This window comes from Aulonocara sp. 'chitande type north' Nkhata Bay, linkage group LG14 (genome assembly GCF_057382095.1).
Source record: "Aulonocara sp. 'chitande type north' Nkhata Bay isolate Kocher_YH1m ecotype deep benthic linkage group LG14, A_spYH_male_GT1.1, whole genome shotgun sequence".
NCBI lineage: Eukaryota > Metazoa > Chordata > Actinopteri > Cichliformes > Cichlidae > Aulonocara > Aulonocara sp. 'chitande type north' Nkhata Bay.
In genome coordinates, this window is record NC_141357.1 from 40573921 (window position 1) to 40639404 (window position 65484).

Genomic DNA, 65484 nt, shown 5'->3' on the forward strand with positions numbered 1-65484 from the left:
AAGACCCGAGCATTATGGCTGTTTTTAGTGATGATGTCAGAGAAGTAGGACCTCCTTGCATTCCTCAGTTGTAAATTATAATTGTGAAGTTTCTCTTTATAAATGTCATAATGAACCTGGAGGTTTGTTTTTCTCCATCTGCGCTCAGCTTTCCTACACTCTCTTTTTTCATTTTTCACCAGTGTGGAGTTTCTCCATGGAGACTTTTTCCTTCCAGAGATAACCTTCACCTTAATGGGAGCAATAGTGTCCATTACATTTAACATGTTAGCATTGAAGCTATTGACGAGCTCATTGACTGAACCTCTGGGCAGGTCAGGTGTTAATGGGAAGACCTGGTTAAAAATTGCACTACTGTGTTCAGTTATACACCGTTTTGTGATCACTGTTGTTGATATATTTGTGTGGGCTGAGATTTTACTTTCAAAGAAAACACAGTAATGATCAGACAGGCCCACATCAGACACAGTAACCTTTGAAATGCTCAGGCCTTTGGAGATCAGTAGGTCAAGAGTGTGTCCTCTATTATGTGTGGCCTCTGTTACATGCTGAGTCAGCCCAAAGTTGCCCAGAGTGTTACTCAGGTCTTTAGTCCCTTTGTCCTGAGGGTTGTCCACATGAATGTTAAAATCCCCAACAATAATTACACAGTCGAAATCAACACAGATCACAGACAGCAGTTCACTGAGGTCATTAAAAAAGTCTGTGCAGTATTTGGGAGGCCTGTAAACATTAAGAAACACAACTTTGGATGGGGCCTTCAGCTGTAAAGCCACATATTCAAAAGACTGAAAACTTCCAGGAGATAGCTGCTTACATTGAAATGATTCATTAAATAAGACAGCAACCCCTCCTCCTCTCCTGCTCACCCTGGCCTCACTGATAAAACTGTAGTTAGGAGGGGTCGTCTCGATGAGAACAGCTCCACTGTTACTTTGGTCCAACCAAGTTTCAGTTAAAAACATAAAATCAAGGCTGTGCTCAGTGATTAAATCATTAATTAAAAATGTTTTCCCAGCTAAAGATCTAACGTTTAATAAAGCCAACTTAAGTGTTTTAGAGGTATTACTTGTCCCCTCGTGTTTGGGAGCAGTCTGTGGCACACAAGGTATGTTTACTATGTTTAAAGATCTTTTAGAGTGCAGCTCTCTGTGTTTTGACCAGGCCACATGTCTCCTGTCACCTAAAAGTACAGAAATTTTAAAACCTTCTAGTAAACAGGGTCCCAGCTTCTCCTGGGAAAAGTCATCACTGCCATAATCCTCGCAGCCCGGACCCTCCACACATCACACATCAGACTGCGGAGACAGGGCATGAAGAGGAACTAAGGGGGGCGAGGCTGGGCAATGTGACTTCGATTGCTCTGTTGAGGGTGGGGCTCGATGGCGAACCTTTGGCCGTTCTGGTGGGGGGTTTATGGGGGACAAAGAGGGATTGGGACGGGGGGTAGATCTGAGCCCAGCATTGACCCGCTCCATCATCTCCTCAGTGAATTTCAGGTGTGGGGAGGAGGGAGAAAGGGAGGGGGAGGAGGGTGATGGCCTGTCAGGGGTTTGGGGGACTGGGGAAGGTCGTGGTCCCTGGTCCTGGTCGTTGGTGTTGTTGAGAGAGTTGGAGGCAAATAGGGACCCCTCTTCTTGCCTTAGATGTCTCTCCTTTCTGAGGCTCTTCCTCAGATGCCATGGATGTCTCTCCTTTCTGAGGCTCTTCCCGGGTGGGGGCAGATGGAGCTCCTCCTCAAGGTTTCTGCTGGGCTTTGTCTGTTCTTGGAGTACTGTTTGTTCCTCTTTATGAGATAACTCCTCGTTTATCTCAGCCTTGGCACCAAGCACGGATGGATGACGTATGGAATAAAACAAGTTGGAGGTGAACAGTTTCACCCCTGACTTGTTAAAATTAAATCCATTTGCTTTGAACAGATGCCTGCGTTCCCAAAAAATATTAAAGTTGTTGATAAAATGCACTGAGTGGTCAGCACATGCTGATATAAGCCATTTATTCAGTGTAAACAACCTGCTGAATCTCTCGTCTCCTCCTCTGACCGGCGGTACAGGTCCACTGATGAATACAGCTGCATTCAGAGAGTTTACAGTATTTAGTAATCCAGTAAAGTCCCGTTTCAGAACCTCCGACTGTTGTTTGGACACATCGTTTGACCCTGTATGCAGAACAATGTTTGTCACAGTTGGATATTCATCTGCAATTTGAAGAATTCTCTCCTTCAGGTTGTTGACCATATCGTTAGGAAAGCAGAGGACTTTAGTGTTCTTACCGCACATCCTTTGTACATCCTTTACGGCAGAGTCACCCACAATCAGAGTTTCAGGCCTAGCCTTTAGCTTTCCCTGTGGCCTTTCACTTTTCAACAGATTTTCAGACCTTATTTCGCTGCTTTTAGATGGATGGTTGTCCGATATAGATCCAGGGTCCTTTGATAGTGGAGCAAATCTGTTCTGCAGTTTCACATTCAGTTGTTTTGGAGGTTTGTTGTTAACCTTCCTATTCACGGTTGTCCAGTCCTGTTTCCTCTCGTATACAGGGGTAGAAGAGCTTCTCTGTCTCGTAGGAAGTGAAGGCCAGTCGGTTTCAGAGATTTCAGCTCGCTGTGCCCTGCCTGTGATACGTCCTCCCCCTTCCTGGAGACATGATTTATGTCTTGGTTTTGCACCAAGACAGTCTAAGGGGGGATTATCACTTGAGGATTTATAATAATGCACAGAGTCTACTTTCTTGGTCATGTTATCTGTGCTCCTTAGCTGTGTGCTAGCTTGCTCATCGCCATTGTTTTGAATCAAAGGCAAGGTTGTTTCATTTCCACACAGTCCATTTACCTCCACGTTTACTTCTAAGTATCTGTACTGCAGTACAGATACTGCAGTACCGCGTGTACTCTGTTCAGCAGGCCCTGCACGTGTCGCTGTCGGTGCTCTGAAGGTTATTCCAGAGTTGGCTCCGTTCCTCTTAAGCCTTTGGAATATTTTCATGAACAGCTGCTTCCTACAGGATCATCAAAAGGTGCTGTGACCTTTGACCTTTTCACCTTTACAGGTCAGCAATGAAAATACTCCAGCAGAACAGAGTTCAGACGTGTTGTCGTCTCTGCGGCTGATGTGACATCTGCGTGTCAATATTTGAGCTGTGGTTAACCATCAATCCGTCAGCTGCTCCTCCATCCTCCATTTTGCCCGCAGCCGTCGGACAGACATGCTGCCGTCCACAGCCGTGACTCTGAGCGTTGGCGCTCTGCTCGTCTGCTCTGCGCTCATCCAGTGTTCAGGTGAGACACACCCACGCTCGTGTTTTCCGCCTCTGCGGCACAGTCTGAGTGTTTCCGTTTTTCTGTCCACCCCTCAGTGTTCTTGGATCGGTCGGCGGCCGGCCAGATCCTGCGCTCCTCCTCCAGGAGGCGACGAGCCAACTCGCATTTCCTGGAGGAGATGCTGCCCGGGAACCTGGAGCGGGAGTGTTACGAGGAGCGCTGCTCACTGGAGGAGGCCACAGAGATCTTCCAGACCCAGGAGAAGACGGTACGAAGCCCACCGCCGCCCACGCAGCAGGAGATTACCACCGTGTTACTTTATTTAAACATATATTAAAGCAAAGTCAGCACCACAGACCCGTGCTAACCCAGAGAGGACCGCTTCGTCCTGATTGATGATGCTGGGCCCAAAACCTGACCCTCAGCGGGTGGAGCTAAATGCTTAAATAAGGATTTCGACGTAGTTCTAGTCAAGGGTGTGTAGCTAGCAGAGTGTGTGTAGAGGAAGCAGCTGAAATGATGGAAGTCATCAGAAAACATCACCCTCATTCATCCCGGACACAAATCAGGACGATTACAGAGCAGGAGATCAGCTTAGCTGCGCACACACAGGATGCAGAGCGTTGTCGTGTCTGCAGACTCTTACACAGTCGTTCAACATAACCACAGCTGCAGTCACTAACTCTGAGTCCTTGTCCCACAGATGGAGTTTTGGTACAGATACACAAGTGAGTACGAACAACCCAGTCACTCAGTTTGTGGCAGCTCAGCTGGATGTGCTTTAGTCTGACTACAGTCTGAAATCTTATCAGGTGTCTTCTACCAATGACTCAGCTGAGTTCCTCACCTGTGTGTCTTAGATCTGAACCCCTGTGGGACCAACCCCTGTCTGAACGGAGGCATGTGCACCCTGGACCGAGGAGACTTCACGTGTCTTTGTCCTCCCCAGTATCAGGGCAAGATCTGCAACACAGGTAACAAACACCTGAAACTCAGGTACACCACCTTTAAATCGAGCAAATGACACCTGACAAATGAAATATTTATGAAAATTGCCTTGGGTAGTGGTGTTGGAGTGCCACTATAGAAATGGTGGCTGTATGCAGTACTGCAGAGACCTGGCAGGTGGCGCTGGAGTTCAGTGTGGCTGTGCTGACGGATACTTCCTAGAGAGTGACAGACAGAGCTGCTCCAAGACCGGTAACACTCCCAGGACCCACATTGTATTAGTATTACTGCACATAATACTACAGTAAGTGCAGACGGGATTTATTACTTCCAGGCTGGACGACTGTAATTCATTATTATCAGGAAGTCCTAAAAACTCCCTGAAAAGCCTTCAGCTAATCCAAAATGCTGCAGCAAGAGTCCTGACAGGGACTAGAAAGAGAGCATATTTCTCCTGTTTTGGCTTCCTGTTAAATCCAGGATTCAAAATCCTGCTCCTCACATACAAGGTCTTAAATAATCAGGCCCCATCTTATCTTAATGACCTTGTAGTACCATATCACCCTATTAGAGCACTTCGCTCTCGCTCTGCAGGCCTACTTGTTGTTCCTAGAGTATTTAAAAGTAGAATGGGAGGCAGAGCCTTCAGTTTTCAGGCCCCTCTTCTGTGGAACCAGCTTCCAGTTTGGATTCAGGAGACAGACACTATCTCTACTTTCAAGATTAGGCTTCAAACTTTCCTTTTTGCTAAAGCATATAGTTAGGGCTGGACCAGGTGACCCTGAATCCTCCCTTAGTTATGCTGGGGAATTCCCATGATGCACTGGTGTTAATCATTATTCATATATTCATGTCTGTGTCTTTGTTGGTCTCACGGCTAATCTGAGCTGATTTCGTGATCTTTCTTTCCCGTTCCTGCTCAGTGGCGTTCCCCTGCGGCCGTCAGCAGATGGAGGCTTTGGATCGAGGTCGCTCTCTGCTGAGTTCCTTGGAGACAGACGATGCCACGTGGGATTACAATGCAACAGACAGCTGGCTACCTGAACTTAATTCAACAGAGGTGTGGACAGCGAACGCAACAGGGAGAGGAGGGAACCTGACGGACAGTGGAGGGGCAGGAGGTAGCGAGATGCAGCCTCGTGTTGTGGGTGGATCCCTGGAGAGGAGAGGAGGGAGCCCCTGGCAGGTTTGGAGGGATCAGTGGAATAACGAAGCAGAACCTTGTTCTGAGCTGTGTGAACGTGCTGACTCTGAGCGTTTCTGTTCAGGTTCTGATCCACAGGTCTGACGGCTTCGGTTTCTGCGGAGGGACTCTGGTATCTGACCGATGGGTCGTTTCTGCCGCTCACTGCTTTGAAGAGTCTGCAGACCACATTACGATAGGTGAGGCCGGTGGTTTACAGTGGACCTCACCCACTGTGAGCGGCAGAGCAGCAGGGGTGCTCATGTAAACACGCATACTTTGAATGCTAATCAGACACTGTTCACACATCTGTGTAGGCTTCTGCACGTCTGTAAAACCACTACACTCAGGTATGTGCCCTCTGCTGGCTGCAGCAGCGATTGCGGCATCTCGGTTCATCGATGCTGTCCCTTCAGTCTGAGCGCAGGAATGTGTGTGTGAGCTGGGTTTTCTGAGTGTGTGTGTGTCTGCAGGTGACTACGACAAGCAGCGTCCCGATCCAGGCGAGCAGCAGATCAAGATCCAGAAGGTCATCATTCATCCTCACTTCCACGCCTTCACCTTCGACAGCGACCTCGCTCTGCTCTATCTCGCCCGGCCTGTTCAGAAGGGCCCCACCGCAGTCCCCGCCTGCCTCCCCGACACCCACCTCTCCAAATACCTGCTGAAGGTAATTTCATCGGAAATGATGAGTGCTGCAGCTGACTTGGCCCATCTGTCTGATGCCGACTGTGTCCGTGTGCCCAGGAGGACAACCACGGCGTGGTGACGGGCTGGGGGGCCACCGAGTACCTGGGCCGCTCCTCGAGGTTCCTGAGGAAGGTGACACTCCCAGTGGTCGGCTACAAAGACTGCATCAGCACCACCGAGCAGGTGATCAGCTGAGCGTCTGAGCCCAACCCCGCAGCAACTGCTGATCTATACTTAGTGTTTGAGAAAGAGCAGCAACACAGCAACAGGTGACGTAAACGTTAGAAAAGCTGCTGCATCCTCTGATAAACTAGACTGTTTATCAGAGGATCCGGGGGGGCTACTTAGAGGGTTACCTGGTACGCCCGCTGTCGATAGACCGCCACGTTCGTGGTGAACACCGACGGGCTGGACAGTTTTTGGATGGAGGTCCACAGGTTAGCATGTTAGCAGGGGACTGCTGCACATTCGTCATACTTAATACAAGTAATGACCTTTTCTAAAAGTAACTGTAATCTGATTACTGAGTGTAGTAGTGTCATCTCTACAAAATGAAACGAGGGTGGAAACTGCTTCGGCGAGCAGCACTGCTGAACGACAGTTGGGGTCGTAGAGGACGATAAAGAGCACACCTGTTCATGTGTCCTTACAGGAAGAACTGTTGGATGAACAGGTGTGCTCTCTGTAACGTGTTTGAATCCTGCACTAAGCAGACTGTGGACACCTGAACATGATGCACAGCATCTGCTGTCAGCATTGTTTGTGTACAGGTGTACATGTAAATCTGCCCCGTCTCAGGTGTGCTGTTCACTCGAGCGATACCGTCTATGACCAAATCAAACCAGACCAGGGTCAGCGATAGAGACGCAGCCGTTCCCACGTTGCCCTGATGCCCGGCCCCTCCTGTGTTTCCTGCAGGTGATCACAGACAACATGTACTGCGCAGGTTACCTGGAGGCCAGTAAGGACGCCTGCAGCGGGGACAGCGGAGGGCCGTTTGTGGTGAACTACAGGGGGACCTGGTTCCTGACCGGGGTCGTCAGCTGGGGGGAGAAATGTGCCGCCCGTGGCAAGTACGGTGTCTACACCCGACTGGGCAACTTCCTCAACTGGATCCGAGACACAATGGAGAGACGGGACGTGAACGGCACTGGGAGCCCGTGAAGCCCCGAGAGCCAAGCGTGCCCGGTTTCATGTGAGGGGATTATGGGATACCGAGTGAGCTGCAACCACCTTCAAACCGACTCTGAACACTGCTGCCACACTGACGCTATAAAGGGATCTGCTGCAGTAATAGTACAGCGAGTATGCATAGTGAGTACTTTAATACCACAGAGGAAGCATCACCCTGAGATTTAAAGCAATGCTGTGAAGGAGCATGCAGTAAATCTGTTGCTGTGTTTGTCTATGAATAAATGTCAAGGAGCAAAATTCACCAAATAAACAACGTGTGTAAGCTTCTCTTCATGTTCCTGGATGATGTTTGATTCACACACCTGTGGGTACATACATGCACAGACTATACATATGAGATGGTCACTGTGATGTCACATATTGGTCTTTGAGGTTGTTTTTCAGGTTTCAAACATTTTTGAGACCTGGCAGGAAGAGTGAAGGGGCCGAGCTGACCAGGCGACGCTGCACGCTCGGTAAAAATAGGCTTTTATCGTCCTGGATGATCATTTTCACTGTTATTGGATAAGCTGTGAACCCAGCAGCTGAGACCACAAACCCTTCAGATCATTTCATTTCCTACAGACTTCAGACAATCAGACCAGAGCAGTCGCCCCCTGCTGGACATTAGATTGAATGCAGGTCTAAGCAGTAATATCTGAATGTTGCTGTTACAGTAAACAGATCATGTCATCATTGTTGTGCAAACATGTTGATTTTGGTTCTTTAATAAGAGCTTTTGCGTGCCTCCCACATAAACACAGCAATGAAACAAAACAATGTTGCATCATAAAGCATCGTGCCATAACATGAGCAGCGCGTTACATAATGGGCCTGGCAGTCATTCACAGGTGTGAAGTAGTCAGACTCGAACGTCAAGGAAGGTGGTAGGGAAGCAGACTATGCAGACATTTAGGTTTCCAAGGTGAGCAATTCAATAGTGATGGGACGTTCTGTATCGAGGCTTCGGAGCGTGTGTCCAGTAATGGAGGGGGCGTTTCCGCGAAGCGCGTATCGAGGCTTGCTTCATTTATGGGAGGAGCTGAAAATGATGACGTCCGAAGCCTCGCTGCCCGGCTGTACCACGTGACTGGTTCATGAAGTGGTTCGAACTTTGCCGCGAGCTATGACAGCGATATAAACCCCTCAGACTTCATTCAAAATGTGGGTGTTTGATGGAGAGTTGCGGTTAGTGAGAGTTTGGAGACAGTTTGGAGGTTTATGAGAGTGAGGAGAGAAAGTCAGGAGAGAATGGAGCCAGCTAAGAAGAGGAGGATGTCCTCCCCTGTGTGGGAACATTTTGATCTTATTCCTCCCAACAAAGTATGTAAATTTCTACAGAAGATGTATTTTCATGATACTGATGGTGCAATACAATTTATGTTGAGCTGTCTTGACTTTTGTACAAGGTGAAGTGTTTGCTATGTGCCAGGGAGCTGGGATATAACAACAACACCTCATCCATGCTTAGGCACTACAGAGCTTTGCATGAGAATAAGGGGAACACCGATTGTGGAGCAAGGCCAGGGCCCTATTTCAGGAAGCCGGTTTAGTGCAAACTCTGAGTAAGTATACCCTGAGTTAACGGAAACTCTGGGTTTCCGGTTTCACAAAGCGAGTTTAGATTGATCCTCAGTGAGTCACTATGACGACACACTCCGTGAAGCTAACCTGCCCCCTAGCAGGTTTACTTCAACTAACCCTGACGTTCTCCGCCTCTTTGTCAGAAACCTGACTGTAGGAAGTGTCAGACATGGCGTGCTCCTTCCTTGAAGAGCCAGTAGATGTTGAAGCCCAAATTCTCCGCAGAGCTCTCCGCCGGGAGAGAGTGATTAGAGCGCGTTTGGACATTTTATCATTTCCTGATGATTTCCTGTGTGAACGTTACCGTTTCTCAGCACAATCTATAATTCATTTGAATAACATCCTCAGGCCTAATATTGCTCATGTGACACATCGCGGACATCCTCTCAGTTCTGTACATATTATTTGTATTGCACTTCGGTTTTTTGCAAACGGGAGCTTTCTGTATAATATTGGTGACGCTGAGCACGTTTCCAAGGCTACCGTCTGTCGGGCAGTCAGGAATGTTACAGTTGCACTGAAACGTCTCCTGTACTGGTTTGTGGTGTTCCCCGGTCATAGACCCACAAGATTTATCAAAGAGGGATGCCACAAAATTGCAGGTATCAGGATGAACAAAACTTAATTCATGATGTGGTGATACTTGGACTACTACTTAAATTTTACATTTATTCTCACGGTTCCCAGGCGTGATTGGCTGTATAGATGGCACTCACATTCCAATCATTGCTCCTTCAGTAAATGAAGGAGACTATGTGAACAGGAAGTCTTTCCACAGCATTAATGTACAGGTACATAGTTCCCTGTAGCATGTCAAACTAACAAATTATTTCATTATAGTAATGGATGCTAATTTGTGTTCTCTGCACTGTGAAGATCATATGTGATGCTGCCAACATTATCACAAATGTGGAAGCCAACTGCTCAGCCTCTGTGAGTGGTGGTGGTGGAGGACCCCCACCTGTTTTTCGGGCCTCCGCTTTTTTTCTGTTGGCTATAACGGGTCACATTTGAGCATACAGAGTAAGCAAATATGTACTTGTAATGTGCTCAGATAATTTCAATAAGTGCTTACAGAGGGGAAATTAATGTAGCCTCTAACTGCAATTGATTTACATGGGACAAACAGACCAAGCACTATGGCTCATAATACAATTACACCTTACCTGTTTGGACTATATTTTTATATTTCATTTTTACTTGCTGCCAGGAACGTTTGGGGCCTGTTGGGTTGCACCTGCGCTCACATCACATCACAAAATAAAATGTATGAAATAAAAAATAAAATAAAATAAAATAACGTGTTAAATGGGTGGAAATCCCTCGATCAATGTTTAAATTAACACTCACGCATTGACTCTGTCGGCTATGTTTTGCCATGCATGCTCCCTTTCTTTTGCAGCTGAGGCTGTGTTACTTTTTTCCCGCAAAATTTGCATGTTATCGGCATATGCTGCCATCAGAATTTCGGCCTCAAGCGCTGTAAGATACATTGACCGCGCCTTCTTTCCCTCCGTCTCCATGGTGACTCACTTAATCTGTGCTCCACTAATCAGGGCTTTATGTATCCTCGTGCGCGCGCTTAACTTGGGGTTAAAGCAACTCCGCGTTGACTGAACTAATTGTTATCAGCCTTTCTGAAACCGAATATTACGAGTTGGACAGTTCGGGGTTACTCAACCCTGAGTATCGTTTTTCACTCTGAGTTTTCTAAACCGGCTTCCTGAAACAGGGCCCTGGTGAGCCATCAAATGCAATGATAATATAGCATGCAGTAATGTTACTAAATGATATAACAATATTATACAACTGTTATAAGTTACGTGTGTGATATTTATATTTGTGCTTTGTCTTTATTGTCTTTCCTCAGGAGAACAATCTCCAATAGATGAAGACCTGGTTACCATGGTGATTGAGGACTCCCAGCCATTTAGCATTGTGGAGGACAAAGGATTCAAAAGATTTGTTAAATCATTAAATCCTAGCTATGTTCTCCCCACTAAAAGGTCATAAAAGCAGTGAAAATGTAGTTTTTACAGAATAAAATGTGAACAGGCAGGACTGAGGCTCAAAGCCTCAGTGTGTAGCTGTCCATACCTCAACGTTACAAAAGCACAACTACTGTCCACACCCCAACCACACCTCACCTCACAGTAAATGATCGTTTTCATTTCAAGCATTTCCAAATAATCATTTCCCATACTGCCACTATAAATATACACAGTATACTGCCATCACTACAATATACATGTTTTACACACTCCTTTTGTTGTTGACATTTACAGGCTGTGTGCAAAATGCCACACACTTCAAATTCATGCCAGCTATTATTTTTACGTCCAGTAGGTGTCCTGCTAGAGCAAATGAAGCGTCGCGTTGGGGTGAACCAATTGGATGAAAAGATGGCATGGCATGGCATGGCATGGCATGGCATGGCATGGCATGGCATGGCATGGCATGGCATGGCATGGCATGGCATGGCTCTGGTGACACCGCTCACCTCTCCTCCCTCCTGCGTCTGGTAGAGACTGGCTTTAAATAGGGCCATCAATTTCCCTCCAATTGCCCAGCCAGTACCACTCACTCAACTGAGGGATCTAAAGCTCTACACAGATTATCTAAAAACACAAAACCTCTACACACTTCTAACATGCACATTTACACAACTAAATGGCAGTATTAACAAAAGGAAAAACATTCAACAAATCCCTTTAAACATTAACACAGACAAAAGGAAACCCCTCCACTTGGTTTTTCCTGATGATGTCATGTGTGACATGATCAGGACTTTAAAATGAGGAAATGCCAGGCGGGCGTTTCCCCACACCTGACACTCATGATGACTGAAAAGACAAACAGAGTAAGTATGAACAAATGACTTAATCTGTAACATAATAAAGTATAACGAAACATAACTTAGTATTTGTCTTAATTTGCAGAATGTTTGATTTGCCGGCAACAAAACGCTTACACAAACAAACCCGGATAGTGAGTGAAGCAATGTTACTTGACAAATAGCAAACCATAGCAAATACATAGAAACAGAATGTGTACAATGTGCAAAAACAAGGTAAACACATGTGGGACAAATGGAGAGAATTGCAACTGCTTCTCCACTTTGTCACAACAGGTTTATGTTCAAACTGAGGCCAGACGTGAACAACAGAACAGACAAAGGTTTCCACTGATGTCTGATCCAACAGCTGCTGGTTCACTCAGTCAGTCCAACTGGTTCCCAACAAGTCTGTCCCACTGTGTGAAAAATCTTACGGGCTTTACAGAGTTCTCAAACCACTTGGACAAAAAATACTTTGTGGTGGAGGCAGGCTGAAGCACCTGTGCTTCAGCCAGTTTTCTAAACCGGCTTCCAGGGCCCTATTTCAGGAAGCCGGTTTAGAAAACTCAGAGTGAAAAATGATACTCAGGGTTGAGTAACCCCGAACTGTCCAACTCGGAATATTCGGTTTCAGAAAGGCTGATAACAATTAGTTCAGTCAACGCGGAGTTGCTTTAACCCCAAGTTAAGCGCGCGCACGAGGATACATAAAGCCCTGATTAGTAGAGAATGTCCGCGATGTGTCACATGAGTAGTATTAGGCCTGAGGATGTTATTCAAATAAATTATAGATTGTGCTGAAAAACGGTAACGTTCGCACAGGAAATCATCAGGAAATGATAAAATGTCCGAACGCGCTCTAATCACTCTCTCCCGGCGGAGAGCTCTGCGGAGAATTTGGGCTTCAACATCTACTGGCTCTTCAAGGAAGGAGCACGCCATGTCTGACACTTCCTACAGTCAGGTTTCTGACAAAGAGGCGGAGAACGTCAGGGTTAGTTGAAGTAAACCTGCTAGGGGGCAGGTTAGCTTCACGGAGTGTGTCGTCATAGTAACTCACTCAGGATCAATCTAAACTCGCTTTGTGAAACCGGAAACCCAGAGTTTCCGTTAACTCAGGGTATACTTACTCAGAGTTTGCACTAAACCGGCTTTCTGAAACAGGGCCCTGGGGCCCGTTCTTCGTACGTCGCTTACTACATCCAAGATCAAATGACACATCCAAGACCAAACCATCGCGCTAACCGTGAGCTCGCTAATCCGGTTCCCCGAACACACCTGCTGTTGACGATTAGTACAGCTGGACGCAGTAATGTGAGATCACTGGGTGTCGTAAAAGGGGCTACGCATCGATAGTAGAAACATTGATCGGCAACCCGCTGATTGGTCGGCGAAAATGTCGAAGGAGAGCGCTCGGCTCGGTATTTTTCGGCAGCAGAGCAAGAACTCTTGAGTGAGGGATTTCAGGAGTTTCAGAGTTTAATTAAAACGCAAGGGAACACTGCAAAGGCTGCAAAAGCAAGGAGAGAGGGCTGGCAGAAAGTTGCTGACAAATCAAACTCGTAAGTAATTTAATAATAACAATAATAATGGAGTGGATTGATATAGCGCTTTTCAAGGCACCCAAAGCGCTTTACAATGGCACTATTCAGTCACTCTCACATTCACACACTGGTGGAGGCAGCTACGGTTGTAGCCACAGCTGCCCTGGGGCAGACTGACAGAAGCCATCGGCCCCTCTGGCCAACACCAGTAGGCGGTAGGGTAGATTTATTATATTACACTATATTATCCAATATTATATTACATTATATTATAATATGTTATATTATATCCCCTTTCACATTAGAGCCACAACAGGACCCACTAGAACATGGGAACAAGTAAAAGTGAAATATAAGAATATTCTACAGAATGGTAATATTTATCACTTATATTGCTTTGAGTCTCTTGGAAAGAGACCCTGGAATACTCTGTTTGTTTGTTCATAACAGCAACCAAGAAAAGGGCAGAGCAAACAAAGACAGGTGGTGGTCCTGCACCCCCTCGTCAACAAGTTGGTTACGTAAATAATATCCTCACGGGAAAATCGATATCTCTCTATGAGCACACTGTCGCGCTGAGCTAAAGGATCCTGTCTGTCCCGCAATATACGCTGAATTCTGAGGACTCTCCTTATCAATCTTGCACCTTCCGCAATGGGTTGGTCGCGTATACGGACAGGACATGGCTGCGACAGGCTTCCCAAATCCACCTTCGCTTTTATAGCCGTGGTCTCTCATCTTGATTACATGAAGTAATTTACTATTACTACTCTGAAATATGAATTACATCTGTAATAATCACATACATGTAATAGAATGTTAATAGTACATTTCCCTTTTTTAGGAAATGACCTGTATGTATCTGTGTGACATCAATAAAAGGATCAAGTGCTGCATTATCTTTAGTTACATTGATGTTATTTATTTATGGTGAAACAGTGGTAAAATATCGCTGTTGCTTTCGTATGAATGAAGCGGACATACCTGCGTGGCCGCGATCTAATCTTGTTTACATAAAGTAAGCCTGCTCCCGAGCAGGTTTACGCTTACGGCTCTGTTGCTATGACAGCAAGTCCCGGATGAGCTTCGGGGAACCGAACGATCCAGGATCACGCGAAATCGTCAACAATCTAATCCAGCTAACTTACTTAGCGAGGTACGAAGTGGCAGCCGCGCCACTGTCCCAGACTGCGTGTGTTTTATGAAAACGGGCTCGTGATTTACGACGCATCCGAAGACCTGGAGAAGAGGAAGTTGATGGAAAAGGGAGCAGACGACCCAATACCACGCATCCCCGTACCCAAGCAGCGGACGCCATTCTGGGAAAGAGCGAGCGGGGCGCCGCGGCAGACCCGGATGAAATACATCCAGGAAAAGCTCCAGATTCAAGCGTATGGATAGTAACACCTAATTTTTTCCCCGCACCTAAGACTGCAGTTCTCCTCTGTAAAATAAGAGTAACAGGTTTGACCGCAGTTATGGGATGTTACTGGCTTTCTCCAAGAGCGCTGCTATGATGAGCCGAGATTACCAAGCAGCACTACGAGGGGCTCTCTGGGACTCTTTTTTTTGGGGGGGGGGGCGACCGTGGCTCAAGAGTTGGCAGTTCATCTTGTAATCAGAAGGTTGCCGGTTCAAGCCCGGCTCCGCCAGTCTCGATCGTTGTGTCCTTGGGCGAGACACTTCACCCGTTGCCTACTGGTGGTGGTCAGAGGGCCCGGTGGCGCCATGTCCGCAGCCTCGCCTCTGTCAGTGCGCCCCAGGGTGGCTGTGGCTGCAATGTAGCTGCCATCACCAGTGTGTGAATGTGTGGATGAATGTGCGTGTGAATGGATGTGTAAAGCGCTATATAAATACAGACCATTTACCATTTTCTGGCAGGAAACATCTTTCTGCCACCGAGCACAAAAAATTGTGTAAAATGGGGTTTAAAATCTGTATTATTCCTCACATATAAAAAAAAAAAACATTCTAGAGGAGTGGCCTTATTGTCAAAGTACATTTCCAGCTTTCCTCACAAATCAGAGATGAGGAGGGGCGTTATATGCTGGCTAAAGGGTACACAGATCACAAGGAAGTTACATGTTTAATGTGTACAGACGGCCAGGGACTGATAAAGATCTGATCAGGACCCTTTTTGAATTAATTGCAACAGAAACATCAGGCGTATTAATATGTGGTGAGATTGGAATATTCACTTGAATCCATTTCTGGACACGTCCAGTAAAACTAAAGTGTCACAATCAGAAGCTCTATATGTTAAAAGGATGCTTAAGAAGAAGGGTTGGTTTTCACATTCCCACCATATGTATTCAAGACTGGACTATTTTTTATGTCACACTTTGATAAGCACAGGATTGTAAATTGTGATATAGGGCTGAGAGATATTTCGGACCATGCAGGCGTGTACCTGACACTCCATCTGCACTCATGGACGCTTCATATTGGTCTACTAAAGGATGTAAAATTCAAAAGGTTTGTAAAAGAAGAATTTAAGGAATACATGGACTATAATAACAATGGTGATGTTTCTCCTCAGTATTTTATGGGATGCAGCGAAGGCAGTTCTTAGAGGGAATCTAGTTTTGTGGTCCTCATATAAAAAAAGGAAACAGAGAAACATCTAAAAGACCTCATTGAAAAGTAACAATGATGACACCTTATCACAAATGAAAGAAGCACAACAGATATTAAACAGGTTATATGATGACCAAATAGAGAAAAGGGCTAAATTCATGCAGAATTATTATGAAAATGGTCCCAAATCCAAGAAGCCAAGAGGAAACAGCAGGCTGACAGATTTATTCAGAGAATTAAAAACCCAGCAAATGATAAGATATGACATGAAAAGCATAAAGAATCTTTTGTGACCTATTATACCCGACTGTACGCAGAACCCACCACGACAGATGTGCCCTCTGTTAATGCATTTCTTTCCTTGATTTACCATCGATAGGAACAAAATAAAAGATTAACACCAACAGTAACTGCGGAGGAGATTAACCAGGCCGTTTCAAATAAGATGGCCGGTGAGGACGGCTACCTGGCAGAGTGGTACAAGCAGAGATCTCGTAGCCCCTCTGCTGAGGGTTTGCTTTAACCATGTGCTTACAGGGGGAGATACCCCCATCCTGGAAACGAGCAGGTATTTCAGTAATTCCCAAACCGGGTAAGAACAAAACAGAACGTGGTTCCTACAGACCCATATCAGTCGTGAATATTGACTACAGGATATTTGCAACACTATTAGCTAAACAGTTGGAATTTATAACTTCAGAACTAGCAGATACAGATCAAACAGGCTTTGTTCGAAACGGACAAACTCACGATGATGTGAGGCGGGCTCTCGTTCTAGTAAACAAAATAAAAAATATCAAATCAGTAGCTGTCTGACTGTCTGACTGCTGGAATGATCTTCAATCAAAGCTTTATTCGTCACATGCAGGTTGCCCTGCAGTGAAATGGGACCCCCCCCCCCCGACCTTACACATATAGCACAAACATTACATGGGGATACAGGTCGGAGATTGGTAGAATCAGAGAAAAAACATTGAAATGTACACTACAGTGGGGAAAGTACAAGAGGAAAAAAGAGACCCCTACTCATGCTGTGCTTCCATGGTAGGACAGCATGAGAACAGGAAACAAAAAACTCCTTTGCACAAAAAAGCACATAAATGTCCATAGCACAACATTGTGAAGACATGACAAGCCACAGGGGTGGGTGGGGGGTGAGGAGTAATCCGAAGAAACACAGCAGCCACCCTGCACAGCGCTACCATTCCAGCGCGGCACACAGACCCGCCGTGTTCCCTCGCCAGAAACAAGCATCGAAGGCGTTGGAAAGGGAGGGGGGATGAGTGAGTGCCTATCAGTGTAAGTGTATGTGTGTGCGTGTCCATAGTTCAGCGGAGACAGTGTCCTTCGCTCTATCAGGCTAAGTAAACAGTCTGCCAGCCAACCCAGGTGGCCTTCATGGGACGGGAAGAATAGTCATCACACAGTCGTTATCAGGGAGTTGTTTTGGTGGGCTCCAGCCTTGGGCCTAGCAGCTGGCGCCGTGGTGTCCAAATGTTGAATATTGTTGATTTCTCCTTTGTGAGCAGCTCAAATTTAGCCCTCTGACACTGGTCCCTCGATCTCCCGTTGGAGAGCCGCGAGCCTCCCCATGATGGTATCAAACTTCTGTTCCATGGTGTTGTCGTTCTTTTGATTCTGAGACCTCACAACTGCAGTGATCCGTTCCGCGATGTTTTCCAACTGTCGCTCAAGGGTGTCATTTTGAGCAGGCCTTTCGCTGATGTTTCCCCTCATACCAAGGACTGAGGAAATCGGACAAATACCTTTTATTAAAACTACTGGCTGGTGCAAAGAAAGCCATAACTCGCAAATGGCTAAACGTGGCTCCACCGTCATTTTTGGACTGGATAGGCATTACCAAGGAAATTTACACAATGGAGAGACTTTTTCATTAAGACTTGCTGCTGATAAATTTGAGAAGTAATGGAAAAAATGGGACCTTTACTTGAATGGAAAAATATTATAAATTCTGGTACCAAAAGTATCATCGCTGTAATTCACCTGTTTGATTTGATTGTACCATAAATGGATACCTTTTTTTTTAATGCATCTTTGCAAGCCTAGTGCTCTGTACTTGTTAATGTCTGAATGTTTTGTAAAAAATATACAAAACTACCAATAAAAACAAAGTGTTAAAAAACCCAGCATCACCACCAGGGGGCAGCGTGAAGGTGGCTCTGTATCCACTCCACGTATTTGGCCACTCGGGTATAGACTCCATACACTCTCAGACTCCCGCACTCCTCTGGTCCACCCCAGGACACCAACCCAAACACCGCCCACCTCCGGCTGACCTCGTCCTCCATTACAAATGCACCCCCGCTGTCCCCTAGGCAGGTGTCCCGCCCCCCCTCGAAGAAGCCGGCACAGAACATGTTGTCAGTGATGTTGTAGCTGACGGAGCGCGAGGCGTAGCTCGCCTCACACTCGGCCTGGGAGACCACAGGCAGCTTTACATACTGCAGGAGGTCAGAGGTCATCTCGAGGTCGGTGTCCAACACAGGGTCAAAGGTCAGAGTGGATGAGGGGGAGGAAGAAGCAGAGGCATTGGGGTTGGAGATTCCCCAACCAGCAACCACACCCAGAGAGTTGGGGGGAGGTGCCAGGGGGTCATCCTGGGGTAAAGACAGAGGTCAGAGGTCAAGCAGCAGACAGATCAGTAAAATATTTACATCCTTAGTCGATCTGATCTCACTGCCTCAAACAGGCGATGACATCACCAGTAAAAATAAAGAAACATGTGATTCAAAAATACTGGAAATAAAGCAAACGTGTCCACATCGAGCCCAAAGCAGACGTGTCTGAGACGTCATTGCTGAACAGTCATTTAAGATTAGTTAGTAAATAACAATTAGCTAATGTTGTTCATGAGACTAAAATCATCTCACTGTGTTAATGTAAATATAATATGGCCAATGTTATAGTATTGTCAGATTATTATGATATATATATATATATATATATCGTAGTGGTTAGACTACACGCCTTTGGAACCCAGGATCGCAAGTTCGATTCCTGCCTTGGGTGTCTGTATCCAGTAAGGGTCCTAAGGCTAGACCCCCTATGCTAAGCAAGCCTACCGCAGACATGAGCGAGACAGATAAATATGAAGGCGTCGCCCGGATCAACAAGGTCCGCGTCAGGTGTTGAGGAACCAGGGCACCCTGACGAAAAGTGGGCTACTGGAACAAGAAGGCATCGGTGGGCAAGAGACGAAAACAGGGCGTTGTTGGAATGCTACTACACAAGTAACCCCGGCGGCAGGGGCTACATGAATAGGATGACGGACCTATGGATTCTTCGATACCCAACATCCACAATGACGGCGAAACAACTAGTAGCTCAGTGTTCCAACATTCGAAAGAAGGGACTGCTCTCACAGCTAGAGATTGACGAGGTACAACACAAATGCTACGGCAAGGAGGAGTCAGGACGCCAGGTCAGGGGGGAGATATCATCACCCCCACCCGAGATTGGGTACATAGCCCCAAGTGCGATAGGAGAAGGATCGTTGAGTGCGAGAGGAACTGACCTGAAAAATAGGATCATGGCCAAGCTTGAAACCTGGATCCCCCGTAGCCGGTTACCAAGATTACGTAAAGTACCCTCAGAAGGTCTGCTAGATGATGTTAATGCAGCACTACGGACAATACCTACAACCACGATTACTGACACTAACAAGCTGATCTACAATACGGCAGCAGTGATCAGTGAGATGCTTGGCTACAAGTTGAACAGCCACAAGGGGCAGTACCCTCCATGGAGAAGGAGGCTAGAGGGCAAGATCAAAGTAGCACGGAGGGAGGTTAGCCAACTAACGGAGTTGCAGAAAGGTGCGACAAAGAAGGTGCATAAGAAATACAGCAAGCTGTCCATACCTGAGGCCTTGGAAACTGCCAAGCAAAGACTCACAGCCTTGGCCAGCCGCTTGAGGAGGTACACCAGAGAGATAGAAGGCAGGAGAATAAACCAGCTGTTCTCCACAGAACCAGCAAAGGTGTACTCTCAGTGGCAAGGGAACAATAATAAGAGAACAGCACCACCAAGGCTGGAGACGGAGCAATACTGGAAGAGCATATGGGAGAAGGACGCAACCCATAACGGCAATGCTCAGTGGCTAGTGGATCTGAGGGCAGACCACAGCGACCTCCCTGAACAGGGTCCAGTAACCATCACAGTGGCAGATATCCAAGAAAGGGTCTCCAGTATGAAGAGTTGGACAGCACCAGGGCCCGACATGGTTCACACCTACTGGCTGAAGAAGCTGACTGCACTCCACGAGCGTCTGGCAGCACAAATGAACCAGCTGCTAGTTAACGAGAGACACCCGGAATGGCTAACCGAAGGCCGGACGGTCCTGATCCCCAAGGACCCCAAGAAGGGACCGGTCCCCTCCAACTACCGACCAATAACCTGCCTCAGTACTACATGGAAGCTCCTGTCAGGCATCATATCGGCTAAGATGAACAGGCACATGGGTCAATACATGAGTGGGACACAGAAAGGAATTGGCAAGAATACCAGAGGCGCAAAACACCAGCTACTGGTAGACAGAACAATCAGCCGAGACTGCAAGACCAGACTGACCAACCTGTGCACTGCCTGGATTGATTACAAGAAGGCCTATGACTCAATGCCCCACAGCTGGATACTGGAATGCCTAGAATTGTACAAGATCAATGGGACCCTAAGAGCCTTCATCAGGAACTCAATGGGGATGTGGCGTACAACACTAGAGGCCAACTCCAAGCCCATAGCACAAGTCACCATCAAGTGCGGGATCTACCAAGGAGATGCTCTGTCCCCACTGCTGTTCTGCATAGGCCTGAACCCCCTCAGTGAGATCATTAAAAAGACTGGCTACGGATACCGACTACGGAACGGAGCAGTTGTCAGCCACCTCCTGTACATGGATGACATCAAGCTGTATGCCAAGAGTGAACGAGACATCGATTCACTGATCCACACTACCAGGCTATACAGCAATGACATTGGAATGTCGTTCGGACTGGAGAAGTGTAGTCGGATGGTATCAAAGAGAGGGAAGGTAGTCAGAACTGAGGGGATTGAACTACCAGAAGGCAACATTGCAGACATAGAGGACAGTTACAAGTACCTGGGGATCCCGCAGGCGAATGGGAACCATGAAGAGGCCGCTAGAAAGGCTGCAACCACCAAGTACCTGCAGAGGGTCAGGCAAGTCCTGAGGAGTCAGCTGAATGGTAAGAACAAGATCCGGGCCATCAACACGTACGCCCTGCCCGTGATCAGGTACCCTGCTGGGGCAATAGGCTGGCCAAAGGAGGAGATAGAAGCCACTGACATAAAGACAAGAAAGCTCCTTACCATGCATGGAGAGTTTCACCCCAAGTCCAGCACCCTGAGGCTGTACGCTAAGCGGAAGGAAGGGGGCCGGGGACTGGTGAGTGTCAGCACCACAGTCCAGGATGAGACAACGAACATCCAAGAATACATTGGGAAGATGGCCCCAACTGACCGAGTGCTCAGTGAATACCTCAGGCAGCAAAAACCCAAGAAAGAGGAGGGAGACGAGGAACCATCATGGAAGGACAGGCCCCTGCACGGTATGTACCACCGGCAGATAGAGGAGGTGGCTGATATCCAGAAATCCTACCAGTGGCTGGACAAAGCTGGACTGAAAGACAGCACAGAGGCACTAATCATGGCAGCACAAGAACAAGCTCTGAGTACAAGATCCATAGAGGCTGGGGTCTATCACACCAGGCAAGACCCCAGGTGCAGGCTGTGTAAAGATGCCCCAGAGACAATCCAGCACATAACAGCAGGGTGCAAGATGCTAGCAGGCAAGGCATACATGGAACGCCATAACCAAGTGGCCGGCATAGTGTACAGGAACATCTGTGCCGAGTATAACCTGGAAGTCCTGAGGTCAAAATGGGAGATGCCCCCAAGGGTGGTGGAGAATGACCGAGCTAAGATCCTGTGGGACTTCCAGATACAGACGGACAAAATGGTGGTGGCTAACCAACCGGACATAGTGGTGGTAGACAAACAGAAGAAGACGGCCGTAGTGATCGATGTAGCGGTTCCGAATGACAGCAATATCAGGAAGAAGGAACACGAGAAGCTGGAGAAATACCAAGGGCTCAGAGAAGAGCTTGAGAGGATGTGGAGGGTGAAGGTAACGGTGGTCCCCGTGGTAATCGGAGCACTAGGTGCGGTGACTCCCAAGCTAGGCGAGTGGCTCCAGCAGATCCCGGGAATAACATCGGAGATCTCTGTCCAGAAGAGCGCAGTCCTGGGAACAGCTAAGATACTGCGCAGGACCCTCAAGCTCCCAGGCCTCTGGTAGAGGACCCGAGCTTGAAGGATAAACCGCCCGCAGGGGTGTGCTGGGTGTGTGTGTGTGTGTGTGTGTGTATATATATATATCACTGACTTTCAGCTTGTTGTGTTTGTGGATATATGACTGACTTTAATTATTACACATTGGCACATAAATGAGCGGAAGCGAATGGATGGATGGATGGCACATAAATGAGTGACGTCATATTCAGTACTTTTGACAGTTCACTCTTCGGCCGCTCCATCTTATTAGGGAAATTCCACATACATAAATGTAAATTTCAAAACTCAACCCCATCATTTAATTTGTTTTTGATTGAAATTGAATATTACTTAAACTCTCTTAAATTAACTTCCAATATAAAAGGTTTATCATTGATTGAAATTCATTCAGAAATGTTCAACGAATGAGCTGTCACAACTTTCAAGTACAAAGTTGTTATGAAGTCTGTCACATTCCCCCCTTTTTTTTTCTTTTTTATCCTTTATTTATTTCATTGTACTGTATATTGTTACTCTTATTTGCCTTGTATGTCTACTGTACAAACTGAACTGGAATGACTGACTGTTCGCTTTATAATTTCAATAAAGTTTGGGAAAAAAACAAAAAAAAAACCTCTTTGGCCGCTCCCGTCTGCCGTATTTTGCGGCAAAATAATCCACACCCACCGCCGCGCTCTGAATTGTGGGATATATGGGACCACAAAGCGTGCACCGGACCACGCTTGATATTTGGGGAAATCGACGGCGGATTTGGAGTATGCATTTCATTTCAATTCAATTCAATTTTATTTATATAGCGCCAAATCACAACATAAGTCGCCTCAAGGCGCTTCATAGATACAGAGAAAAACCCAACAATCATATGACCCCCTATGAGCAAGCACTTTGGCAACAGTGGGAAGGAAAAACTCCCTTTTAACAGGAAGAAACCTCCGGCAGAACCAGGCTCAGGGAGGGGCGGGGCCATCTGCTGCGACCGGTTGGGGGGGGGGGGGGGGGGGGGGGCATTTGAAGCACACTTCGAATTGGGACAGCCGTCGTCGTGTGGCGGTGACGTAACCGCACTTGAAATGCGTACTTCAAGCGTGCAGACCCTGAAATGGGACACAGCCTCAGTGTCGAGGAGTAGCTCCTCCCCCCGTCTTTAATGAGGGGACCAGCTGACCTTTGGAGCAAGCTCAGCATAGGTGAGGTTCGGCTTCACGTTCATGCACTGCTGCTGAGCACCATGCTTTGTTTTTACCCCGACTTTGCCAAGCACACTCTGGCAGACTCACGGACACCTGTACAGGTAAGGAGGCCTTAACCGGGTCTTCCTGCCTGAAGAGCTCAGGAAAGCTAACTCCACCTAATCACTGAGATCCTTTTAAAGTCATTCTAGTTTTTTATAAAGCAGACTTTTATTATTAGTTTTACATTTTCAGTCTCTTACAAGGATTTTAATTCTGTCTGTTAACATGTCTGTCTGATAACCTTTGTGTCTGTCAGCTCAGAGGTCCTCTCCCTGTGACCTCTGACCTTTGTGTTGGGAGATCACACCTAAGTGAACACGGCTTTGTGCAGACTCAGCTGGAGCTGTGACCCACCTGTGTGTGAGGCAGTGGGAGACAGACTGGACGGATGAGTTGGTTAAACTCCACCCGCTCACTCAGCCTCAGCAGGGCGATGTCGTTGTTGTAGTTGTTGGGTTGGAAGTCCGGGTGGAGGAAGATCCGGTCTACGGAGAGGTTGGTGGCCCGACGTTTGTCTCTGGCATCATGGAGACCAAGGAAGACCTGAAGGACAGAACAAGCAGGTCACTTACAGCCGATAAGCATCCGTCCCACGGTTTGGCAGAGACACAAAGCTGATCACAGATATAGGAGAGAATTTCAGAAACCTTGACGTGGTCAGCGGCCACGGGAACGACACTGGTGTCCCTCCTCAGGGACCGCAGGATGTGGGCAGCTGTGAGGACCCAGGACTCCGACAGCAGGGCCCCAGAGCCGAACCAGCGATCCTCTGGGACCCTGGACAGGTCCTCCACACTGAGCAGGACCTGCCAGGGGAAGAAGCCAGGCTCAGCGCTACGACCGCCCACAATCCGCTTCACCTGAGGGGGGAGAGGGCGGGATGGCTGGCCGCAGGCTGGACACGCAGAGACATCAGGCAGACAGGTTATCAGACAGACAGATGAACAGGCAGACAGGTTAACAGGCAGACAGGTGAACAGGCAGACAGGTGAACAGGCAGACAGGTTAACAGGCAGACAGGTTAACAGGCAGACAGGTGAACAGGCAGACAGGTGAACAGGCAGACAGGTTATCAGACAGACAGGTGAACAGGCAGACAGGTGAACAGGCAGACAGGTTATCAGACAGACAGGTTAACAGGCAGACAGGTGAACAGGCAGACAGGTTATCAGACAGACAGGTTATCAGACAGACAGGTGAACAGGCAGACAGGTGAACAGGCAGACAGGTGAACAGACAGACAGGTGAACAGGCAGACAGGTGAACAGACAGACAGGTGAACAGAAAGACAGGATAACAGACAGACAGGTGAACAGGTAGACAGGTGAAAAGAAAGACAGGTTATCAGACAGACAGGTTATCAGACAGACAGGTGAACAGGCAGACAGGTGAACAGGCAGACAGGTGAACAGACAGACAGGTTATCAGGCAGACAGGTGAACAGGCAGACAGGTTATCAGACAGACAGGTGAACAGGCAGACAGGTGAACAGACAGACAGGTGAAAAGAAAGACAGGTTATCAGACAGACAGGTGAACAGGCAGACAGGTGAACAGACAGACAGGTGAACAGAAAGACAGGATAACAGACAGACAGGTGAACAGGTAGACAGGTGAAAAGAAAGACAGGTTATCAGACAGACAGGTTATCAGACAGACAGGTGAACAGGCAGACAGGTGAACAGACAGACAGGTGAACAGACAGACAGGTTATCAGGCAGACAGGTGAACAGGCAGACAGGTTATCAGACAGACAGGTGAACAGGCAGACAGGTGAACAGACAGACAGGTGAAAAGAAAGACAGGTTATCAGACAGACAGGTGAACAGGCAGACAGGTGAAAAGAAAGACAGGTGAACAGACAGACAGGTTATCAGACAGACAGGTTAACAGACAGACAGGTGAACAGGCAGACAGGTGAACAGACAGACAGGTGAAAAGAAAGACAGGTTATCAGACAGACAGGTGAACAGACAGACAGGTGAACAGGCAGACAGGTGAACAGACAGACAGGTTATCAGGCAGACAGGTGAACAGACAGACAGGTGAACAGGCAGACAGGTGATCAGACAGGTGAACAGGCAGACAGGTGAACAGGCAGACAGGTTATCAGACAGACAGGTTAACAGGCAGACAGGTGAACAGGCAGACAGGTGAACAGGCAGACAGGTGAACAGGCAGACAGGTTATCAGACAGACAGGTGAACAGGCAGACAGGTGAACAGGCAGACAGGTGAACAGGCAGACAGGTTATCAGACAGACAGGTTAACAGGCAGACAGGTGAACAGGCAGACAGGTTATCAGACAGACAGGTTATCAGACAGACAGGTGAACAGGCAGACAGGTGAACAGACAGACAGGTTATCAGACAGACAGGTGAACAGGCAGACAGGTGAACAGACAGACAGGTGAACAGGCAGACAGGTGAACAGACAGACAGGTGAACAGAAAGACAGGATAACAGACAGACAGGTGAACAGGTAGACAGGTGAAAAGAAAGACAGGTTATCAGACAGACAGGTTATCAGACAGACAGGTGAACAGGCAGACAGGTGAACAGACAGACAGGTGAACAGACAGACAGGTTATCAGGCAGACAGGTGAACAGGCAGACAGGTTATCAGACAGACAGGTGAACAGGCAGACAGGTGAACAGACAGACAGGTGAAAAGAAAGACAGGTTATCAGACAGACAGGTGAACAGGCAGACAGGTGAACAGGCAGACAGGTGAACAGGCAGACAGGTGAAAAGAAAGACAGGTGAACAGACAGACAGGTTATCAGACAGACAGGTTAACAGACAGACAGGTGAACAGGCAGACAGGTGAACAGACAGACAGGTGAAAAGAAAGACAGGTTATCAGACAGACAAGTGAACAGGCAGACAGGTGAACAGACAGACAGGTGAACAGGCAGACAGGTGAAAAGAAAGGTGAACAGACAGACAGGTTATCAGACAGACAGGTTATCAGACAGACAGGTGAACAGGCAGACAGGTGAACAGGCAGACGGGTTAACAGACAGACGGGTTATCAGAAAGACAGGTGAACAGGCAGACAGGTGAATAGACAGACGGGTTAACAGACAGACGGGTTAACAGACAGACGGGTTAACAGACAGACAGGTGAACAGGCAGACGGGCAGGTACTTGGCAGACAGGTGGGTACTGTGCTCCTTCCTTCTGAATCAACCCAGTCTCCACTCAGACCACACCTGTATGAAGCTACAAACAGTAACCGGAGTGTGAGGAGGCCTCTGGTTATCAATAGCAGGTCCAGTTTTTATCAACATGTTTAAAAACAGATGAGGAGCAAATTGCCCAAAGATGAGAACAAAATAATAAAAATGAATAAAAACATTTCCTTACTACAACCAGACACAGAGCTCGAGGAACAACAAGGTTCAGCCAATAATCGGATGAGCTGTCACTGCACAGCAACCACTGAAGGAAACCAAACAGGAAGACCTCTTACTGTTAAGCTGGACGCCGCCCTCCCTGCACACGTACTGAACGGTCGCACCGAACAGTGTGCTGTTGTCATGGTTACCAAACACCACGTCAGCCATGTCGACCATCTTTGGACTCCCACAATCCACCACTGTGACAGACAGGACAAAAACACCAATCAGCTTTGAGTCTGAGCAGAAAGGAGGAAGAATGAGCCAGAACCAAACTACAGCTGACCGACAGCGACAACGAATCAGAACTGACGTGTTCCAATGATCCAGACACGTGAGTGTGACGTGATTTTAATCTGAAACTCATCTCAACGTAACGTGAGACCCGACAGGCTGAAGAGTCAGCGTGTCCTGAAGGGGGCGTCACGGGAACACGCATCGAGACAAAGAACGCGAACATGTGTGACAGAAACACATCAGCGCCGCGATCCCTGAATGTGAGTCACAGACACACGACAGAAGCTTCTGGTTTTACGCTTTATTGGAAAATACAGACACATCAACACTGTTCGCTCCTGCAGTATCTTTATTAGCCAATGAGACTGGCTTGCTCATTAAGCTAGGCTGTGATTGGTCCGGATGCTGGACAGAGAGCTGGGCTTCCTCCTGGAGTCTGCAGAGAAACGAGAGCGAGAGGAAAGTGTGTGAGCAGACCTGAACTGTCTCTCAGCACCTGCACAGACAGCTACCTGTCAGTCTCAAAAATGATCTGCAGGACGCCACGGCGGTGCCTGCCTACCACAGCACGACCGGCCTGGTCAGCCAGTCCCCCCCTCCCCGCGGTGGTAAAATAAACATGTCAGTCGTAACTCACCTGTTTGCATTATTAGGGGCGTGGCCTCTGCGACTGACATGTGGATGGTGACACAGGTGGCTGTAGCTACTAACTTCACCTGAGCTGGACCCGTGGGCCGTGTTTGTGCTGTTGGAGCCTTTTAATGACATCATGTGACCAATAACATGGCTGCTGTGAGGTCACTACTATACTAACAGAGCATCAGAAAAGGCGGAGCTTCAGGTTTACTAAACGAAAGCCTAACTAGCACTACTGTGACGCTCCTGTAGAGTCTGCAGAGAGCCAGCAGGTGGCGTGTGTGCTCCAGGAAACAGGTTGCAGCAGCAGTAACCCAGACTCAAACACGGGAGACACTGAAACACAAACACTCTGGAGAGGTCAAAGGTCGAGCAGTCTTACTGTGGCACGGAGGAGGACGGTCGCTCCACGATCCATCGGCCCGGCAGTCGATCTGATAGTGATCCAGGTGACCTCCGTCCTGAGCAGAGACAGCGCAGCCAGGTTAGCAACAAGCAGCATCACTGCAGACCATGTGACCCGCACAGCTGATCTACACCTGTGGCGCATAGCTCGGACGCACGCCGCGTTCGCGCTCTGCGTGACCGATCCGTTTGACAGTTCGATCTGTCAAACGGACGCCAGTGCGCTGGCCCATTCCTTCACGTGCGCAGCGCCGCTGTTTTTGAAACAAACTAAACATCATTTGGGTTGACCAAACTCAGCTGATGTGACACGCCCCCTACCTTCAGCAGGTGGTATCCAGGCTCACAGGTGAACAGGATGTGGTCTTTAAAGAAGTATTCTGATTGGAAGGGGTTCATCAGGGCGTTGGGCGGAGTATTGGGCACGGGACATTGACTTCCTGTCAGGAGACAATAAAAGCTATAACTCCCAGCTGTGTGTCTGTTTGCATCACCTGGACATGGACTCACCTGTAGCCGTGTAGCCGAGCCTCCAGCCGAGGTTTTCTCCAGAGCTATCGCTGTGGAACACGATGGAGGCCACGTTGCTGTCGGTCTGAATGACTCCTGGAGATCGATCGCCGCAGAACGGACCGAACACAGCACTTCCTGCTTTAATCTGACAGGAAAACAGCTGATTAACAGCTCCAACACGTCACCCGAGTGTGTGTCTGTGTGTGTGTTTTCTTCACCTTAATGTAGTCATAGGGACAGCTGACGTCAGGGTGATCCTCCACATCAAAGTGTGAGTCAAACTGGAGGCGGAGCCTGAAGCCATCCTCCACCTCGATGCGGTACAAGCACTCGCAGCTCTTTGGGTACGGAGCAGGGAAGTCAATGCTGCTCAGAACTCCGGAGCGTTCCCTGAACACATCACTGCTGCACTCCACTAAACAGAATAGAATTCAACTTTACTGTGATTGCACACGTCACAAGTGCAAGACAACAGAAATGCAGTTTGCATCCATCCAGAAAGTGCTTTGGCAATAATATTGATATATTACAAAATATGGATCTATTATAGGTATGTTACAATGTACACGGTATGAAGGCATGTTATGAATATGCTCTAAGTATGTACTGGCTGCAGTGAGTGTACAAGCTATGAACAGGATATAAATATGGTTAAAATATGAAAACTATTTGAGATTGTAGAGATACAATTGCTACTATTAATAAACAGTTGTAGAACTATAATTATTGTATTGTACAGAATGATTGTCTATACATCATTTACAGTAGTGCATTTTAGCACACACACACACACACACACACACACACACACACACACACAGAAAAGCAGAGTCAAAAACTGAGTTTGTATATTTGCTCTCTGAGGATCTGCAGGCTTCCTGAAGGACACTCAGAGCTCTTCCCACACTGATGTTCGGCTCTCACAGGCTTGTGTGTTTCTATCCAGCTGTGCTTTAATGCACAGCTTTGTGTTTGCACTGTTGTCATGCTGATAGTCAGATGTTTCCAGATGTTCCTGAACGATCACAGTGGATTAAATACTCATTTGTATATCTGTGTTTTGTATCATATTTGTTGCATCCATGTTTGGGAGGGGAAAAAATATGAGACATTAAAGGGGCGTGGCTAACCGGAAGCAAAGAAAAGAGGTGAGACTCAAGACTTTTGCACACTCAGTGTGTTGTGTTATAATGGTTCTGTAATCAGTCAGAGGTCACCGAGAGGTCGTCGCTCTGTAGCAAACCCTCAGACGTGAACACGCACAGGCAGAACTCAGACAGAGCCTGCCTCCCCCACACAGAAACACGCAAATATTTACCACCGATCAGGCGCCGCTATCAGTCACAGCGGGGTCACGGTCCACAGCACTGATCTGTCAGGACACGTGAGGACCCACACATTCCTCCCCCACCCGTGGTTCATGTGGGGCTCATATCTTTGGAAAGCAGAGCCCCGCAGTGCACGCTACTGTACTTGTGGATGAACGCGAGCAATCAGCTGTGGGTGCTGTGGATTATGACACCCGAGCCGATGTCTGCGCTCACCTCTGCAGGTGTGGTTGTCAGAGTGCAGCCGGTAACCATAGCGACAGGAGCAGTAGTATCCTCCAATGTAGTTGTGGCAGAAATGATCGCAGAGCGCGTCCTCGCCACTCCGCTCGCTGCACTCGTCTACGTCTAGAGGGGCGGGGCCAGAGGCGGGACCAGAGGAGACAGGAAACAAGCATCAGATGAGAAACGCAAACAAACTGCGCCTTTTTGTCAGGTGACCTCTGAAACTGAGTCGCACTGAAACAGGAAGTCCGCAGACTCGCTCACTGCTCGTCAGAGTTCTGCTCGGTCCCACCTTCAGACCAGCACCGAGCAGAACTCCGATGAACACCTGAAGGTCCAAACTCCGGCTCCAGAGGAGACGTCATGGCGAGAGACCGAACCCGTCTGCTCGGGCGGGCTGGGTCTGGTTCTTACCCACGGCGCTGTAGTGAGCCACGAACCCGGAGAACCGCTCCTCGTCGGAGAAGTCGGAGGAGAAGAGGAGGCTGAGGGAGTTTCTGGGGGAAGTGAGGGCCTGCTGAGCCGGCACCGCCTCCGTGTCCGTCTGCTCCTTCCCACAGAACAGCGCCAGCACCTCCCCCTCAGCCTCCACCTGCAGACAGAGAACCATAGTTTGTGACATCACTGTGGTGCGCAAACACACACACACACACCAAAAACTGGCATCCTGTGTCTCACCTTGACGTAGTCGTACTCGCACAGGTAAGACGGCTCCAGGTCGAAGTGGCTGAAGTAGAGCTTGATCTGGAAGCCGTCAGGAACGCTGACGTTCCAGCGCAGCTGCATGTCCCGGGGATACGGCTCCGGGAAGTTTGGTGAGCACAGGCTGCCGTACATCCCCGACAGCGACAGCTGCTGAGCACCGAGTCCGAGCGAGAAGAGCAGCGAGATGAGGATGAGTCTGAGAGGAAGCAAAGCGACACTCGTCAGGACGTCACAGAGGTCCGGCCCCCTCCTCATCAGAGGCCTGGGACCAGGCCCGCACGCATCCTTCTGCGAACGTTACACGCACACCAGCCTGTTCCTATTGCACATGCTCAGTGAAAGCCTGCTCCCACCCAGCACCATCAGTAAACACGCCCTTTTTCTTTGAAAGTAAAATCTCAGCCCACACAAATATATCAACAACAGTGATCACAAAACTGTGTATAACTGAACACAGTAGTGCAATTTTTAACCAGGTCTTCCCATTAACACCTGACCTGCCCAGAGGGTCAGTCAATGAGCTCGTCAATAGCTTCAATGCTAACATGTTAAATGTAATGGACACTATTGCTCCCATTAAGGTGAAGGTTATCTCTGGAAAGAAAAAGTCTCCATGGAGAAACTCCACACTGGTGAAAAATGAAAAAAGAGAGTGTAGGAAAGCTGAGCGCAGATGGAGAAAAACAAACCTCCAGGTTCATTATGACATTTATAAAGAGAAACTTCACAATTATAATTTACAACTGAGGAGTGCAAGGAGGTCCTACTTCTCTGACATCATCACTAAAAACAGCCATAATGCTCGGGTCTTATTTTCTACAGTTGACAGGCTAACAAACCCTCCTGTGTCAGTGGCAGCTGAACTTCATTCGACCATGGCCTGCAATGACTTTGCCAAATTCTTCACTGAAAAAATCCAAAAAATTAGACAAGCAATTGGTACATCAACAGCAGATCCAGGATATGTACTGTGTCCACCAAAAAACTGTTTAAACACCATGAAACAGTTTCAACCTATTAACAGCAAAGACCTGGAGGACATCTTAGGTCACCTGAACTCCTCCTCCTGCTGTTTAGATGTCCTGCCAACAAGTTTTTTCAAAAAGGTCTCAAAGACTTTAGAGTCAGACCTGTTACAGATCGTCAACTTTTCTTTATTATCAGGTGTGTTTCCAGAATCACTAAAAACTGCTGTAATCAAACCTATACTGAAAAAGGACAATCTTGACAAGACACAAATGAACAACTACAGGCCGATCTCAAATCTCCCGTTTTTAAGATCATTGAAAAAGCAGTTTCTCAACAGCTCAGTTACTTCTTAAAACAGAATAACTGCTACGATGCCTTCCAGTCAGGTTTTAGACAGAACCACAGCACTGAAACCGCTCTGACCAAAGTGTTCAATGACATATGTCTGAATACAGACAGTGGAAACATGTCAGTCCTAGTTTTACTGGATCTCAGTGCAGCATTTGATACAGTTGACCACAACATATTACTCAAACGACTGGAGAACTGGACAGGTCTTTCAGGAACTGTACTAAACTGGTTCAGAACATACTTAGAAAACAGGAAATACTTTGTATCAATAGGTAACTTCACATCTGAGCAGACAAGTATCACATGTGGAGTTCCCCAAGGTTCCATCTTGGGACCCCTTCTGTTTAACATTTACATGCTCCCACTGGCACAGATTATAAACAACAACAAAATAAACTATCACAGCTATGCAGATGACACACAAATATATATCACAATGTCACCAGGAGACCGAGGCCCTGTACAGGCTCTTGGTAAATGCATTGAGGAAATCAATGACTGGTTGTGCCACAATTTTCTCCAACTAAACAAAAACAAAACTGAGGTAATAGTCTTTGGCGCCAAAGAAAAACGATTACAGGTCACCAGAGAACTTCAATCTATGCATCTAAAAACCACAAACCAGGCGAGAAATTTGGGTGTAGTGATGGATGCAGACCTACACTTAGAAAAACACATTAAGACAATAACAAAGTCAGCTTACTATCACCTCAAGAATATATCAAGGATAAAAGATCTGATGTCTCAACAGGACCTGGAAAAACTAGTCCATGCATTCATCTTTAGTAGGCTTGATTACTGTAACAGCATCTTTACAGGTCTACCTAAAAAATCAGTCAGACAACTACAGCTCATTCAGAACTCTGCTGCTCGAGTCCTCACTAAGACCAAAAAAGTGGACCACATCAGTCCAGCTCTGAGGTCCTTACACTGGCTGCCTGTCCGTCAGAGGATAGACTTTAAAGTCCTGATGCTGGTCTATAAAGCTCTGAATGGTTTAGGACCAAAATGGAGTTCGGTGTATGAAGAGTCAGATGTGGACAAGGCTTATGACAATTTCCTAGATATTTTTACTATGTGGTACAATAAACATTGTCCTGTAAACGAACACATGACAAAGAAAAAAAAGATAAAAAGTCCTTGGCTCACAAAAGGAATTATTAATGCTTGCAAAAAGAAAAACAATCTGTATAAACAGTTTATCAAAGTAAAAACAAAAGAAGTGGAACAAAGATATAAAGCATATAGAAATAAATTGACTGATATTATAAGAACGAGCAAACAACTTTATTATAGAAGAAGATTATATGAAAATAAAAACAATATAAAAGGAACTTGGGATGTGTTAAACAACTTAATTAAACAAGGATCTTCTGGAACATCATATCCTGAATATTTTACTGATGCAAATGGTGAAAATCACAACATGAGTAATATTGTCGATGGGTTCAATAAATTCTTCATAAATGTTGGCCCTGAACTAGCAGCGGACATCCCGTGTCATAAAAATGAAAATATCAGTAATATAAAATCAAATCCCTTTTCACTGTTCCTCTCAGCTACAAATGAGCAAGAAGTAATAAATATCACATTAGAATGTAAAAGTAAGTCTTCAATGGATTATCATGACATAAATATGTCTGTAGTTAAACAGGTTATTCTGAATATTGCTAGTCCCTTAACATATATCTGTAATTTATCATTTCAGTCCGGTTGTTTTCCAAAAAAAATGAAAATTGCGAAAGTAATACCACTATATAAAAGTAATGACAAACACAGTTTTACCAATTATAGGCCTATTTCTCTACTGCCTCAATTCTCAAAAATTCTAGAAAAACTTTTTAATTCAAGATTAGAAAAATTCCTTGAAAAACATCAAATAATAAATGTTGGTCAGTATGGTTTCAGAACGCAAAGAACCACTTCAATGGCGATAATTGAGGCAGTAGAAGAAATTACTGATACACTGGATAAAAATAAATATGCAGTTGGTATTTTTGTTGATCTCAAAAAGGCCTTCGACACAATCAATCACTCAATTTTATTGGATAAATTGGAAAGATATGGTATTCGAGGGAAAGCTGGTAACTGGTTAAAAAGTTACCTAACGGGTCGGGAACAATATGTTAGCATAGGGCATTACCATTCAGAGAAACTTGGTATTACATGTGGTGTTCCCCAAGGGTCAGTGTTGGGACCAAAACTTTTCAATGTATACATAAATGATATTTTTGATGTTTCTCAAGTACTTAAACTCATACTGTTCGCAGATGACACCAACATATTTTTCAGTAGCGATGATTATACTGATCTTGTAATGACTGTAAAGAGGGAGCTAAAATTAATAAAAAAATGGATGGACATAAATAAATTATCATTAAATATAAATAAAACTAAAGCAATGTTTTTTGGTAATTTAAAATATAATATAGAATTACCAATTATCATTGAAGGTGTACCAATTGATAACGTGAGTGAAAACAAATTTTTGGGAGTCGTAATTGATAATAAAATTTCATGGAAACCCCACGTCAGACACATAAAAACCTAAATTTCCAGAAGCCTCGCAGTTTTGAACAAAGTGAAACCATACCTTGGTAAAGATGCACTTCGTACTCTGTACTGTACTCTGGTTCTTCCATATCTTACATATTGTGTGGAAGTGTGGGGAAATACATATAAAAATACAACTAATCCATGAGTCACAGTACAGAAACGAGCACTGCGTATTATTCACAAGGCTGGTTATCTAGATCATACTCACAAACTCTTTCTTCAGGCAAAGTTACTTAAATTCCAGGATCTGGTTAATTACAATACATCCATAATTTTGTATAAAGCTTTTACTAAACTTTTACCGGCAAATTTACAAACTAGATTTGAAATTCGAGAAAAGGTTTATAATGTGAGAGGATTTGGAGAATTCAAATTACCCAGAACTCGAACAACCCGTAAAGGCTTTTGTGTGTCTGTATGTGGTGTGAAAATCTGGAACAGTCTGAGTTTACAATTGAAACAATGCAAAAATATTCATAGATTTAAATTTCTCTACAAACAGTTGGTCTGGTCACAGTATACTCAATGATGCTTTTAGTGTGCTCTGTAATGTCTGTCCTCTTACCATTGCTGGTATGGATTCAAAAAAAAAAAAAAGAGTGTGCGTATGTATGTGCATATATGTACATGTGTGTGTAGATATATATGTATGTATATGTATGTGTGTTTGTTACTTGTAGTTATTACTACCTGTTACCTGTGGTAATGTAATTTATAATTTATATATTCTGTATTCAGTTATGAAGGCTCTAATTGTTGTTTGCGAGCTGCAGTTTAGATGCTTGTATGCGCCCGGGGCTGTTGATGGGACTGTATGCAATGATGGGCGTAGCTGCGGGAAGTTTATTGTTTTGTTTTGTTTTTTTGTTGATGAGTGAGTATAGGGGTGGGATTTAATAAGTTTTCTTCGTCCCACTCCTTTTTCAGGCAATTTTTGTTTTTTGTTTTGTGCATTTTATGTTCAATATAGGTATTTGTTGTGCCTGGAAATGAACAAATAAATGAATGAAATGAATGAATGAAAATACATCAGTGACCTCCTGACCCAGCATGAACCTTCCAGATCCCTCAGGTCATCTGGATCCGGTCTGTTATCAGTTCCCAGAGTCAGAACCAGACACGGAGAAGCTGCATTCAGCTTTTATGCTCCTTATATCTGGAACAAACTCCCAGAAAGCCTCAGATCAGCTGAAACACTCAGTTTATTTAAATCCAGGTTGAAGACTCACCTGTTCTCAGCTGCATTTGAATAAAGCACCAAATACACACTGTTTTACTTTTAAGCTTAAATTTCAAAACTTACATTTTAACTACTGATTTTATCTACTGTTCTGTTTGTTTGTTTTAATCAATTTTAAATCATGCTTTTATTTGTTCTTGTTTCTAATGTCTCTGTAAAGCACTTTGAATCACCTTGTTGTTGAATTGTGCTATACAAATAAACTTGCCTTGCCCCCCTGACACTTTATTTGGTACAGCTGGTTAGCACCTGATTGGACGTCAGTCAGGTTCCAGAAAGGCTGCTTCCTATCAGCAGCCTGTCCGCTCTCCTGACCTCTGACCTTAGCGAGGCATCTGCTGCTCGCTGGATGTTGGAAAGGAAACGCCCGCCCGGCCGATGATAGTTTCACATTTTATAACCGCTTTGCTTCAGCTGTTCCTCGGTTTCAGTGACGTGTGCAGCCACTACAGTAAACTCACACCCTAACCCAGGGGTCTCAAACCGTGGCCTGGGGGCCACTCGCTGCCCGTACCTTGATGTGCAGAAATATAATGCACTTTGACCCCTGAAGTGACTTTTTGTTAAAATAAGTTCTTTAAAAAGCCAAAAAAGATGAATCTGAAGCCAACATGAGCAGAGAGCACAAACATGCTGAGGCTGTGTGAGTGCAGTGACAGACTCACAAACTCATGCACGCACTTATGTGCAGTTTGTTGCATACAAACACAACGACAGCCGCAGTGCTGCGTGTGTGTGCACAGACCCATGTGTTAGTGAAGAGCAGAGATGGGCAGTAATGTAATCGATTACCAACACTGGTTAAGAGATTGGAAACAAACTCTTGTTACACAACATTTGAAATTTTAAAAACAAACACATTTTAGGAAATATTTGTTTGTTTTGTACTTGAGCACTAGTCAAAGGAGCTTACAGAGAAAAGCGTCTGGACTTCTTTGAGTTGCTTCAAGACGTTTCACCTCTCATCCAGAAGCTTCTTCAGTTCTGTGCCATTGTGAAACCTGACCCCCACCTTCACAGTAAGCTCACCTGAAACTCTGGCTGATTGGGACCCACACCCGGTTTCACACCTTGGCTCAGGCGATTAGAGGATCATCAGGGGGTCCTTTTGTCCCTCTGTGGGGGGGATACTCCCGCTAGGTTTATATCTGGGACTCTCCACCATTTGACCTTAGAACTGAAGAAGCTTCTCGGATGAGAGGTGAAACGTCTTCAAGCAACTTAAAGAAGTCCAGACGCTTTTCTTTGCAAGCTCCTTAGACCACGATGACCTGGATGACTGAGAACCTTCACAGACATACTTGAACGGTAAAATCTCCTCCAATCAGATGACAGAGCCAGCAGTGGCCCGCAGCTCCTTTCACTCTGAGACCCAAGCGCACAAACCTTCATCCTCCCTCTTCATCACCTCCACCTGCGTGAGCGCTGAGCTGCGGGACCACGCCCCCGCGGCGCGTTTATGACACCTGATCACCTGGAGTTCCGCTACACCGCGTCCGTCAGTGAGTCTGAGTATCGATCCTGATCAGCACCGACTACAAGAACCTGCAATCACGTGACCCGAAACTCCTTACCTCATGTTGGACGTGGCAGCTCCTCTCAGCTCCTTCGGCGGCTCCTCCGCTCCTCTGTGCTCCTCCGGACACCGACCCCCGGGTTTCACCCCGGCGTGACGTATACTGAGAGGCTTACGTCATCACGTGCCATGCCGAAGCAGCCTGGAGGAACAGCAGCGCCCTCTGGGGCTCAAAGTGATTCTTTTTGTACTGAAGTCCGTTTGTTTGTTTACCTGTTTTACGTCACAGTTAATCAACTTCCTGTTTCCTGACTGCAGCAGCTGCCAGAGTCCAGTCAGAAAAGACCCGATTTAAGAGATGTACACTTGTAAAAGTAAAAAGTACATCCGGCCTGTGTAACAGTGGCGCAGTCAAAGTACTTTTACATGCAGTACTGCAGTACATCAGCCTCTGGCACGAAGGAAAAACACGTGACCTATCATTAGCTCACCTGAAGACCCTCAGCGTTTTCCTCACATGTCTTTTCACAGTAAAAGCACTAATGACAGCACAGACACTTCCTGTGGTTTTACACAATAAAACCTCTTTGTTAAGAAGTAAGATAAGATGAGTCTTTATTGACCTGACGGCGGGGAAATGCGTGCGTTCCCACAGCTCAGGTACAGAGAGCAGAAGAATACAAAGCCCAAAAATACAAAATCAATAAGATAATACAATATATACCACGGTAACTGAGGTTCTATGTACACGCACAAACAGTGTGTGTGACGGAGAAAAACATGCAAGAAATTCATTTCAGCTATTCTTCTATCTAAGAAATCCATAAGGATAGATATGTACGTGCAAACACACGTACAAATACACATACATCCATACACACCAAATATACACATATATATACACATGCACACGTCCATACATATAAGGTGCATTATCCATGTGGCGGTGACTGTGGTTGTCCACGTGACTCATGACATCATGATCGAGGAGGCTAACTGCTGCTGACTGATCTGTGAGGGCGTTTCAGTCTGTGACTGAAGGAGCTGCTCAGCCCACTCACACACTCATGCAGAGGGTGGTGTGGGTTGTTCATGATGGATGTCAGCTTTACTAACATCCTCCTGTCGCCCACCACCTCCACAGACTCCAGAGGACATCCCAGCACAGAGCTAGATCTCCGCACCAGTTTGTCAACCCTGCTCCTGTCCGTGGATCTGCTCCCCCAGCAGGTCACTGCGCAGAGAGAGGCGGGCGCTAGCCCGTATTAGTCTTTTTTATGAGTTCGCCCTCCTTAAGAGCAGTGACCTTGGGGGCCTTTGTTCCCTTATTTCTATTTTTTTCGTGTTGCACTCCGGTTGCCTAGGCCGGGGTGTAACAGTGTCATAGAAGAAAACAGACTGGATGTAAAAGATGGCGATATCTCCTGCTTCTTGCTCCAGTCACTCACTTCCGTTCTCAGTGTTTTACCTGTTAGACCAGTGGTCAGGAACTCCAGGCCGCAGCCTGGTTTTAGAGTTTTCAGCTGATTTAAAAGGCTAAATTAAAAAGTTCTGCAGAGGCATGGTGATGAGCTCATGTGACTCAGGTGTGCTGAAACCTTCCCCGCCTCTGTTTCAGTCTTATTCCAGACGTTATCTGAATATTTCAGCATCACTTCCTGTCCACCTCCGTGATATGTCACAGAGCCGGTTTTAGGCTGAAAAAGGTCCCACGTGACCACAAACCGCGCTCAGCAGTAAGGTTGCTGTGAAAGAAAGATGAGTCTGCTGCGGGCGCGCGCATCACAGTCTCGTGCTTCGTCTTTAATGAGAACTCGAACCTCCTGGCTGTAAACCGAGCCCTTGTTGCCATGGACCCAGCGCAGGTGTGCGCTGGCACCTGACGTTTCCCGCGGCCCCCCCTCCTCCCGGAGGTGGAGGCGGGGGCGTTGTGGTGGTGGCCTCCTCCCCCGGCTCCTCCTCCTCCATCATGCCGGGCAGACAGAAGCAGCTCCTCTTCTCCGTGTGCGGGCTCCTCGGCCTCTCCTGTGCGCTCACGGCCGCGGTGGCCACCGGCCTGCCACTCTGGCTCCGCGGGGCCGTGCTGTGCCGCACCGGGGCCGAGCTCGTCAACGCCACCGGGGCCGAGCTGGACAAGTTCGTGGGCGAGCTGAGCTACGGGCTGTTCCACGGACAGCGCGTGAAGCAGTGCGGGCTGGGGGGCCGCGCGGCGCGCTTCTCCTGTGAGTGATCGCCGATGATGCATGCGCACGAGCAGTAATTCACGCACGAGCTGCTGCGAGTCTGCTCACGGCTCTATCAACAACTCTGCATTAATAATAATCAGGTTAATCAATAACCCTGTTCATTGATCTGCAGTGACTGCTGTCATCACATTATTGTTGTGACAGAAAATATTTCAGCTGAAAAAAACTATAAAAATAAAAACACTGATTCAATTGGGACAGCAAACTGAAAAAGTTCAAGATGTCAAACAGATGAGATTTCATAGTAACCAGAACTCCATAAACTGAAGAGCCAGGACTGAGACCAGGACCAGGACCCAGACCAGGATCAGCATCAGCATTTCTGATTTGGGGGTTTTGGAGCCGGAGCTCTGTTGTCACCGGGGTGGCAGAAAAATGATTTCTGAACCCTGATGCTGATTTGAGACAAACGCTGAGCTCTGCCTGCGTGACTGTGCGTGAACGTCACAGTCACGCAGGCTGAGCTCGTCTCATTGGCTCGGACACACGGCCAGCAGCAGGCGTCCTTCATAAATAAGGTTAATTAAAGGTTAAATGAATACAGCTGCAGATGTGAAACCACTGTCAGATAATCTTTTCCAAACGGGCGAATAAACATTTGTCACGTGACTCTGAGCGCTGGGACAGGAAGCAGCTCCCTCTGAGGTCCTGGGCAGCGCGGCACTAATGAGGTTTCCGCCTGATTGCGTGGGATCTGCGAGCAGAGACAAAGCCGCTCTGTCCCTGCAGGACCTGCGTCTCTGCTTCAGTGCAGAGCTTTTTGTTTCACGTCAGCGTCTCTGTGGGACGTTTGTCAGCCTTCGTGGGTGTTCCAGCAGTGGGGGTGTTACTGTCACAGCTGAACTTAGTGGGGAGGTGGAGCACGCTCCAGGTTCCAGCAGCTCGTGTTCTCTGGTTTTAAATCTCTTATTAAATATCTGACAATGTTCACTTCTTGTGTCTGTTTTGCACACTTCCTGTCTCTGTGAGTTTACAGAAGATTTTCTGTCACGTTGGCGCTCTTGATTCTGTTTTTCATGTTTCTGTCTCTTCCTGTGTCGGTCTCGTCTGCTTTGTGTCAGCGTGTCTTCGCCCTGCTGTTTGACCCTCTAACAGGAAGTGCTGGCTGTGTGTCCCGAGGCTCGGTGACCTCTGTGGTCGCTGCAGACCGGACACGCCTCTCACTGCAGGTCTGTCTCTTGATGTCTTCCAGTCTTTCCTGACCTCCTGAGTGCCATCCCCACGGGCCTCCACGTCACCGTCATCTTCTTCTGTGGTGTTGTGACACTCTTCTCCTCCGTGGCCACCGGCTTCTTCTTCTTCAACGCCTTCGGCAGACCCTACGAGACGCTGCAAGGCCCCGTGGGACTTTACCTGTGGACCTTCATCACCTGTGAGAACCACACCCTCACAGCTTCACCTGCCAGTCCACGGGAAGCTTTTGTTTGTACTGTAACGTGTGTCAAAGATAACCGTCCTCACGGTTGCCCCCAGCACAGCCAAATACGTCATCATTTGAAGAAGGGCTGATAAGATAAGAACAGCTGTTCGCTAAAATACGACCAAAAGCACGACTGTTAGAGATGGGGGGGGGGCAGAGGAAGGACAGTGTCACTGAAATGCATGCTGGGACAGTTGGCGGGCTCCCTGTGAGCCTGTAACGAGATATAAAATATGGATGGTCTGAAATGAGTTCGGAGAGGATCACAGACAAACAGCCTGATAACAGAGCCCAGGGCAGGAGAGGGATAAAGCAGGCGGGGGGCGGCCTGGCCGAGCATTAAGACCCAACGATCCTCCGCTCATTTCCTCCTTCTCCGGGTTCATTTCACTTAATCGGCCCGTCCAATGTGTGCCTGCAACCGCAGACCCCAATTAGTGCCGGGCAGCGTCCCCACAAATACTCCAGTTTCACTCACAAAGGCCCGCAGAAGCCTAGCAGGCCGCCACGGCACCTGTCTGAGGCCACGCCCCTAACGATGCAAACTTGAACCTTAACACAGTTTATGCAGGTGTGTAGTAGAAACAGGTGTTACGAGGGCTCAATATTCACAGACACCACACAGCTTATGCATCAGGCTGAAGCATCTTAACGCAGCGGTCTGTGTGGACGAACTCACTGCTGCCCCCGCTGGACGGGGGAGGAACTGCAGTGTTGGAGCCTGTGCTCCTCACAGTTGGATGGTTGGTCCAAACCCTGGATGGGGAACCAGTGATGCACAGACTGGAGACGCCTGTCAGTCATGTGACCTGAGCTCAGCTGAGCCACGTTACCATAAGCTCCATCACGGGTTTTATTTTCACCGCCTGAGCTCCTCTGATGACATCATCACTCCTTCTGTTGTGGCGTCTGGTTCGCCTCCTCTGGCCTTCTCAGAGGTGGAGGTGGTGTCTAAGGGTGATGGGGTCAGAGGTCAGAGGTAAGCCTGATGGTTCCTGTCTGTGTTTCCTGCAGGTGTCGGCAGCTGCCTCGTCATGGTCCTGTTTGTGTCGGAGGTAAAGCTCAGTCGTCTGTCCGAGCGGATCGCCAACTTCAATGAGGGGAATTTCATCTTCCAGACGTACACCGAGCGCTACGACCGATGCTTCTGGCTCTTCTTCCTCATCTTCCTCCTTCAGGGACTGAACGCCCTGCTGGTCCGACTGGCGGGAATCCAGTTTCCCTTTCAACAAAACAAAGAGGTGGAGCTGAGCGGCGGGGCGGCCGACCTCATGTACTGAGAGGAGAGGAGCACGGCTCAGCGGGAAAATGGCCTGAACGCCAGACTTCATCAGCCGCCACTTCCTGTCGCCGCAGCTCTGTCAGACGGCTTTCCTTCACAGTCTGTTCCACACTGAAGAAGCCGAACCCTCGCTCTTCACCAGCGTGAGGGCGTTTCCCTCAGTAACAGCGACGATCGTGACTCTGACGCTGAAACTACGAACAGTTCATAGATTTGAAATGTTACTCTGTGGTAGATGATGCCGTCGAGCTCCTCTGTGTCTTCGTTTCTTTGCAGATCTGTGATGTTTAGGTCCTCGCTGGCTCACTCGTCCTTTAGCTTCTTGTGTTTCACCGATCACGATGACCACGCATCCGGCGCCGAGCCCGTCCTGATCCGAGCTCTTTGGTTCTGAGGACAGGCGATGCCTCGGCTCTGCCGTGTTGCTGTGTGGGAAAGCAAACGTGATCGCTGAACGCAGAGGAAGGTTTTGGACAGTGAATCATTGACAAAGTGTGTTTCTGTGCAAACCATCACGAGCTAAATGTGCCTGTTAGGAAAATAAAACTGTATCTGAGCGTCTGCTTCTGGGTTTGACTGATTGTTTGGTGGCTTCACGTCTGGATTTCTTCTGTTCCTGCAGCTCTCTGTGACTGATCTCTGACCAGCTGCTGGTCCGTTGCTCCTCTGAGATCTTTCTGAGGGCTTTACATGACGAGGACAGAGGTCACCAGCAGAGAGCAGAGCCTGGAGGTCGGAGGTTACGCTCCCTGTGGAGGTCCTCGCCTTTGACGGGTTTGATGAGGAGACAAACGTAGGACTTCATTTTTTTACAATATAAAAGACCAGAGTTTATTTTTTTTCTGTGACATGACCTGTAACTGTGGCTGATCAGATGTTTACTGGTCCAAATACAGAAAGCCATCAGTTGCCATGGTGATGTTCTCATTTTTGCACATCATCATGAAAGCAGAAATATCCCGAAACCCTCGGCAGCGTTCACACAGCGTGCTGAATCCTGAGCAGCTTCAGCCGCACGTGGCAGAAAACCCGCGACAGCGGTGAGCGAGGTGCTTCAGGAAGCCTGTGATCGGGTCGGCATTAGCGTTGAGAGCCTTTGGACTGAAACCTCATGGCGTCTGTTGGCTTTAACGGGGCCATGAAGCTGGCGGTGCTGCAGGGCGCTGTGATGAGGCCCGCCCCCTGCAGTGACACCGAGCCCGCCCTCTGTGTTTGGACGTGCTGACAGAGCAGACTGGACTGTCTGTTGTCCTCTTGTTTCCACTGTGTGTTTAATGGTGGCATCCTCTTTAGCAGCCGGCCAATTAAAGGCCAGGATTTCATCGCACACATGATGATGGCAGACGGCAGCTCAGCTGGAGAAAACTGGATCTGCTGTTTTTAGAAGGACTTTAAACTTTAACCATGTTCAGCCTGAAGTCCAGGCAGGACACGGGGTGTGATTACTGCTGGCCGAAGAGCTGCAGCTTAATGAGCACGTGCGACTGCGAAACCCGTGAGCGCGCCTCTGGTGGCCTGAACACTGCAGACGCGTCAGGGAGTCAAACACGGAGACGTCATCAGCTGGAAAGCCTGAAACACCCCAGGGAGTGAGAGCAACACCGATGAGCTCTGTGCCGTTTGTGAATGAACAGGGAGTGATGCGCGCAATGCCCGAGGGGATACTGTCACAGTTAATTGGCTGACCCTGGGGATGGCAGTCAGACGTGGGAGGTAAAAAGAGCCCGCTCAGACAGTCCGGCCTCGGACACACAGCTTCCCGTCACTCAGACCACTGCAGGTAACACGCTTCCTCACAGCGGGATCGCCGAGCTCCGATTCACAGGTAATACTCCCGATTTTCCTCTGACAGCAGAGCTCCGAAGATTCAGGATCACGCTGATATATGTACAATGACATGTAGGTGCACTTTGGTGTGTGCTGGAGCAGGTCAAGGTGACGATGATGGTCTTGTTGCTGAAGTTAGACGGTGCTGCTGGTAGCAGATGTTACTCTCATGAGAAGAAGCAAGAGGCTTCCTGTGACTGACGGTGCAGCTGCCGTTACTGTCGGAGGGTCACTGAGGGTCCTGCAGATCAGGACGTGGTGACGTGTAAATAAAACAAATAGAAATCTGTGAAAACCCTTGGGCCGTAATTCAAACACACGTCCCGTAAAAAACAATCGTCTCGTATTCAGAGAAAATATTACGCGTTTCGTGTTGAGCTGAAAAGGAGCAGTTTTTCCCGAACTTCAGCTACAAAGGAAAAGACACGAAGCTGGATTTATGGATAAAAAGTGTTTGTTTTGTTTCAAAATAGCTGAGAACTATTCGCTGACAGCTGCCAACATCTGCGAACAAATATCATTCTGTAAAGTTTATATAGTGTGTAACTGTTCGTGTAGAGTGTTATTAAATTTATTGCTAATGCATCATATGGCACACTGACTGCTGAGGGAATTTTAGATGCACTCGTCATCAGAAAGGTTGCCGACCCCTGGTGTAAAGTAATAAACAGAGTCCATTTCTCAAAATCCCGTTTGTCTAAAATTTTCCTTCAATTATAGATCAATGTGACCTCCCCCTGCAATCCATATGTTTTCTTCTGTTGAAGAAGAAGTTTCTATGTTTGAACACATTTTGGGTTTTCAGAGGTTTTTGGATCCGATCCGAGAAGACCCTCTGACTGCCATATTTGGAGTTCCAAAGACCCTCTTAATATAACTCCCCAGCAAACTGAGATCGTGGCTTTTTGTTCCCTTCTTGCTAGACGCTGTATTTTACGCCTCCATCTGCATTGCAATGGCTTAATACTGTCCGGACATTCTTGAGGGTGGAGACGATCTCACTCACAGTGAAAGGTAGTCCTGCTAAATTTATCCACAAGTGGACACTCTTTGTGGAATATCTCAGATCTTTTCCTTAGAACAATGTGATTTACCCACCTGCAACTAGATTGAAAAGAATTTGAAATTTACTCTTTTTTTAAGGTAGGCACAGGATTTAAGCCCCGCCCCATCTATTCTTTTATTTGTATTTATTTATTGTTTAATTTTATTTATTTTTACTTTATTTTATTTATTTATTTAATATTTTTTCTAATTTACTAACTTTTTTCTTCATTTTTTTCTCTCAATTTTCTGTTCTTGATGTTTAAAATTGTAAAATTTCTTAAAATTATTTTAATTTGTCTTTGTTTAACAAGAAAAAGTTAAAATGATTTGGAAATAAATATTTGAGAAAATATGTCATGTAAGATACATGTAACTCCGAAATGACAACACAGGCACGGCTTCTTCAGGACGGGCGCTTCGCTGCATTTATTGAACGCCGTGAAAACTACAAACATAAAACACAAAGGCTTTAAGCGCTTCAGTCTATCAAAAGTAACACTTGTGCTTTAACAACAAAAATTACCTCGTGGCCGCCTGCCACTTCGGAGGTCCTAGAAGAATAGCTTTACAGTCTTGTGCATTCTAAATTAAAACATAAAATAATTAGAACACCACACATTACAAATTTTCACAATATTACAATACAGTTATGGCAAATGACAAATACCTTGTACCGCTGGTAGACTAACCAGGCCTTTGCAGATAGCTCGCTGGACTCCTTAGCGTGATTATTAAACGTGGGCTCACAGCCTATACTATCACGCCCAAACCTCGCGATAATAGCGGTGTAACAAAAACTTGCTCTTTGTGACAAGATAAACACACCCTTACAATGTTGACCACAGAAACGTACAAGCAAGAACATTTTAACTGCTGGAACCATCTATTAAACTTCTTTATACATAAGCCATTTCTGTGACACTTACAATACATACAATACAATGTATATAAGTTTGTATTGTTTGTTTCACAAGCAGCACAGAGGAACATCTGGTCTCAGTCCAGACATGGAGAGTTCAGAACGAGCAGATATTTCAGTGTCGAGCAGATGTGTCTGCTTTAGACTTTAAATACTTCCTGCTTAGTTTCTGTGAAAACAGTGAAGCGTGTAGATGGATTTGTCAGGAGAGGAACTGAAGCTGTGGTGTTTCCTGTGAACTGATGAACTGATGTGTGTTCAGATGGAGGCAGAGATTCAGCAGATCCTGGTCCAGGTGTCGGAGCTGCAGCACCAAAGGAAAGTTCACTTCCTGCTTCAAAAAATCCGATCTGCTCCCCAAATCTGAAGGCCTACACACACCGCCAAAGAAACACCACAAAATCCTGAATTTTCTGGTTCTGAACTGGCCGTGCAACTCGTACACACTGAGTACGGCATTTTTCTGTCCTCTAAGCGTCAGCAGCATCAGTGAGGACTTCCTGGTCTGGTCCAGGAGCTGAAGCTTTGCTCCGCATATCAGCACGTGGCACAGCCTGGAGCTGAATCTGGTCAAACACAATTATTTTACTGTGTCAGTATCAGTGTGTGTAGAGCTGTGAGAGACACATCGACATGTGACAATCAGAAACATGGAGCCTCTTTGTTGCTGCTGCATGAACAGATGAGTCCCAAAAACACTTAGAACACATAAAATATTTGTAGGATTTTATGTGTCAGGTGTGTGAAGGCTTTCAGAGAGACAACTGCACAGATATTTTCAGACTGAAGGATTTATCCTGTTGTGTTCTTCCTGCAGGCTGCAGTCACAGTCTGTGGTTGTAAGTATCAACATTCATTTACACTCAGTTTTATTCATATGGCACCAAATCACAACAGCAGCCTACGTCTATTGCAGCATAACTAAGGGAGGATTCAGGGTCACCTGGTCCAGCCCTAACTATATGCTTTAGCAAAAAGGAAAGTTTGAAGCCTAATCTTGAAAGTAGAGATAGTGTCTGTCTCCTGAATCCAAACTGGAAGCTGGTTCCACAGAAGAGGGGCCTGAAAACTGAAGGCTCTGCCTCCCATTCTACTTTTAAATACTCTAGGAACAACAAGTAGGCCTGCAGAGCGAGAGCCAAGTGCTCTAATAGGGTGATATGGTACTACAAGGTCATTAAGATAAGATGGGGCCTGATTATTTAAGACCTTGTATGTGAGCAGCAGGATTTTGAATCCTGGATTTAACAGGAAGCCAAAACAGGAGAAATCTGCTCTCTCTTTCTAGTCCCTGTCAGGACTCTTGCTGCAGCATTTTGGATCAGCTGAAGGCTTTTCAGCGAGTTTTTAGGACTTCCTGATAATAATGAATTACAGTCGTCCAGCCTGGAAGTAATAAATGCATGAACTAGTTTTTCAGCGTCACTCTGAGACAGGATATTTCTAACTTTAGAGATGTTGCACAAATGGAAGAACGCAGTCTTACATATTTGTTTAATATGTGCGTTGAAGGACATGTCCTGGTCAAAAATGACTCCAAGGTTCCTCACAGTGTTACTGGAGGCCAAGGTAATGCCATCCAGAGGAAGAATCTGCTTAGATACCATATTTCTAAGCTTTTCAGGGCCGAGTACAATAACCTCAGTTTGATCTGAATTAAGAAGCAGAAAGTTAGCGGCCATCCAGGTCTTTATGTCTTTAAGACATTCCTGCAGTTTAACTCATTGGTGTGTGTTATCTGGCTTCATGGACAGACAGAGCTGGGTGTCATCTGCATAGCAGTGTAAATGTATGCTATGTCTTCTAATGATGCTGCCTAAGGGAAGCATGTATAATGTAAACAGAATTGGTCCTAGCACTGAACCCTGTGGAACTCCATAATTAACCTCAGTGTGTGAAGAGGACTCTCCATTTACATGCACAAACTGGAGTCTATTAGATAGATATGATACAAACCACTGCAGCGCAGTACCTGTAATACCTACAGCATGTTCTAATCGCTCTAATAGGATATTATGGTCGACAGTATCGAACGCTGCACTGAGGTCTAGCAGGACAAGCACAGAGATGAGTCCACTGTCAGAGGCCATAAGAAGATCATTTGTAACCTTCACTAAAGCTGTTTCTGTGCTGTGATGAGCTCTGAAACCTGACTGAAACTCTTCAAATAAACCTCTGCAGATGATCTGTTAGCTGTTTGACAACTACTCTTTCAAGGATGTTTGATATAAAGGAAGGTTGGAGATTGGCCTATAATTAGCTAAGACTGCTGGGTCTAGAGATGCTTTTTGAGTAAAGGTTTAACTACAGCCAGCTTGAAGGCCTGTGGTACATAGCTGATCATTAGAGATAGGTTGATCATATTTAAGATCGAAGCATTAATTAATGGCAGGACTTAGACACCTTCCATACATGAGTCTGCGCATATCCAAAAACATGACAGGAAAATAAGACGGCTGTCACGGTGAGCATACATATCCATGCACAGCATGCTGAGGTGTGCAGAGTTTTCAGCTAACAGCTCTTCAGCTGATGGTTCAAAAGTCTGGGTTTGACTCAGACTGCCACTGTTTCCAAAAGAAAGCATATTTCTGTTTCTGTAACTAGAAATGAATTTGAAATGTTGACAGTAACTCAGAGACCCTCTCTCAGCATCCATCACGCCTGATAGAGCGATAGATAGATCAGCTCTGCCCTCTGTTGGTGGTGCCGCTGCACTGCACTCAGGTCAGTTTTCAGCTGACTGTGTAACACTCAGTCAGGCTGCAGCTTCAGACAGGATGAAGGAGCAGCTCGTCATCCTCGCCGTGGCTCCGCTGTAGTGTTAGTAAGGGCCGTCCCTCAGCTGTAGTCAGTGATGTCAGACCGCAGGCTGGACTACATCGAGCTGCTCTGGCAGGAAGTGAGCAGGAATCCTCACGTGAGTCACCTCTAAGAAAATACTACTGCACTTACTACCACCACGTACTGTGTTTGATCAGTGTCACCCTCACGCTCCGCTCTGTTCATCAGCTGTCCAGGAGCTCATATTGATTTATTTTGGTGTGTGCACTGAGGGGAGACAAAGGTAAACGCCTTCCTGAGTAACGTGACTGCAGGTTTGCTGTAAATCTGATGTTTCCGTTGTTCAGCGTTGAAGCTGTGGGAAGTGTTTTTTTCATTGTGACTGAATGGTCGAAGGCAGCTGTTTGTCTCGCTTTCTCCTCAGAGGCTGCTGGATGTGGAGAAAGAGGAGGAGCAGGAGGAAGCCCCTCCACCCCGGAGGACCCTTCAAGCCCTCTGCTCTATCCCCCGGAGGCTGGCCATCTCTGCGGGGCTCGGGGGAACGCCGGTCACCCCCCAACTGATTGAGGTAAACACAAGGATTCAGAAACAGGTCACCTGACACCCAGCGGTGTCAGGTGACCTGTTTTCCTGTAAACACGATGAGCTCACCTGACCACAGATCAGCCGTGTTATGCGACTCCTCCACTTGGCTAAAGGGAGGCGGGGTTTATGAGGATACCAGGATGGAGGTGTGCAGGTGCTGAAACTCCAGCTCTATGATGTTATCTTTATGCAGTCAGACTTCTGCTTGAAACAAACAGTTTTAGTTCCTCCTCCTTTACACTAGTTTTATTATCATTGGCTGCCTGTAGCAAACAGAAGGTCTGAACAGAGCAGGGAGTGTTCAGAGCTGCTTTGACCTGTTGTTCCCCGTCAGGCTGCATTCAGGACAAACGACTGACCGATGACCTGTCTCTGTGTTGATGTCAGAGCCTGAGGAGGATTCTTCTGGGTGGAAACTTTCGTGTCTTCGACTACGAGTGGAGGAAAGCAGTCTTCCACTTCAGGGAACCAAACTCCGAGTTCGCATACGCTCTGAAGGCTGATGGGGTGAGAAACCAACTCTGCTTTTAAGATCAGGCTTCAAAGTTTCCTCTTTGCTAAAGCATGTAGTTAGAGCTGTTTGAGACGGAGAGACAGCTTCATCCATCAGGCTGTCAGGATGCTGAACTCTCTCACACACCAACTCCAGACCTGCATCCAGATGAAGTCTGAAGAAGTAAATCAGGAAAGAGAGAGAAAGGGAACGGAGGAATTAAAGTTAATATTTCCTTACAAATGTTATATGAATATCAGGAAAAGAAAAGCAGAAACTCGAACTAAACCTTTAGCTTTTTAACCTTTCTTAATTTTTTGATAAATTTTACATTATAATATTCTATATAATACAGGAGTGTTATTTATCCTCCAGTTCAGTGATGTACCTGATAAATAATGTTGAACGTTCTTACTTTCACTGTCACACAGCTGATTCAATTGTTAAGACCCTCTCAAATTTATTAAAAAAATGTATCACTCGTTCATAAAGAAGAAGGTAACTACGTGTGTCGTTTCCACAACACTGCTTTCCTCCCAAGGTGCCCAGAGCCGCTGAAAGGAACGCACGGACACTTGGGCCTAAAAGTTTACCAAGCTCCACACAACGTTTTCCTTCGCGTGGTTGAACGTAGCGCAGCTGTAGGCTTCGTTTTTATTGGCTGCGTGAAGGTACGTCACAGCGCGCGGCGGTCAAAATTCACCCGCTGATTGTGTGAGCACTCCTGGCTCAGCGCAGCGTTAAAACGTTGTTGTGCAGCACGAGCAATAGAAATGAACGGGCTTCAGAGCGCGGTGCGTGCCGCGTCCCGTGTGAAAGGGCAGGTAGACTACAGAATGCGCTCACCGTGTTGCTTTTGAACAAACGTCCTCTAACCAACCTCTGTGCTGCAGAAGCTTCAGCACCACTTAATAGCAGACTGAGTGGGTGTTTACATTTGACCCTGTAGATCAGAGAAAATACAGAATAAATGTTAACTTGGTTTTTATAGTGTAAACAAAAAGAGTTCAAAGCAAACATTAAAAGCCCAGAATTTCCCGGACACGACTAAGAGCGTCATCTCACTCCTGATAGGCTGGCAGTTTTAACCCATCAGCATCAAGCCCCGCCCAGAATATTACATCTTTTAAGGTCAGGTGTGTGTTTCAGGGTGGGGCTCGGGCCATTCAGATGGTCGTCCAGGCTCGCATCATTAAGCACCTGCTGTTCACCCAACAGAGCACCTCAGACGGACAGACGCTGCACAGGTGAGGCCTCTCTGGCGTGGAAATGGTAAAGGTGAGATGTCACATGATGAAAAATGAACATGACAGAAAATGGGAACAGTGGGACGGTAACTGGTCTTTCTCTGTGCCCAGCGGTTCTCTGAAGTCGCGTCAGTTTAGCACCCAGCATCCTGCGTCACCTTTGACCTTTGGTGTCCTCGGCTCCCCACAACTCTAATGTGTTTCTATTATTTTGTCCACCCTCCAGTCTGACAGAGGTAGGACGGCGGGAGCAGGACAGAGCATTGGCGGCTGCCCTGAGCGACAGCCTCTGGTTGGCCGGCCAGGAGGCGAGCGCGACTGTCACCTTGGTAACCGAAGACTATTGCATCACATCTCACCTGGACAACAAACTGGACACCTTCACAGAGAGGGTACCGCCCTTCCTCACAGCGCTGCGACCGCTGCTCCGTCCCCAGCATCTCGTCACGTCTGTTCTTTCATGTCTTTCAGCTGCAGCTCTTCACGTTCAGCGAGAAGGACGCCATCACCAACTTCATCCTCGACCACATCCAGTGCGTGAGTACAGCATCCAATCAGGACGCCAGAATCAGGTCACTTTACCTTAGCGCTAACTCTTCAGCTTGTTGCATTAATGCGGATTCAGGTGAGAAAAACGAGCACTGATCTTTACGCACGTGACACGACTACACAAAAATACGGCCTGCGATCGGACGTGGAGCTCCGTCGGCCCGCTGTCGGAAAGGTTTCGGGTGGTTTGGAGCCCGCCGTGCGACGTGACCTGTTGTCTTGTTTTTTTTTTTTTGTTTTTTTTTTTATTGACAAAGCACAAAATACAGATATACAAATACAAAATAGCAAACACAATGTCAGGGGGTTCGTATAAAAAAGCAAAATAGACACAGGGAATCACATGATATTGAACAGGGAACATAGGTTTATGGTTTTGACAGCTTTTTGATTTTGAGAATGTTGTATGGTTTTAACATATTGTTTGGTTTCATTTAAAAAGCACCGAAAGGATGGTTTTGCGTTAGAAAATTTCGACTTATGTATATGAAATTTGGCCAATAATATCAATAAGTTAATCAAATAAAATTCGTTTGCCCTGTGCATGGGGTATGACCTGTTGTCTTGTAGTTTCAGGAGGAGGGCAGTCATGGCGTCATCCTTTTCCTCTACAGCCTCATCTGCTCCCGTACCATCGAGAGGTAACCACACAGCGAAGCTCTGCGATGTTAGCGCCCCCGACAGGAAACAGTCTGTTACAGCCCGCTGGTTAACTGAGCCGTTGACCATGTGCGTCCTCTTCCTCACAGGCTGAGGCAGGACCTAGACTCTCCTACGTCATACCTGCTGCACCTCAGCCCGGGCAGCTCTGCCTGTCGGCAGGTAAGAGCTCACCTGACTCATGTTGCCAGACTTCATTTAGAAATCTTTGTGTAAGGCGTTTGTACCTGTGCACTATCAGATACCAGGCCCGCACCTGTCACAGGTGTGTCGTTTTACATGCGTGCTCCGCCCACTCATGTCATTCACTCAGCAGCTTCCTCGTCGCTCTGTGTTCAGCTAAAAATGTCTCAATCAGAGAGCACCATGGGAAGTAAAAATCTGCTGGGGGGGCTAAACAGCTGACAGTGACATCATCAGACATGGATGCTCGTTTGTGTTTCCTGCTGATGTCGCCTCCGTCAGCCTCAGCTCTTGTGCTGACCGCTCAACGATCAGAGCGTCTCTGTTAGCCTGAGAGCGTCTGCGAGCGTGCGCACCTGTAGAGTGCAAAGTGGGAGGAGCCTCCAGGTCTCTGCTTGTGTATGCAGGCTCTGCTGAACCTGCTACTGACCGGCAGAGCCAGCCCGCACCTCTTCAACGGGATGCGGCACTTCGGGCAGGACGGCCTGCCTCTGCAGCGCCCCCTGCAGGGCGTCCTGTCCCGCAGCGATGTAGGATATCTGCGCTGGAGTCGAGAGGAGATGGAGCGCGGTGCGCTGCCGCAGGTAGAGACCTGTAACCGAGCACCGCTGGCACACACACACTCACAGCTATGTGTTGATTACAGGTCTTTCGGTGACATGAGGAAGCAGCAGAGCACAGCTGATGTAATCAGGATACTCACAGTAACCTTTCAGGTGTGCCTCAGGTGTGTGTTACATCCGTCTATGCTGCTCTCATCAGTCTTTAGTCCTTCAGTTTCTCATTTTAAACAGCTGACGGCCGGCAGCTGTGAGCTGAGGCTGGGAAGCAACTCGTGGTGCTGTGAGGTCGTTTCACTACAGCAGAAACCAGTAAAACTGTGTCCTTTACTGGTTTACCCATTATATTACAGCCTGATACACACCGTTTGGGCTCTGTGGATTCAATTCAATTTTATTTATATAGCGCCAAATCACAACATAAGTCGCCTCAAGGCGCTTCATAGATACAGAGAAAAACCCAACAATCATATGACCCCCTATGAGCAGCACTTTGGCAACAGTGGGAAGGAAAAACTCCCTTTTAACAGGAAGAAACCTCCAGCAGAACCAGGCTCAGGGAGGGGCGGGGCCATCTGCTGTGATTGGTTGGGGTGAGAGAAGGAAGACAGGATAAAAGACATGCTGTGGAAGAGAGACAGAGGTTAATAACAGATATGATTCAATGCAGAGAGGTCTGTTAACACATAGTGAGTGAGAAAGGTGACTGGAAAGGGAAAAACTCAATGCATCATGGGAATCCCCCGGCAGCCTACGTCTATTGCAGCATAACTAAGGGAGGATTCAGGGTCACCTGGTCCAGCACTAACTATATGCTTTAGCAAAAAGGAAAGTTTGAAGCCTAATCTTGAAAGTAGAGATAGTGTCTGTCTCCTGAATCCAAACTGGAAGCTGGTTCCACAGAAGAGGGGCCTGAAAACTGAAGGCTCTGCCTCCCATTCTACTTTTAAATACTCTAGGAACAACAAGTAGGCCTGCAGAGCGAGAGCCAAGTGCTCTAATAGGGTGGATCTAAGGAGCATGGAAAGAAAAGCGTCTGGATTTCTTTAAGCTTCTTGAAGACGTTTTATCCGAGAAGCTTCTTCAGTTCTGAGAGCAGATGGTGGCCCTATAGGGAGTGTCCCTAAGAGGGTCGTGGATCCCCTATTGATCCTCTGCCTCAGAGCTGGAGAAGCTTCTCAGATGAAACGCCTCCAAGTAGTCCAGATGCTTTTCTTTCCACGATAACCATGACTGAGGACCTGTGGATAATGTGTTATCACTCATCCACCTGGATCATTCTGTTAGGGGCGTGGCCTCGTTGATGCGGGTGTACCGTTAATTTGGGTGAGAGCGATACTAGGATTTCATCATTTTATGGATGCAGCTTGCTAAACACTCCCTGTTAGCTGATATCCAAGCACTCCACCCTCTCCACCTTCAAACAAAACCAAAAACTAATATTAGCCAACAGGTGCCATTAGGCACTGACCAACCACCTCCACCTACATCAGAGACTTTCTCCACGAGGCTCTTTAAGTTAAACAGCTGAGTTCTTACAGTCAGAAGAGCGCCCCCTGCCTGTCTCCCTCCGTCTGCAGGTGGGCAGCATGCTGAAGACTCCCAGGTTCCCGGTGTGGGTTTGCAGCATCAACAGCAGCTGCTCGGTCCTGTTCAGCGCCACACGCTCGCTGCTGTCAGACTGGAGGGCGGAGCATCTGTTCCAGCTGTACTACTACTGTGGGCAGAGCTCGCAGACAGCGACGGCCAGGCTGACAGTCGGTGAGCGTTGCGGTCGCACGTCTGCAGGTCTGACCGGGATCCCTCTCGTGCTTCATCCACCATCTGTTTCCTGTTTCCTGTACAGATACTCACTCCCACCACTGGGAGGCGTCGTCCAGAGATGGAGGAGATCCAGAGAAACGGTTTCCCTCACTGGAGATGACCATCAGGACCAAGTGGGACGGAGCTGTGATCGCCTGGAACGGCACCTCCCCCTTCTACTGAACATCACCACAAACACTGGTCTGCGGTCGTCACAGCACTCCCGACTGTTTTTACCATTATAGGAAACCAGATGTTAAAAGTCCCGTTACGAACCTCACGTCTTCAGTAACCACTGATGATTCGGACCAGAGGTGTTGGCGAGGTCACCGTGGTCACTGACGAATCAGCGAACACAACCGAGCACAAACAGAGCGTCTGGAGGTAAAATGAATCCAGACTCCAGCCTGTTTGCATCCCACGTTATTCCCTGCTGTCCTCTGGACTCGTCTCTGTCATCAGACCCTGACGACTTCCTGTTCTTGTCTCCGTGTTTCTGGGTGAAGCTGAAGGCGGCTCTGTAGTAGCGTCACGTCTGCCCAACGTTTAACCTTTGAACCAAACTGGTGTTTGTCTTTGATGATGTTTCAGTCTCGTGTCCTCATCTTAAATTGTTTGATCTTCGTTTAGCTGAAAGTCTTCTGTTCCTTTGAAATGTAACAGAAATAAATCTGACTCATGTTTAAACATCCATGGAAACTTGTGTTTGTTTGGTGTGATCTCCGGGCTTGGAGGTTTCTGTTCCCTGTCACACTGCTTCAGTGAGGTCCGGCTCTGAGGAGGCCCACGGCTTCCTGAAAGCCGTCCGAGGCTTCAGTGAACATGATCAGCTTCCTCTGATTTTACCTTTGGCATGACAGGCTGCTGCTGACAAAGAGCCTAAAGACAGTTTAAAACGGCTTCTTTGCTGGAGAGCTGTTGCTCAAGGGAACTTTAAAAACTACAAGAACATCTGACTCAAGACTTTTGCACATTACTGTTGTATTTATACAGCACGCATCAACACACTGGGGCCAACACAAAGGATAGAAGGGCCTTCAGCACCGTGGCCACAGGTCTGTGGTCACATGTCTGAAGATGAAACAGCGTTACAGTAAACCGAGCAGCTGGATACGGGAGCATGGAGCAATGTCGGAGTTATCCAAGGTTACAACATTCTCAGGCAAAAGTTCTGGTGACTAAAGTGAGCTCGAGGTTCCTGAGTCTGTGTTTCAGAGCCGACTTTCCGACCTCTCAACTCTGTTCAGGTCTAAAAGCTTCAGCCAGCAGTGATCAGAGCTGCCTGTGTGTAGGACGGACCGACACCCGAGAAGCTCGAACGCGGCTGATTGAAACACGAAAACTTCAACCCTGGAGTTCTCTAGCACATCAAGACTATCTCTCCACACCGTTACATATTCCATATGTACGGGGTACGATCTCCCTTGGTCGTGGCGCGTGGATACTTCTTTAAGACACTCCGGCGTGCCAGGCCACGCCCCACAGCTCACGTGCGTGGTTCACATGACCAGCGGGGCTCCTGTCATTGCTCGAGTGGGGCGGCTCCTCGCCTCTGCAGCTTGAGCCACTGCTATTACTGCTGCTCATGCAACTGCATGCTGTTTCCCCCTGGCGTCTTGCCCGAACTTTGCTGGTTTATGCGCCAGCCGCACCACGCTGTGTCTGATACGTCAGCCAGCGAGCGTGTGTGTTCCAGCCTGCGGCGCCAGCTGTGCACGAGTGTATCGTCCTCAAGTTGACTCTTGAGGCTCCTCTGTCAGTCGGCCCTCGCTGTGGCGAGTGAGAGCTCTCCAGCCTGTAGCGCCATCTCTCTATCTGGCGTATTTCCCACATGTCATAGGTTTATGCGACCAGCTAGAGATCGCACGGTTACTGTGTAACCTGGGTCCTCTTAGGCTACGTTCACACTGCAGGCGAAAGCGCATCGAATTTCTATGCGACCCATATCCGATCATGGTGTGACAGTGTGAACGGCACAAATCCGATATTTTCAAATCCGACCTGGGTCACTTTCGTATGTGGTGCTGAATCCGATGTTTTAGAAAGCGACTGCTGTTTGATGGGGGTTTTTTTTGTTTTTTTATATAAACTTTATTTAACAAACAATGAGTATACAACATACGAACAGATGGGGACTTCCGGTGGCTCGTAGCACCGCATGGCCGCATAGAGAGTGACCTCTGGCACCAACCGTGTGTTTCCCCGGACTCGAGAGCTGTATTGGGGCTACACTGCCATTTTTCGACGCAAGAATGAGTGGGGATAAATCTAAAAAGGGAGGATACGGGCTACGAAACATTCTTGACTGTGAAATGGAGAAGGACGCCGCGGCTAGTGAGGCAAGCCTCGCATCGGGACAAGATGGCGACCGAGGAGAAGGTCTGGGTTGGCTTCGGGATGCTGTGTCGGAGTCTTACACGCCTCTCTGCAGCTTCTCTCCTCCTGCTACCCCCCCCAAAAACCCATCTCCATAGAGACTGTGTCAGCTCCCAAACAGACAAAAAACAAACTAAAAACCAGCAACAAACAACTTAAACATAAACAATTACAAAGAAAGAACAATACAGTATCCACATCTGAACCAAAGAGTAACACAGTGAAATGTGGATTATTAAATATTAGGTCTCTCTCCTCCAAGTCTCTGTTAGTACATGACTTAATAGTTGATCAACAAATTGATTTACTCTGCCTTATAGAAACCTGGTTGCAGCAGGATGATTATGTTAGTTTAAATGAATCAACACCCCCGAGTCATTCTAACTACCAGAAACCTCGAAGCACAGGCCGAGGGGGCGGTGTGGCAGCAATTTTTCACACCAGCCTATTAATTAATGAAAGACCAAGACAGACTTTTAACTCATTTGAAAGCCTGATGCTTAGCCTCGTCCACCCCAGCTGTAAAACTCAGAAACCAGTCTTACTTGTTATCATCTATCGTCCACCTGGGCCTTACACAGAGTTTCTGTCTGATTTCTCAGACTTTATATCTAATTTAGTTCTGAGCTCAGATAAAATAATTATTGTGGGTGATTTTAACATCCATGTAGATGCTAAAAATGACAGCCTCAACATGGCATTTAATCTGTTATTAGACTCAATTGGTTTCTCTCAAAATGTAAAAGAACCCACCCACCACTTTAATCACACTCTAGATCTTGTTTTAACATATGGCATAGAAACTGAACATTTAACAGTGTTTCCTGAAAACCCTCTGCTGTCTGATCATTTCCTGATAACATTTACTTTTACAATAATTGATTACACAGCGGTGAAGAGTAGACTCTATCACAGTAGATGTCTTTCTGAAAGCGCTGTAACTAAGTTTAAGAATATAATCCACCCACTGTTATCATCTTCAATGCCCTGTACCAACACAGAGCAAAGCAGCTATCTGAACGCTACCCCAACAGAGGTCGATTATCTTGTTAATAATTTCACCTCCTCACTACGTACGACTCTGGATACTGTAGCTCCTGTGAAAACTAAGGTCTCAAATCAGAAGTACCTGACTCCGTGGTATAATTCTCAAACACGTAGCCTAAAGCAGATGACTCGTAAGCTGGAGAGGAAATGGCGTGTCACAAATTTAGAGGATCATCATTTAGCCTGGAGAAATAGTTTGCTGCTTTATAAGAAAGCCCTCCACAAAGCCAGAACATCTTACTATTCATCACTGATTGAAGAAAATAAGAACAACCCCAGGTTTCTCTTCAGCTCTGTAGCCAGGCTGACAAACAGTCAGAGCTCTGTTGAGCCAACCATCCCTTTAACGTTAACTAGTAATGACTTCATGAACTTCTTCACAAATAAAATTTTTATCATTAGAGAAAAAATTACCAGTAATCATCCCACAGATGTAATATTATCTACAGCTACTCTTAGTACCATTGATGTTAAGTTAGACTCTTTTTCTCCAACTGATCTTTCTGAGTTAACTTCAATAATTACTTCCTCCAAACCATCAACCTGTCTTTTAGACCCCATTCCTACAAAACTGCTCAAAGAAGTCCTGCCATTAATTAATTCTTCGATCTTAAATATGATCAACCTATCTCTAATAATCAGCTATGTACCACAGGCCTTCAAGCTGGCTGTAGTTAAACCTTTACTCAAAAAGCATCTCTAGACCCAGCAGTCTTAGCTAATTATAGGCCAATCTCCAACCTTCCTTTATATCAAACATCCTTGAAAGAGTAGCTGTCAAACAGCTAACAGATCATCTGCAGAGGCTTATTTGAAGAGTTTCAGTCAGGTTTCAGAGCTCATCACAGCACAGAAACAGCTTTAGTGAAGGTTACAAATGATCTTCTTATGGCCTCTGACAGTGGACCCATCTCTGTGCTTGTCCTGCTAGACCTCAGTGCAGCGTTCGATACTGTCGACCATAATATCCTATTAGAGCGATTAGAACATGCTGTAGGTATTACAGGTACTGCACTGCAGTGGTTTGTATCATATCTATCTAATAGACTCCAGTTTGTGCATGTAAATGGAGAGTCCTCTTCACACACTGAGGTTAATTATGGAGTTCCACAGGGTTCAGTGCTAGGACCAATTCTGTTTACATTATACATGCTTCCCTTAGGCAGCATCATTAGAAGACATAGCATACATTTTCACTGCTATGCAGATGACACCCAGCTCTATCTGTCCATGAAGCCAGATAACACACACCAATGAGTTAAACTGCAGGAATGTCTTAAAGACATAAAGACCTGGATGGCCGCTAACTTTCTGCTTCTTAATTCAGATCAAACTGAGGTTATTGTACTCGGCCCTGAAAAGCTTAGAAATATGATATCTAACCAGATTCTTACTCTGGATGGCATTACCTTGGCCTCCAGTAACACTGTGAGGAACCTTGGAGTCATTTTTGACCAGGACATGTCCTTCAACGCACATATTAAACAAATATGTAAGACTGCTTTCTTCCATTTGTGCAACATCTCTAAAGTTAGAAATATCCTGTCTCAGAGTGACGCTGAAAAACTAGTTCATGCATTTATTACTTCCAGGCTGGACGACTGTAATTTATTATTATCAGGAAGTCCAAAAAACTCCCTGAAAAGCCTTCAGCTGATCCAAAATGCTGCAGCAAGAGTCCTGACAGGGACTAGAAAGAGAGAGCAGATTTCTCCTGTTTTGGCTTCCTGTTAAATACGGGATTCAAAATCCTGCTCCTCACATACAAGGTCTTAAATAATCAGGCCCCATCTTATCTTAATGACCTTGTAGTACCATATCAGCCTATTAGAGCACTTCGCTCTCGCTCTGCAGGCCTACTTGTTGTTCCTAGAGTATTTAAAAGTAGAATGGGAGGCAGAGCCTTCAGTTTTCAGGCCCCTCTTCTGTGGAACCAGCTTCCAGTTTGGATTCAGGAGACAGACACTATCTCTACTTTCAAGATTAGGCTTCAAACTTTCCTTTTTGCTAAAGCATATAGTTAGTGCTGGACCAGGTGACCCTGAATCCTCCCTTAGTTATGCTGCAATAGATGTAGGCTGCCGGGGGATTCCCATGATGCATTGAGTTTTTCCTTTCCAGTCACCTTTCTCACTCACTATGTGTTAACAGACCTCTGCATTGAATCATATCTGTTATTAACCTCTGTCTCTCTTCCACAGCATGTCTTTATCCTGTCTTCCTTCTCTCACCCCAACCGGTCGCAGCAAATTGCCCCGCCCCTCCCTGAGCCTGGTTCTGCCGGAGGTTTCTTCCTGTTAAAAGGGAGTTTTTCCTTCCCACTGTTGCCAAAGTGCTGCTCACAGGGGGTCATATGATTGTTGGGTTTTTCTCTGTATCTATGAAGTGCCTTGAGGCAACTTATGTTGTGATTTGGCGCTATATAAATAAAATTGAATTGAATTGAATTGAATTATGAGTAGCGTACTGGTGGCCGAAATGGCTACATTGCGAACCGAATTGAAAAGTGACTTCAAAGCATTCGGTACGGAATTTCGGGAGGATATAAAGAAGCAAATGGCCGAACTCTCTAAGGAATTGAATCAAAGATTACACGAGATGGCGGATCAGGTGGAGGAAATGACTGGTCGGCTAAAGCACGTCGAGGACAACATGGCTGACTCGGAACGCTGGGACATTGGTGTTAGGGATACACTTGTGCAGCTGTTGGAAAATCAACGGGCGCTTCAGGAAAAGGTGTCCGATATGGAGGGCCGCGCTAGGCACAAAAACATCCGGATCTACGGCGTACCGGAAAACTCGGAGGGCTCGTCGGTGACTACCTTTGTCGAAAATCTGATCAAAGAACACCTAGGCGAAGATTTCGGCCCGGACCGTGCTCTCGGCATTGAGCGCGCACACCGCGCGTTGGGACCAAAACCACCCCCGAACGCCCCACCACGCTCAATAATAGTGCGCTTCCTCCGGTTCTCTGTTAAAGAAGAGATTCTCCGCACGGCGTGGAACAAAGGGGTACATATCCAAAACAAACGGGTGTATTTCGATCATGACTACTCCCTGGAAGTGCAGAAAAGGAGACGGGAATATATTCCAGTTAAGAAGGCTTTGAAGGACAGCGGGATCCGCTTCCAGACACTAAGTAAGATGCGAGTGTTTTATGCGTCAGGCAATGTCCTATATAATACCGCGAGCCAAGCTGCCGAGGATTATGTTGTATTCCACATATCCACTTGATGGCTTATAATTTCTATAAAATGCTGTCACTAAATGTAAATGGCCTGAATAGCCCTATTAAAAGAAGCAAATTAATTGCCAAATTGAAAAAGGAGACAGTAGATTTGGCATATTGGCAAGAAACTCATCTAGATAATGCAGAACATGAGAAATTAAAAAAGATGGGTTTCAGACATACATTCTATTCATCGTATAGGGCCGGGAAAAAACGAGGAGTAGCTATCCTTATCTCAAATAAAATAAAATTTGAACATATATCTACTCTAAGTGATAAGGAAGGTCGGTTTGTTTTAGTAAAAGGTAGAATAGAGAATAAGGCGGTGACACTATTAAATGTCTATGCACCCCCAGGAAGCAACGCAAGCTTCTTTAAGAAGATATTTGATTTGATCTCTAAGGAAACGGTGGGAACTCTTATTTGTGCAGGAGATTTTAATTTACTGTTAAATCCCAGATTAGACTCAAATAATAGGGCCAAGAAAAGCACGTCTGGAGGGAAACGGGTTAAAGGAATGTTAACGGAATTAGGGCTTATTGACGTGTGGCGATCTATCCATGGGTCAGCGTCAGGATTCACTTTTTACTCTGCTCGACACTCAGTGTATTCGAGGATAGATTACTGTTTTATGTTTAATAGGGATTTACACAGGATAAAAGATTGCAGAATAGGTCCAAGAGATGTCTCTGACCACAGTGGACTTTATATAACGTTACATTTGGACGGGACACGGAAGACAACTTTGTGGAGACTAAATACCGGTATGTTAAATGACCCCGCTTTTGTGAAACAAATGACAGCCGATCTTAACTTGTACCTGCAGGACAATAATGGAGAGACAAATCACAGTATTGTGTGGGATGCAGCCAAAGCTGTCCTCAGAGGAAAAATAATTGCGTGGTCGACCGTGATTAAAAAGAAAAAGTCACAAGAATTGTTACAACTGCAGGATAGATTAATGGCCTTGGAACAGTCAGGTCTAAAGGATAAAAATACTACAGTAACCCACCAGATCAGACAGATTAAGCAGGAGATAGATAAGATATTGAGCGAAGAAGTAGAGAAAAACATAAGATTCATGAAACAGAGGTATTATGAGGCGGGGCCTAAGGCGGCGAAGCAGTTGGCGTGGCGGATTAGAAAACAGCAAGCTGAAAATAATATTTATAAGATTAGAGACCCGGTTGGTAACAATGTTGTAACTGACCTGGATAAAATTCAAAAAGCGTTTGAAATGTATTACAAATCCTTATATAGTCAATCTACTCAGGGTGATGTAAATAAGATGACTGACTTTTTGAATTCCTTAGACCTGCCTACGATTGGTCGAGAGGCAAATAGTAAGTTAACGTCCTTAATATCTCGGGAAGAAATAATTAAAGCTATCTCCAGCCTTAAATCCAATAAATCACCAGGTACCGATGGGCTCCCTGACGAATGGTACAAAACCATGAGGGAAAGCCTTCTTCCCCTGTTGGAAACTAGTTTTAATTATATTTTGAAAGGAGGTCTGGTACCTCCCTCTTGGAAGGAGGCCTTCATATCAGTTTTGCCAAAGGGGGGACAGGATAGACTAAACTGCAAATCTTATAGGCCGATAAGTGTCCTGAACTCAGACTATAAACTATACACAACTATTTTGGTGCGAAGAATGGATGCTGTAATGCCTTCTTTGATTGATGAAGACCAAACAGGTTTCTTGAAAAATAGACAAACCCACGATAATATTAGACGAGCTTTACACATCATCGAACACATTAATAATAAGAAAACAAGCTCAGTTATTCTTAGTTTAGATGCTGAAAAAGCATATGATTCAGTGAATTGGGACTTCCTCTTCCTAGTGATGAAAAGATTTGGTTTCTGTAGCGAGTTTATAAGATGTTTCCAAGCTCTTTATTCTCTCCCTACTGCCAGAATAAAAATTAACGGTAGCCTCTCCGATACTATTTTTTTAGAACGAGGATGTAGACAGGGGTGTCCAGCAAGCCCCTACCTCTTCAACTTGTTTATCGAACCTCTAGCCCAGGCTGTACGTCAGGAAGCATCGTTGAAAGGGATTGTAATAGGAGGGGACGAGTACAAGGTGTGTTTATATGCAGATGATGTCTTGGTGACAATCATGGATCCCAGCTCAGGTATACCAGTATTAATGGGGATGTTGGAAACATATGGCCTGTATTCAGGGTATGTCCTTAATGTCAAAAAAACTCAAGTTCTGTCATTTAATTTTTCTCCGGACCTGACACTACTGGCAAAATTCAAGTTTAATTGGGAGGCAACTGCTATCAAATATTTGGGAGTGTTTCTGCCTAGAGATCTGACACAACTGTACGATATTAATTACAGTCGTATTAATAGAGAAATATATAGCGATCTCAACATTTCGGCCTTGCTCCCTCTCGACCTTGGCAACAGGATACAGATAATTAAAATGAATATTCTCCCCAAACTACTCTATCTTTTTCTTGCTTTACCTATTCAAATTCCAGAGAAGCAATTCAGGGAATGGAATAAGCAGATTTTGAGATTCATTTGGCTTAACAAAAGACCACGGGTGAAGTTCTCTACTTTGCAGTTGCCGTAAGACAAAGGGGGCTTGGCTCTACCTTCATTAAGGAATTACTACTTATCTGCTCAGCTGAGGTCCTTGGTGTGTTGGTGTAATCCATCTTTTTGTGCGAGGTGGAAGACGATTGAGATGTCTCTCTCAGACACGCCAATCCAGTCTAGACTTGGTCACGCGGCTTCTGATTTGGACGATACCTTGACGCCCAGCCACTGGGTCACTTTTACATTAAAAATATGGAGGGGAGTGGTCAAGCAGGCGCAACTCCAGGAAGAGATAAAACTTCTGAGGTGGCCAGCGTATGACCCTGATTTTTTACCTGCTTCCCACGATAGTAGATTTAAACAATGGGTGTTGCATGGAATCACTGCTGGGTGTTTGGTTATTGTAAAATCTAAAATTATGGCTTTTGATACCCTATGCAAGACTTACGACCTCGGGAAACAAGACTTTTTTCAATACTTGCAACTCCGTGACTATATTGGCAAAAGACTGAAGAGCTGTGTCCGTGGAGACTTCTCGATTGTTAATATTTTCATTGATGCTTATGACTCTGGGAGTAACAGAGCCTTGATAAGTAAACTGTATAAATGTCTGACTAAGCTCAAAGGGCACTCAACGATTTACATAAAGCAGAAATGGGAAAAAGAAATGGACATTGTGATTACAGAAGATGGGTGGGCACAGATCTGGGAGACACAGTTTACCACGACTAACTCCAACATGTGGCGGGACTTCTGCTGGAAGAACATTATACGCTATTTCATAACGCCTAAACAGAAGTCTAAATTCAGTGCTACACCTGCGTTTTGCTGGAGGAGTTGTGGGGAAGACGTGGCTGATTACGGTCATGTATTCTGGTCCTGCCCACTCATACGACCCTTCTGGACGGAAGTTATAAAGATAATTACAGAGGTGTTGGGATTCCACGTGTCTCGTACATTTACCTCATTGTATCTGGGATATTTTACAGACGATTTAGCTGCAGATGATGTTTATCTTCTGAAAGTTCTCTTGGCTTCTGCGAAGAAGGCCATAACAAAACGCTGGCTCTGTAGAGATCCTCCCACTGTAACACTTTTTACCTCTATAGTGGAAGACGTCAAATTGATGGAATGTATGACTTTCACTCTGCGACTGCAGGGAGATTTGGGAAGGAGACGGTGGAGAAAATGGCTGGACTTTACAGCTTGTGGCAGCGCCCTTTAATGCATAG

The 65484-nt window shown here is 46.5% G+C and overlaps 4 protein-coding genes across 12 annotated transcripts; 3 read left to right on the forward strand and 1 right to left on the reverse strand.

The window, feature by feature from the left end:
• Nucleotides 1–3121: 3121 nt before the first annotated feature.
• LOC147315333 (coagulation factor X) lies at nt 3122–7541 on the forward strand. 2 transcript variants are annotated; one of them, XM_086262604.1, is made up of 10 exons: nt 3122–3277; nt 3355–3527; nt 3963–3987; nt 4120–4233; nt 4325–4459; nt 5131–5393; nt 5476–5590; nt 5864–6060; nt 6138–6263; nt 6999–7541. In XM_086262604.1, the coding sequence occupies exons 1-10, from the start codon at nt 3205–3207 to the stop codon at nt 7242–7244; spliced, it is 1467 nt and encodes a 488-aa protein (XP_086118730.1). In that variant the 5' UTR covers nt 3122–3204; the 3' UTR covers nt 7245–7541. The 2 variants fall into 2 exon arrangements, with proteins under 2 accessions (XP_086118730.1, XP_086118731.1); XM_086262605.1 differs by lacking the exon at nt 4325–4459.
• Nucleotides 7542–16004: 8463 nt separating this feature from the next.
• On the reverse strand, nt 16005–37713 carry masp1 (MBL associated serine protease 1). The gene is made up of 13 exons (XM_086262606.1): nt 37498–37713; nt 30781–31003; nt 30517–30694; nt 30094–30225; nt 28768–28964; nt 28547–28694; nt 28358–28476; nt 28014–28092; nt 26833–26958; nt 26508–26582; nt 24007–24254; nt 23714–23902; nt 16005–18412 (listed from the first exon to the last, which is right to left on the reverse strand). Exons 1-13 carry the CDS (start codon nt 37500–37502, stop codon nt 17945–17947), a joined length of 2187 nt encoding a protein of 728 aa, XP_086118732.1. The 5' UTR covers nt 37503–37713; the 3' UTR covers nt 16005–17944.
• Nucleotides 37714–39172: 1459 nt separating this feature from the next.
• On the forward strand, nt 39173–46422 carry clrn1 (clarin 1). 2 transcript variants are annotated; one of them, XR_015124790.1, is made up of 4 exons: nt 39173–39661; nt 40878–41057; nt 42120–44212; nt 45138–45197. XR_015124790.1 is itself a non-coding variant. In XM_086262614.1 (3 exons), exons 1-3 carry the CDS (start codon nt 39409–39411, stop codon nt 42383–42385), a joined length of 699 nt encoding a protein of 232 aa, XP_086118740.1. In that variant the 5' UTR covers nt 39173–39408; the 3' UTR covers nt 42386–46422. The 2 variants fall into 2 exon arrangements, 1 of the variants encoding a protein (XP_086118740.1); XM_086262614.1 differs by having other exon boundaries at nt 42120–46422.
• A 1313-nt stretch (nt 46423–47735) lies between these two features.
• Nucleotides 47736–55729, forward strand: mindy4b (MINDY family member 4B). Of its 7 annotated transcripts, none has more exons than XM_086262610.1 (11): nt 47743–49100; nt 49389–49532; nt 49937–50056; nt 51192–51289; nt 51516–51681; nt 51761–51826; nt 52409–52479; nt 52588–52660; nt 53089–53265; nt 54822–55002; nt 55088–55729. In XM_086262610.1, the coding sequence occupies exons 1-11, from the start codon at nt 49038–49040 to the stop codon at nt 55225–55227; spliced, it is 1299 nt and encodes a 432-aa protein (XP_086118736.1). In that variant the 5' UTR covers nt 47743–49037; the 3' UTR covers nt 55228–55729. The 7 variants fall into 7 exon arrangements, with proteins under 7 accessions (XP_086118733.1, XP_086118736.1, XP_086118735.1 ...); XM_086262609.1 differs by having other exon boundaries at nt 52453–52479; XM_086262608.1 differs by having other exon boundaries at nt 51516–51826.
• The last annotated feature ends 9755 nt before the right edge of the window (nt 55730–65484 follow it).

Excerpts from the sequence above, each read along its gene's own strand:
- LOC147315333 (XM_086262604.1), top strand. The coding sequence starts at position 3,205 with ATGCTGCCGTCCACAGCCGTGACTCTGAGCGTTGGCGCTCTGCTCGTC. Across the intron at positions 3,988-4,119 it reads GTTTTGGTACAGATACACAA|ATCTGAACCCCTGTGGGACC; the intron begins GTGAGTACGAAC and ends TGTGTGTCTTAG. Across the intron at positions 6,264-6,998 it reads GCATCAGCACCACCGAGCAG|GTGATCACAGACAACATGTA; the intron begins GTGATCAGCTGA and ends TGTTTCCTGCAG.
- masp1 (XM_086262606.1), bottom strand. Across the intron at positions 28,477-28,546 it reads GCTCGGCTACACGGCTACAG|GAAGTCAATGTCCCGTGCCC; the intron begins GTGAGTCCATGT and ends GTCTCCTGACAG. Across the intron at positions 18,413-23,713 it reads TCCCACTGCCTCACACACAG|GATGACCCCCTGGCACCTCC; the intron begins GTGGGTCACAGC and ends TCTTTACCCCAG.
- clrn1 (XM_086262614.1), top strand. The coding sequence starts at position 39,409 with ATGCCGGGCAGACAGAAGCAGCTCCTCTTCTCCGTGTGCGGGCTCCTC. Across the intron at positions 39,662-40,877 it reads CCGCGCGGCGCGCTTCTCCT|TCTTTCCTGACCTCCTGAGT; the intron begins GTGAGTGATCGC and ends GATGTCTTCCAG. Across the intron at positions 41,058-42,119 it reads CCTGTGGACCTTCATCACCT|GTGTCGGCAGCTGCCTCGTC; the intron begins GTGAGAACCACA and ends TGTTTCCTGCAG.
- mindy4b (XM_086262607.1), top strand. The coding sequence starts at position 49,038 with ATGTCAGACCGCAGGCTGGACTACATCGAGCTGCTCTGGCAGGAAGTG. Across the intron at positions 49,533-49,936 it reads TCACCCCCCAACTGATTGAG|AGCCTGAGGAGGATTCTTCT; the intron begins GTAAACACAAGG and ends TGTTGATGTCAG. Across the intron at positions 52,661-53,088 it reads GCAGCTCTGCCTGTCGGCAG|GCTCTGCTGAACCTGCTACT; the intron begins GTAAGAGCTCAC and ends TTGTGTATGCAG.